Below are 72,089 nucleotides of genomic sequence, written 5' to 3' on the forward strand. Positions count from 1 at the left end.
TCAAGTAGTTAATTTGAACGATATTAATGTTTTAATGAATTCTGTAATAATAATATTAATAATAATAAAAATAAATAATATACAGCAGTGGTTAACTAGTACAGCATATTAGGTAGGTGACTCTTTTTGGCACTAGCAAATTATATACAAACTCGAAAAGGACCAGACACCTGAAATCAGCGTCTAGAGCTTTTATTTTTCTGGCATCTGTCTTATTACATTGTTGTGACAATGGAGAGGAAAGATGCGAACAGCTCGCTGATTAAACAGAATGTTAAGGAAACTTAACATTACAGCATAACATAAGACAGTCTCAGTCTAAGTTTCATCTAATCATACAGAGCAAAAGCATATTGACAGTAGTTCTATCTAATCACCTGAAATACACGTAGCTGTGGTTAAAACAATGGCAGATTTTTCTCTAATACAATGCCTTGTTTATAAAAGACAAAGCACAGAGATGTATTCTTATTTAACCTTCTAAATTATACACTAAATAAACTTGTTGCAACTTAGAAGGCTCATCTACATAGCTCTTTTGTTCTATTTCCTATGTCTTCGCTACAGCTTAGAAAACTTTTCTGCTGCCTTAGCACTGTTCACTAGTCTGCTGTCTGAAGCCTGTCTTTTTACCACTTTCTTAAAACTTTCTGATTTTTATAGATTCCTACAGACTCTGACCCTCATATTATTCAGAACTGGTTTGAGTATCCCTATGCAGCTGTGTCCAATTCACCACAAGTTATCACTGAAGTGGGAGTGCTGATTCCCAAGTCACAGTATCGGTAAGGAGTTGAATTCTTTTGCTATGCTGTTCCATATATGCAATAACCATGCTATGACTATCATATATCTTTCAAACAGTTATCTAAGTAAGTTTCATATCATGTCTTTTACTATCCTTGCTTTTTCTTATCTTTGGTCCGTGTCTCATCTGTAATTTAGATCTTCACAAGTGCTTCCAGGCTAAATGTACTTTGAGTTTCTTAAGGGAATCTCTTGCTAAGCACATTTCTATTTGCAACTTTACTTTTACTGTCCTTGTTTTGAAATCATTCCTGCTGATCATAGTAATCAGCATTTTAGCAAAGCTTCTCTTTTTATTGCTCCTCAGATACAGTCCTTGTTCAAGACCATTTAGCAATATTAGAAAAGTTGAATCTCACCTGCATTGCCATGCCATGCTATAACACACACTAGCCATTTCAATACTCTGCAAGAAACAAAAGCCCTTTTGTCACCTCTGTGTCAGGCCTCAGTGTACTGCCTGGCCTTTGAGGCCCTGACCAGCCTCACCTCAGATCCCCATCCCCATCCCTACCTATTGGGGCCCTATTTAGGGTCATGTTGGGGTCATGTTGGGCTTTTCCCTTATTCCCTTCAAGCTCTGTCATAGCCTGTGCCTGGCAAGGACTCTCAAACTCTGGACGGACTTCCCAGCTAGACCTTATCCCTGCCTCAGCACTGTTAGCACCCTGGTGGTATTCTGGTGCTCCCTCAGAAATCTCCCTCTTAAGGGTGGGGACTTTCCTCAGGGGATGATAAGTCTTTTGGTCCTGTAACCAGGACCAAAAAAGGAAGTCTATGCTTTTCCCTTTGAGGAATGACGGCTTCTTCCTTGACCAAAACCAGCCTCCTAAGAAGTCCAAAACTGTAGCAAAGAAAATAATTAGGGTTTGAGGAAAAACTGCTAGTCCTGAAGTGTGCTAAATATCTGTTCTGTGGCTACGCAAAGTTTTGCAAACTTTCCATTAGAGATGGAGTAGGGACTGAGATTTCAATCTTAAATCTAAGATGCTTCCTGGATGAAGAAATATTTTCAGGAATACTTATCGTGTAGTCAAACTCCAAGGCTATGCTCTGTTTTATTGTACAATATAACATTTTAATGCTTTGTCTTCAGCTGACACTAAATAATTTGGAGTTCTCATTGGCTTGCTTGTTTTTATGTGCCTTGGATAGAAGTACCTTACCTCAGCACAAGCTTTCATATTCTGAGCTGTAAGATGCCAGTAATAATGTGGTATCTCATGATGCTGCCACATACATACCATGGAAAGACACAGTAATTCAAAAGTCACATTGCTGCACCAATTTTGCAAATGGCTCAAAGGATGTTGAGTCCTCTGTTTATAATATTAATGGGAGCTCTCATACCCTTCTTTTTGACAGAGAATTATCCAGTGAGGGATATTGGGATGAGGTTAAATACTAATCCAGTAACTTTCTGGTCACGGAAAATGAAGACTTGTAACATCTGTCTTCCACCCATGCATAGTAATAACAGGAGAATATTTTATGGGAGCACTGGATTTAATTTGTGCCATAAAGAAGGAAAGAGTGCCATAAATAATGGCACTCTTTCCTTCTGCTCATTGCTCAGGCTACACTCACATTCAGAATCCTATTAGCTGGTCAGTTTGAACATGAATCTTGATTTGAAATCCTTCTTCTCCCAGTAGAAAATTAATCTACTGACAATATTTCTGATTTGCTAACCCAGAGGAACAGCATGCTTTGCCAGTTTGGAACCCAGCATTTCATGACAGGGCTGTACTACCTTATGTGTTGTCTGATAAAAAAAGTCTGCAGGCTCTTTCTATTAATGGCTCCCTAATGAATGAGAGTTTAACCATTGTACTGCCCACCAGTCAGAAACCACCACTAAAGACAATACTTTAGCTCTGGACATGGACAAATGCTTCTAAGCATTTCCACTAACAACTCGCTTCTGAAAGCTCATGCAAGAAGCATTAACACAGCCTGCTGGAAAACACACAAAATAAGACAAAATTAAGGTTTTGATAATAAGTACTGTAAAGGTGTATTGTTGACCAGGACTCAGAGATTGAACAAAGGCAGTCATGGCATAACAGAATTGAGGAAAACAGATGATGTAAGAAAGAAACTGCATAAGTGAATTTCTCACTGCAGTGAGAACAACGAGCAGAGTCAGCAAAGTGTGAAATGGAACCTCACAGTCCTGTGCTGGATAGTGCAGCACTTCTCTTAGATAGCACCAGAATAAGTACTGAGGCCCTGAACAGCTAAATTTGAGTGCCTATTTATAGTCTTGTAAATGATGCCTGTGTACAGGAGGTTTTTGACAATAATAGACTAAGGTCCTTTTTCATTACAGAGAAGTAACTTACAGGTATCAGGCACAAAAAGTGGCACAGACCAAGTTATGTAGTAATGAAATGTTGGAGTCTGGCTCTAAAAACAGCTAGGTAAAAAGAAGTACCATAGATCAATTAATACAAAAGTACATTTGGGAACCAGAAAGACTGAGTGCACCTCAAGTATTAGCACCCTTAAACACCTAAATTCAGAATGGGATGCCAGGGAAACATTATGATTGTGCTGTTCATATGAGAACACAAGTTACAGGAAAGGTCACATAGATGCATTAAGAGCCTGTCCTTTTAGCCTGTTGGTTTTTTTTTTTTTAAGAAAAAAAACACCACTGAAGGATGTACCTAAAACCACAGGAGTTATAAGGCACGTGCTGGGAAATGTCCCAAACAAAATAGCACTTGAAACTTGGGGCCTCATTCCTACAGCTTCCAGGTTATTTAGCTGAAAGCCACTTTTCAAAATCTTTTTGTGGTAATAAGCATTTATATCAGTCTATTTTTTATAGTAGCTCCCTTTTCTGTACGTGAGAACACTAATGTTCTTTCTGTGCAATTTAACAACCATTAAAGACACTCCTGATGAAAGAATAAAGTCCAGCTAGATGTAATATGATAAAACCATTTCTAACATTTCAAAATGTACTGCTGAATCCTGAGTAAACTATTAACCTGTTTATCTGGAAGACTAATTGCAATATCATCGTACAGAAGCCCCCCTGAAAATGAATACACAGTTTCCATTTAAGCAATGTCCTGTACTTAGAGCCAGCAAAATACTGCAAATCTATCAGTCCAAGTCTAAAACAGGACAGTACCTTGACATAATTTGCATAACCAGACACATTGATTAAGGTCCCCTCACTGCCACCTTCATACAGCTGCAAACTCATTTGTTCCATACTTCTGAGCAGAAGAAGAGAAAAGGAGAGTTAAATCCAGTGGTCCTCAGGACAGTATGGATGGGAGGAGCACAGCCTGGCTTTTCCACTCCAGTCTGAGTGACTGACCAACAGTGGAACAGATTATCTTCACAGTGAAGCTAGTGTGAAGAAAGAGAAATTATACTAAATCAAGAGGAAATAATTTTGTTCTCCACACCTGTTCTTCATTGGCATGAAAGCGAAACATCTGTTCCTATTTATAAATGAGTAATGAAGCTGCCACAGAGTAAGACAATGGAAGCTTGTCCTCATGAGAATAGCAAAAGTACCTTTACAAGATAGGCAGCTCACAAAAGCAGCATGGAATTCCACATTCTGGAACAGGAAGGTAAATCATAATCTGATATAAAAATCCCTCAGAGCCATATTTCCAACGCTGCTGGAGTTACTTGACTCACAACTTTTGGAATTCCATTATATAAGGCATAGAAATAGTCACGCAGCTCTGGGGACAGGTATAAACACAGGTCTGGTCCTGGCTGCTCTTACATTGATGGGAGATGGACACAAGAGGCTGCATGTGGAAGAGGAATTTGAATCAGAAGTGTTACACATCTTGTAATTGAGTCATGCAGGTGCCAAAAATAAACTAACCAAAACCAACCAGATCTCTTCATTAAATGCCCAACCAGGGAAATATTTTTGCATATATCCACCCTCCACTGCATATATATAGAAATCTTAGTGGTCAGAGATCACCTTAGAAAGCAAGTTCTTTTAGCCATCACCTCCTTTGACCACTCTCTTCCCAGCACTTTTATTCAGAGCAGTTGAGGCCATTTCCTCTGCTCCCTGGTCATTGCCTGACTTCACCTCTTTCTTTCTCTAAATCCTAGCAGATCAAGGGATTTAGACATGTATTTAAGAGACTAGTTCATGCTGTTCCCGGGCAGAAGGGGGCTTTAGTGATTTGCAGAATAAAAGCACTTTCTTTCCCTTGCTACAGTGATTTCTGACACTATTAAAGCTGTGAACCTGTGCAGGAAAAAACCTGAGAGGGTGAATTTTATAAATTTTTCCTTAATAAAAGGCACTGATGTGTGAGGGGCTTTACTGACCACAAAACAGGAATGCGAATGCTTCAAGAAGACATTATATTTAGTGTTGCAGAAACAAATCACAGATAGTAGAAACAATGGTCTGTCTGAATTGAGCTAGCACTTGATTAGCAAAGAGTATGACCAGATAGGATACCTTACTGGGACAGACAGTATCCCACTTGGTTAATCAGAAGGCCTGAGATATAGGGCTGAATGTGGGATCAGCACTGCTTGGAAGAACTGCTCTAATCCCTGCTACACTGGATGATTTTGCGCTGGGTGAGGCTGTGGGATTAGTGCTAAATATTATTTTCTAGAGGAATGATGGAGCCCTGTATTCACAGTCAACAGATAAAAGGCACATGGGCATAGAGAGAGTTTGTTTGGATGCCACTGCTGGTCACATGAATGACCTGAAGCAAAATAACAACTCCCCTTTTCTTCAGGACATTTTCAGTATATCTCAGGAGACAAAAAGTCCTGAGCCTTACTATACTGCAGGAAAGGTGAATGCAGGCATCTAGGTAAATGTGGCAATGGCAGTAATCCAAATCCTCAGAGAAGCATAACCAGAATATTTCTGTTAAAATGAGGTTGCAAGCCTGCAAAACTAGATCTAGTCAAGGGAGAAACACTGTGTTTCATAGGATATATACAGGCTTTCAGGATAACCCTGAAATGTATGTACTGAAATCAGCATGTACTGATTTTTCTTTCTACTACTTACATTTTCTTGTAAATTAAATTACAATTTCATTGTTTTGGTGGTTTGAGATTTTGGTTAGGTTTTTTTTTGTTTTGTTTGGGGTTTTACAAATAATTTTTTATTATTATTATTTTCTGGAGATTCAGTGCTGAATTGGATGCTTGAGTTCACTAGGAAACACTTGAAAACCAGGGCTGCTTGTTAAAATTGTTCCTGTGAATCTGGGAGTCTCAGATGAGTGTGTGCCAAAATAGTGCCACGGGACAATAGGGAACAGCTTGTGCAGCATATTAAACTCCAGTGAGTCTGCCTGAAGTCAAGGCTCTGAACTCTGCTTTCTCTGCCGTACTAAATGTGCAGCTGTCTGTGAAAGAAAGATAAGAAAACCAAACTCCATCTTAGCAAAGCAGAAAAAGGCCTTTCTATTTCTCCATCTAGAACATTGAGAGGTTTTTACCTGGAATAGATAGAACAGCACTATTAAAAGGTTCCACATAGTCAAAATCATTCCTTTGCAATCTAGGTGAAGTATTCCCAGGATACCAGCAATTCAGATGCAATGGGACAATGGAAGATTGGAAAATTAAGAAGGAAGGACTAGAGGATGGAAATAAACTTCACTGTTCTTTTACATTAGCACCTTTGTTACAAAGGCTAATTACAAAGTTGTAATTAGCTTTAGTTTCTTCTCCTATTTTTCTCTCCTATGGTCTATGTGTGAAGATTTGAACATCTTTGTCAGTAACAGATATTACAGACTAAAACACATGAAAGAAAGAGGGTGGCATAGCTTTAGGAAGAAAACAGTGGACTCTCCAGCTGGAGTAGACAAACTCAGATCTTGTACAGAGATACCCTGATAGTACTGATTTGTACTTGATGTACAAATTTTTAAAAACAATTAAGAAAATCGTTCATTAAGTTTTGTCTCTGAGATAGGTTTTTGTTGACGTGTACCACTGTAGTAGTGTATCTTCCTCAAAAAACTGATTTCGATTCTAAAAGTCATGTTGAACTTACAGGTGTGAGAAAGATTTCAATAGATTGCACTTTGCTTTATTGTTATCCTAAGTAAATGCTTCAGAAACAATTTTCTAATCTTGGAAAAGTAAGATATGGTCATTGTAAAACTATGCTGAACAGTTTGTCCTTTGACTTTTTAATCTTTAGACTGGTTCTTCAATATTGAAAAACATTGGTGACTGCATACATATGAGTTCTGATAATTCAGTTGGTGATTGCTTTGTCTGAGAGTCCAAGAAGTGCTCTTCTCAGCAGACATGTTAATGGAATTATTTAATTTAAAAGAACTTCATTTGAAGTTGTGTCATTATGAGGAGGAAGCCAACAGAATGAGAGCCTATCAAGTAATATGAATTATGTGTAATCTAAATTACATTTATTGGATTACAAATAGTCACAATGAATAGCACATGCCTACCTGCCCACAAGGCTATGCTGGCATTAGTGTCCTTACACTTCACTTCATACTCCCCCTTTCATTTTTTAGCGCCCTACTTTTCTCTTGTATCTAAAACCAGCAGATACAGTCTCTGGGCAAGGACCAAGCCTCTGCTCTGTCTAAAACCACTAGGCTGCTCTTGAATGTATGTACATAAATAGAAATAAGTTCTCTGAGAAAGAAGCATCGTATATTATATGTCTAAATGTTGCCCTTAGATCTAGTAATAAATGGAGGCCTGCAATTCTCTGCTCCACTTCTTGGTCTCTCTCCAGTGAATAGAAATGATATTATCAACTTCAGAAAGAACCAGAAACAGCCTAAAAACAGCATATACATACTGTGTTGTGTGTTTGTAAAAGACATTAGGACAGAGGCTGAAAATATGATGTTTTTATTCATATATATCTGGATCTAAATTATGGACGTGTATCCGTAATTTCTACGATTTTGATGCATCATTTCTGTTTCTTGGTATTTTTTGTGGTTTGTGTTGCCAGAAGATCTTGGAAGGAAGTAAAGTTAGGTTCCTGTTAAAGTCTATCTTTAGCATTTGAGGAAAAGGAAAATAAAAACATGAACTATAGTAAGAAAGGAAAGAAGGTTCTGCCAGAAATAACTGGCTGTCCATCCTGTAATTTATCCTGTAAAACACCAGTATTTAAACTTCCCCGTGGGCAGTAGAGGCAGCAATCCTACAAAATTAAGAGTGAATTGGTGCATATGATCCAATCTCATTTGGCATCTGATTATCAGTGGAGAAGAAGTTAAGAACAAGAAGTTGTAGAAGAAGTTAAAACCCCAAGTAGAATCCAGATAGCCCAAGACACTAACACGTTATTTCCTCTATGGTAAGCCTCCTTTGCTTCATTTGGTTTTGGATATAAAGGATGCAACTCCTTATTTGGTTTTAGAAAGAAGACTAAATATTCATCATCTGCAAGATCTCACATTGCTGTGTTTCTTTGATTTTGCTTGTGCCTCTTTCTTGAGTGCACTCTTTATCAAATGCTAATGTTTGCTGGTCTGTTTATTTATGTCCTTGGCAACATTTTCTGCTGCACACAAGCTCAAAGTAATCAGTTATATACCTGAAGGGTAAAGGTGTCCTTACCTTTGTGGGGGAACATCTATTATTTTGAATGCTGCTGGTCATAATAAAAATTAATTTAAATATGAGGACTTACTGTTGGCCAAAAAAAATGTACTCCCAGATGAGCTTGGGTTTGCTAAAACAGAAAAGAATAATATTATTTTTGTGTGAAAGCATTTGGCTGATTCTTCCTCTGAAGAACTGCCTTTTCTTTTAAAAGCGGGGGCAAGTTCAGGGGCAAAAAAATGAAAATGAAGAATTAGTCAGCCCAGTTGTGGTATCTGCTCAGTCTGCAGTGAAGGACATGACTTCCAAATGACATCAAATAAATATTCACTTCAGAGCCCTCTTCCTTATATGACAGCTCTTTCAGGCAAACGTGCTCTCTGTCATTCCCAGTGCGTGCACCTCATCACCCCTCACATACACCCCTGTTTGTGAAAGTGTGTGTGAGGAGCGATTTAGGAACTTGCCTGGGAATCATTCCACTGATCTCTATCTCCTGCTTTACCCAAGCACTGCAGCACCTGCTGCTGGTGGGTGTGGGGAGGTAAGGACTGATGAAAATAGAGCTAGTCCGAGACAGGGAGACATATCGTATGCAGGGCAAGACAGATGGAGCAAATGTGGTGGAAGTCCCAAGGACATAACTCGCTCTATTTCCATTTTGCATTCAAAGTGATGCAATTGGGAGGGAGGAAGGGAGGAGAGCCATATCTCTAACTGCTGACTTTCTTTAATCCTCCAATCTCTTAATTCAGTTTGAAATGCCTTAGTACAACGACAATCCTGTTTGAAAAGGGGCAAAAAAGAGGATTTTTTTATATCATAGTAAATGAAGCAGTTTATGTAACTGCAATTGTTTTCTTTTTCATCAGCTTCATCTCCCTGGCCAAGAAAATGAAACAGGTAACAGACTTGGAAGTAACCTAAATACATGTCAGCAGGCAATTGCCCTGAGATTACATCTCCAAACAAGAAAAAATGTTACTGTTGTATCTTCTTTCAATAACTTGGTTTCATTTAAGAGACTTTCTTAGTGCTGGAAATCACATGAGCAATTATTTATCTGCAACGTAGAATCATTTCTGGTTACTTGGCCAGCAAAGGATCACATGAATTTATGCAGCAAAAGAGATCAGAAATCTTCTCAGTTTGCTGTTCTGCTTCTCAGTGGCTGGCATAAGATGCTTCGTAACAGCATCTACAGCCCTTCATTATGAATGCTACCATGAATGAGATATATATGAGAATAACATGAAAGGTTTCCTTCTAATTTGTGCCAAATTTGCTGCCTTTGAAAGTCCTATAAATTTCCTTGCTATTATATGATGGTAGAGTCAAGCTATCTTAACCTTAGCTACACATTATTTTTATACTGTTATCATATACTATTGCTCTTTTTCAGATTCTCAAATAGTTTGCTATTGACTGTTATGGAATTGTCCCCAGTGCAAACAGTTGTAAGAGTGCAAGTTTCAGTCTCTTAATCTCTTTTAATGATTAAAAATATGATTGATTTTTCCATTCTGCCTTGCCAGTTAGTTTGATGATTTCTTTTATTTCCACTGTATCTTTCCTAGTAAGATGAGAAACCCACAATTTACTGTAAGTGAAAACATGCGTCCAACTGAAACCACTGTTTTCCACAGCAATCTCCATTACCTGCTCAATGAAGCCAGTATCACACTTGAATTTAGCACTGACTGTTCCATGCTGAGCAGACACCACTACTGGGCTGACTGATGATTCATTTTCACTCCTCTGGCCTCTGAACTTCCCCTGACTTTCAAAGGAGAAAGCAAGTACAAATAAGCTTGCCCTGAAGGTTAACAGTTTCAGGCTGGGGCCAGTTGAGCTAGGAAGGAAATCTTACACGTCTCCTCCATCAAAATGCTTTCCTTCTTCTGCTCTGCTTTCCTGACACAGAAATGGATCAATACCAGTGCATACTGAGTGACTCTGCCATGCTTGAAGGCAGAGGTGGCACCTCAGGGAACTGCAGCTCATATCAGGTAGATTAAAAGTAGTGTCTTGAATTGCAAGTGAAGAGAGAAGGTCTTGTAAGACATCACCCTCCCTCACAAAACAAAGTGAAGAGAGTGGAAAGCAGGTTTTTCATTCCAGAGGATAAAATGCCACCAAAAGTTCATCAAGGAATTTCACAGGAATTTCTAAAATTCAGTGTTTAATTTTCCTCTGGATCTGCTGGTATGCCAACGTATCCTGGAAATTATGCCATAATAGCTTATTTCTCACTTTTGTTTAGGAATTTGTTAAACAAGATACATGTTGAGTGATTTGGAAAAAATGTCTGTATGAGTTAAATCATATTTTTTTGATACAGTCTCCTCAGAAATGTTTTAAAGACATTAGAAAGTGAAGAGTGCATAGCCATAACCTGTAACTGTTCTAATGGCCAATGTTGACAGGAAAAAGGGTAAAAATTTGTAAAAATAATAAAATATGGTAGAATTGGAAAGTTGGAACTGTATTCACCACATCCAGACTATTATGGTTTTGTATTAAAGGCTCCATTAGAATGGAGAACAAGGAATCTCATCTTGATAGCAATGCAGTGGAAGATGAAGTTATCTGATAGAATATGATAAGATATCACATCAAACCATATCATCATGATTAAGTTGCAGAGGAACTTCTTAAAGGGCATGTAGGGATAGGATAAGAGGTAATGTCTTTAAACTGGCAGGGTAGGTTGAGATTATATATTAGGAATGCTTCACTGTGAGGTTGGTGAGACACACCCTGTCCTCAGGAGTGTTCAAGGCCAGGCTGGATGGGCCTTTGAGCAGCCTGATGTAGGGAAAATGTCCCTGGTCATGGCAAGAGGGTTGGGACTAATCCTAAAGGTCTCTTCTAACCCAAGCCATCCTATGATTTTATGGTAAGTGCTTATTTGGTAAGATACATGATATAATATCTTATCATGAACATGATATGATAGAGCAAACCAAATGAATGCAGTTTGACTTGATCTATTTAAGTAAATAGTATAAGCCATGGCATTCACATTTCAAGGCACAGAATCTACATCCAGGAACTTGAAACATTAAAAAAATAGAGGAAGAAAACAAAGCCTCTGCTAATGATAACTCACAGTACTTCACTGAGAACAGGCTTTGAGGTAACTCCCCCAGCCTCAACCCTAGTGATAAATACTTCTAGCACTGACCTGCTGGGGGAATACTGCAGAACCCAGAAAAAGTTGTGGGGCTGCACTGCACTTCAGCTGGTGTGTTACAGACAGAACTTGTCAGTCTGCAGCGGGAAATAATGCAGTCCTCCCAGGGCACTGCATCTAACAGCATCCCACAAACTGAGTCCAGATTTTAAAGATCTGGATGGGAAAACAATTATGGCTAAACAGATCCTGACTTTCTCAAGTCAGTTCAAAACATTTGCACTTCGAAACAACAGCAAACCAAAAGAACTTGTTTTGGAGTTAAAAACTGTCATAGAAAAGCTTGTGAGTGGAACAAGTATCACTGCAAGCCAGTAATTACAAAGACTTGTGAACTCTAGGGGATTAATGATTGCTAGAGGATTCAAAGCCAAAAGATAGAGACAAAATCAGTCATTACAGACACAGGAAAACACTGGACAAGGGAATAATTTCTGACAATATTTGTTTCTGACCTGATGGAACAACACTCTAACCAGTTTCATATTTCTGAAATTAATTTCCTAAAGATTTTTTTGGTGGGGGGTCACAGGGGAGAAATCTACAAAAGCAGCTGTGCCAGAAAGCAGTCACAACAGCAGATTGCTTCATGTCTTCTTATTTTGCAATGAAAAATCGAAGGAGTGTTATTTTAGCATAAAGAGAGACAAATTCCTCCTGCTGGAGGCAGAAAGGATCCATTTATTATTCCAAAATCTTGCAGTAAGGGCACCTCAGAGAGCAGATGGGAATCAGAGGTCCTTAGACTCTGCTGCCCTCCTGTTGCCTTTAAGTCCCTAGACACAGGGAGAAAAAGAGCTCCTTGGCATTGGCCCACTAAGTGTTTGATATTATTCCAAGGATGACTTGGCTCAGAGGAGTTTCATTTGTTGTGAGTTGCAGCGGAGTTTTTCCCTTTTTTTTTTTTTTTTTTTAATATATTTCATTTATTTTCATGTCTTTGATGCTTTCCAGAACAGCTCTTTTCTCATTGTCAGCTTCAATTAAGGATATCCTGGGAGTATCTGACATCTCCCTGAGGGCCTGGAGCAGACCTTTCCTAGTGTTGATCCTGGCTGTCACTTGCAGCAATTTTATTCTACTTTCCACACTTAAAATTGGAAATTCCATTGGAAATGAATGGCTGACAATTTGTGGATAAATATTAGGATTCATTACATTCCTGGTAGTTGTCTGAAAAGTTATCTGGGTATTGTTCCTACAAGAATCCACATGTTCACACAGCAATGTCATGGCAGAGCATTGTGATTCTGTACCTCCTACATTTTAGGTATCCAAAGGGACAGCATTAAGCTAGTTGTGGTAATTCTGGTGTAAACTGGGAACTAAATCCTAGCTTGAAGTGAAATTGATTGGATAAAAATATCAAGACCAAACAAATTATAACAGGTGTTAGCACTGCTCAGGTGGCTGCAAAGATTGTTTCAATCTCATTTCTAGAAGTTAAGCTAAAGCAATCTAAGCAATCCAGGCTTGGCCAACACGTGCCTAGAGTCGTGCTTGTAGCTTGTGTTGGAGCAGTTCGGAGGAAGCCTTCCTTGACTTTTCAGATGGGTATCCACCATTTTATGCAGGTGGGGAGAGGGTAAACAAAGTACGTAACCTTGTCCATGATGGCCACTGTGTTCTCCTCTTTGGGGAGGTAGATCCTGTTCCCTTCCCCCTTCGGCCTGGAGACAGCCAAACAGGGGGAATGCTTAGCAGTGCTTTTGGGAGCCCTGCCCTCCTGCATTGGAGGAGGAGGAATTCCTCCACTGTGCAGAGGAATTAACACTTTGGGCCCTGTTTGTCCTTGGCCATGTGTATTGGGTCACTGGCAGCAGGGAGCTTGTAGCGCCGCTGGCTGGCTGCAGGAATGTCAGTAACACGGCACGTTTCGGATGTGGAAGGAGTTAGCCTGCTCATAGCCACCCATCCCAGAAATACATCTAGTTTTGGCTGCAACCAGGTTGGAATCTCATTTATTACAATGAGAAGATCAATGCTACAACTTGTGTACAACTACACTACTGCTCCTGACTGACAGCTTGTAATGGACTTTAGTACTAGTGTTATCTTCAAGGCTTGGGATAAGAAATACATATATAGTTGCTGTTTTGGACTATCTCATCCACATTTGCTTTCTAGCTCTTCCTGAAAGAGGTAATTGTTACCAGTGAAGAAATCTTCAAGTGTCTTCAAAACTACAGTAAATAACTTGCTCTGCAGTCTGTAAGCTCGAACAGCATTTTTCATCTTCAGGTTAAAAATGTAACAGGAAAGCTCATGACTTAGGAAAATAAAAACGGGAGTGATGTAAAAGCCATGCTGAAATTAAGACAATTTGTTTTCTTATCTCATATGGCCTGCTCTGTCTAAAGATGTCTTCTTTAAAATCTGTTGTAACTCTTTTTCCTTGCCCTGCCCAATCAGAACAAAAGAAAAGATGAAATGGTTTTAAATGTTAAGACTATGATATTCAGTGCTGGCCCTGCTGCTAAAAGTTGAATTCTTACTCAATCCATTAAAGGGCATTGGTTTCCCATGTCATATCTAGTTTTGATCACAGCAAAGAAATGGGAAACAATAAAAACAGGCATAATGTGAAACAGATTTTAGCTTTCTGCTTCATTTTTTTTTTGCATCAGTCTCTCACTTTTGAAAATACATAAGAGTTAATGTGATGATCTGAAAAAAACCCAAAAAACCAAACAAACCCAACCAAACAAAAAAAAAACCAAAACCATTTTATTTCTCTGCTTCTGTAGGAAACCCTTGCCTTTAAAACAAGATGATATATAAATAGCAGTGTGCTGATGCAAAGTGGGGGGCTAAAGTTCCCTGTGGTGATGGTCAGTATTTGGAAGTGTGGCTTATGAACAGATCAATTTCTTAACAGACTGGGTGAAATTCCCCAGCTTAGTGCACCTCACTTGAAGCGTGTGTTAACTGATTCTAAAACCTAAGTCAATCCAGTCAGGTGGAAATCCATCTGGAAAAAAAAGGGAAGGGAAGGGAAGGGAAGGGAAGGGAAGGGAAGGGAAGGGAAGGGAAGGGAAGGGAAGGGAAGGGAAGGGAAGGGAAGGGAAGGGAAGGGAAGGGAAGGGAAGGGAAGGGAAGGGAAGGGAAGGGAAGGGAAGGGAAGGGAAGGGAAGGGAAGGGAAGGGAAGGGAAGGGAAGGGAAGGGAAGGGAAGGGAAGGGAAGGGAAGGGAAGGGAAGGGAAGGGAAGGGAAGGGAAGGGAAGGGAAGGGAAGGGAAGGGAAGTCTAAGTAGTCAGAGAGTCGTAACTGATGTAAAAAGTGATAATAATCCTAATATTAATAAAATCATATTCGAATAATCCTAATATTAATAAAAGAATCCTAATATTAATAAAAATTATAATAATCCTAATATTATGTCTCCTAATAAACTAAATCAGGGGGCATAAAGCCAAACTGATGTGCCTGATTAAAAAAATCTACTCAACTGGACTACATAAGTGGAGAAATAGGGCTAAGAGATGCAGAGACTGGCATTTTTATTCTACACTGTTTTCCTTTAGTCCAGTTTTAAACAAGGTCAAGACTACCACTGTGCTCAGTTTCATACTGCATTAGCAACATCTTGCTTACAGGCTTACCCAGGCCTTACAAAAAGTTCCCTCAAGCAGAATCAGGCTCTATTCAAGTAATTTGCTTCAATGAAGTGTCACATTGTGATGACAAGCAATAAATGGTAAATTAGATCTTTAGTGCATAAATCATGCTTAGAAGTGTCCCTCACAGCAAGGGCTCACAGGCAGCACTGTAATTGTGCTGACTGACAAAGCAATGCTGTCCCAGGCTACCAGCTTGCATGCGTGGTTATGGTCGATCTCCTGGAAAAGTGGCCCTGTGAGGGGGAGAGGAGTTAGACAACTTTTAAAGCTTGAAGCAGTGATCAAAATTTATTGTTCCACTGTGCATTCATCTGTCTGTGACTGCCTTGAGTTACTCGGCAAAGGTAAATGAGACCAGAAAAGAGGGGAAACAGCTGAAAGATATACGTGATTTTTGCAAGTTTTGAGATGTCATTTCACAAACTATAGGGTGGAAATTCAAGGAAATCTTTGTAAGTAAGAGGAAGAAAAATAAGCCAGCCCAAACCTCAAAAATCTAAACAAGACACAGCAGAGGAAAAAAAGGAAGAGGTAGTGGTGAAGGTTGAGGGTTTGCCTCCATCTGCAAACTCTTTCTGAAAGCTGCTGACAGAGCTTTGGCATCTGATCATCTCCTGACTGCTGATTAACATAGCACTGTTTTATATTTAACTCAGGCCAGAACAGGAGGGGCTGGGGGTGGGGTTGCGCTGCTTATAAGGGGAGCACGGCAGAAACAATGTTCTTCTGTGTCAGTTCCCTCCATGTCCCAGCCCAGCTGCGCTTTGATCATTCACGTTTCCTCCAAATGCATGTTGTCTTTAATTAATTGAGTGTCTTGCGGAGAGCGAGGTGAGGGAGACAGGCAGAGAACAGCTATAGCTACACAATTAAAATACGAACCAAGACTGCTGAGTTTACTGAATGCTGAAGTGACTAATAAGCTTTTTTGTGGTTAATATTTTGCTCTGAGAACAGATCTAGGAGCAGAGATGGAGGGCATGGATTTTGAGGATGAGAAGTCCAAGAGGTACTGCATGAAGAAAAAGCATGTGGCTATCATCTGTGGAGTCGTGGTTGTTGTAGGACTTGCTGTGGGGCTTGGTGTGGGATTGAGCAGACCTAAAGCTTCAGAGGCAACAGAGGAACAACCAACACCAGATCAGACGACAACAACAACAACAACGACAACAACAACAACAACGGCAACTACAACAACTACAACCACGGAACAGCCTCCTCCCCCAGTGGATTTGGGTCCCTGTCCTTCCAAGAATGATGACACTGGAGACTGGAGAGAGTTTAGGCTGCCCACTTATGTCAAGCCTGTCCACTATGATCTGGAAATCAAGCCTGAAATGGAGCAAGACACTTACAGTGGGACAGTCAGTATATCTATATCTTTGGAAAAACCAACCAGCTCCCTGTGGCTTCACCTGCGAGATACCAAGGTTACAGAAATGCCCACACTCCGGAAATCCTCAGGACAGCAGATTGCTCTGAATGACTGCTTTGAGTACAAGCCACAAGAATACATTGTGATGAAGGCAGCAGCAGAGCTCCCTGTCACTGGTCAAAATGATCTCTATGTGCTCACCCTGAAGTTTCAAGGCTGGCTGAATGGTTCGCTGGTTGGGTTTTACAGGACCACCTATACTGAGAATGGACAGATCAAGTAAAGCAGTTTTATTTATTAAGCTTTCCTCTCTATTTTTACTTGCTCAGGCCTGTTGTATTCCTGTTTCAGCTTTTCAGTCTTGTCTCTCACCAACTTACTGACATTTCTGGATTGTTCTTTAGTTTTCTCATTCCCCTAAGGAGGATGCTGTATTCAAAGCCCTTTGGCTTCTGACTAGTGAATGTGGGCTGGAGAGATGAGGGGTTTGTTATAATTAATATTCTGAAAAACCTTTTCAAACTCTACTGGTCCAAGCTTACCTTTGAACTGAATGGCTCCCTCAAGGAGCTGGAGGGATCAAGGCCTGTTTTTATCTCTCTAGTACAATAAATAGCATACAACTATCACCACTCTCTCCTGTTATCCCCAAGGTAACAGTTTTGGTATAAAATGTTCTTCTGATAGTTTTCCTGATAGCATATCTCCTTGATGCTGTAAGCCTGAGGAATATTCAAACCCAAACTTCCCTGTCTCTCTTGCAGCTGGTTTAAATTATATGTAGGAAAGCCTAAACAATTAGGATCACCTTTTACTGGTTTTTTTGTGCTCCATCTCTTTCTTGTGAATATATCAACAGTTATTGAATGAATAAAAAGTCTCTACCAGTTCAGCTAACCCATTCCACTTACCAGGTTTGTACTGCTTCAAGGCGGAAGCTTGAAAAAGCCATTGCCCTCTGCTCAAAGGCTGCTCTTCACAGTTAATGTATGGAGAGGACAGTCACCCATTTTCTGATATTTACATTTCTGAAGTGATTTATCCCAGCCTTTACAGCTGGTAGATAAACTTGGCTAGACATTTACGAGGCCCTGTAGCAGGAACATGGAGACAAACACTGACGTGTTCATGGCATTTCTTTGCCCTCCTGGGACAATGGTGTCGTGAGTGAGAGTCTCGTCAGCTCCATTCAGCCACTGACAGGAGTACCAGCAGTGACAGGCACCAGCAGAAGCAGATCCAAGAGGTAGAGGATAAAGCAAGCATTGATTTTTCCTGTGGAGAAGTCATGCAGGGAACAGCTTGAACACCAGACAGCTCTTTTCCTCCATATATGACCTCAGCATTGCTCTGACTTAAAAGGTGCTTTGGTTTCATACTTTGAGCATCTGACATCTCCACAGCAGTTTTAAAGTGCAAAGTCCTAGAATCCTTCTATGTTGAGGTGTGTTCCTTTTCACTGGTGAAGTATATCTAGATATTAAATGTATAGCCCCAGGTCTGTCACAACCCCAGTGATATTACTGCAGGTAGGGAACAGGAAAGCAGAAACTTTGGAAATGTAGATTTTGGACATAGACTTGCCTAGATGCTTCTGTGGGTTCCCAAATCTAGCTGTAAGCACTAAAGTCCTTTGGTAAAACTGTTCCTCTGTCTGCTCATTTCATTTCCCCATTGATGCAAAAGGAATAGCAGTCCTCCCTACTTTGCATGATGCACTAAGTATAACTACAACACTTGTGCTGTTTTCAGATCTTAGGGAGAGGAGCAAAAGAAGAGTCCTTGGCTGGTGTACTGGGTTTTTCAGGTCATTAGCTTCTCTCAGTGAATGTGCTAAAGCCCCCTTGTATTTTTTCCTTAGTATTAAAAATAATACAATTATGTCACAGCAGCTGGCTTTGCTTTTGCACTACTTTTAGAGACAAGGTATGGCTTCCTGTTTTTAGGAATTCCCTTGCTTGTCTGTGAGAGAACAAGAGGCTTGCCCCTGTCTAACAGGGATGTATTTAGGATTTTATTGAATAGACAAGGAAAGAATTTTCTTCTATTTACAAAAGTAACACTTCTGATTTTCTTCCTGAAGCAGAAAGTTTTCTCAGAAGCAGGAATGAGTTGGAATTTTAAGGAAGACTAGGAGAAAGATGCTTTAATTAGTTCAGGGAGGAAGGAAGTTGTTTGACACTAATGACTTGTACTTCGGAGGGGGAGAGGAAGGAAAACTCCTCATGGTTCTAAATGCATCACTGTTTTATTTTGAGAACAGCTGGATGCAGTCTCAGCCAGATCTTCACTTCTTATTATTATGATGTTTACAACTGTCGACTCTAGTTCATATTTAAAGGTCTGGACATCAAGAGCAGAAGCCACCAAGCAGTGAAGAAAATCTTATCTAAAAACTAAATTATGTTGTTTGAAAGTGAATTACAACATTTCATGTTTCTATTGCCACTTCTGTGCATGCCATAGTCAGGTGTTCTCATCATCTAGCCTATAGGAAGGGTAGTGCTGAAGTTTTTCAGTCGTAATGTCTGTCTGCCTCTGCAAACATATGAGGATAGATGGATTATCACCTTATAAATCAACAGATGTATCACAGTGTTATCAGTCTGTAGGAACAAGACATAAATATGTCAAAATATATAGCCAAGTTTTTAACCAATAGCTGTGAAGCATCGCCCTGGAGGCTTGGAGTTAACTTAATTGTGAAATAGCTCTCAAATCCTATGAAAAGTAGAGAGTGACAGCAAAGAATGCACCCAGCAAAAGAAACTCTGTTGAGTCTGAAATGATGTTAAAGTGAATGTTCATTATGCTTTCTGCCCATGAACCTTTGAGCTACTATTCCAAGGAACATGAATGGAGAGACCCCAAACATATCACCTCTGTCAGGTTTGTAAATGACCCTTGCTGCTACAAGTTCCTAATGACCAGTTTAGAATTTAACCATCACAGGGAAATGCCAAGGGCAACAGAAACCTTGAAAAATTGGTTGTCAAGTGAGCTTGTAGGATTGCTGCAATCTGTAATTTATGATGTACACTTTTAATTACTTTTTGGAAAGAAAAACTACCTTAATATAGTTGGAGCAGCTGTAGAAGTGCTGTCAGAAAATGCTCAACATTCCAGATTAATTGAAGGAGCATCTGTGATCCCTTTCACCATCAATCACTGGAGAATATGCTCTGCCACTGGTGTGGGTCATTAATGGGGGAGCCCAATGTCACTGGGAGAAGCAAGCACAATATGAACGCTCACAACCTTCACCTTATGTTTTTACATGACCCCTATTGTCTAGCTCCTCCAGCTGGTTGTGTATTACTGAGATGACTTTCTGACCTCTCCAAAACAGCTTGCATAGCATCAGTTATGTACTAGGATCTTCACCTGAACTTTCCATGCTTTCTCCAGCAGTTTCACTAATGGAGTCAGGGGAGCATAGGAGCAGAGGAGGAAACTGTATGTGGTAAATGCAGAAAAAGAAACACACAAACAGGATGAGATTTATTGGCATTTGCACAGTTTCAAGGTGTCGCTTCAGGAGATGTTCAAGGCCCTAATCCCAAGATATGCTGTAGTGGGTAAACAAGTCTTGGAGTGACTTATTCCTTTTAGGTGATATCATCAATTCTTTATTTTAGGTGATAAATCAATGGTAAAGCTCAGCAGGAGGGAGAGCAAAGTTTTCACTATGCATGAGAGGTCATGCCTCTCTTATTGCCCTGCTCCTAAAAATATTTGATGATAAGCAATTTGCATTAGCTTTTGCTCTGAAACCTTGAAGATGTTGATGACAGACAGATGTGGATGTCAGCTCCTGCATTTTTGATGTCACCTGCTTTTATGAATGGATAAATATGCACAAATATTTGTAATTGGATTTCATTTGTGAAATCATTAAAAAAACTGCCTAGAAATTGCAGACAAGATTTCAAAGCCATATAATGAAGCCTTGCCAATGTGTTGTTTGTTTCAGGAGCATTGCAGCTACTGATCATGAGCCAACAGATGCGCGGAAATCATTTCCCTGCTTTGACGAGCCAAACAAAAAGGCAACTTACACCATATCCATCATCCATCCAGATGTGTACCAAGCACTTTCAAACATGCCAGTACAGGTAAGTATTTCCCAATAGCTGCCTAAGTGCAGCAGTTCTGTAGAGACACTGAAAGGTAACGTGGGTCGCCAGGTTCTGGCATGTTCACAGACTCTACCACTCAGGCACTGGAAAACTCTGACCCTCAGCTGGATATTTTAGGTGAGCATCCCCTGCTGACTATAAGTAGATATTGGCAGGTTCTTCAGTCAGACTGGGTAGGCTCAGAGAATGAGTACTCTGCAAGACAGCTGCTTCCCACATGGAAAGTCTAAAATAATCACTAAAACTGCATAATGGTCCAGAACAAGGGTCTGCTGATCACAATATAATGGCAAAGAATCCTGCTAGCCAGAAAGACTAGGATTATTCTTTTTAATAATGAGGATCTGAAACTGCATCTGTCAGCTCACAGGTGTGGATATTTGTCATTCCACCATGTCTATAATTTCCTAAATAATCCATTTCTAGACCTACTGCCAAATTCCAAATTTTGCATGAAATTTAAGGGCATCAATTATCTACCTCTGGGCCTTCTGGAAGAAGGCTGAATGGCTTTCAGATGAGAGGGTTTCTACTGAATAGTCAACTGAATGTGTAGTCTATTGTATAATTTCTACTAATAAGTTCTGAAGTGGGAGATAAAAAAAAAAAAAAAAAAAAAAAAAAAAAAAAAAAAAAGAAAAGAGCTTCCAGCCTCCAGGCTGTTGGCATTTGCATTTTTTCCAATCACTCCCCCACCCAGAAAACAAAGGTCTGCTTTTATTTAGAGTGCCCCAAACTTATTCTCTTAGCAATGCTCTTAGCAATTCTCTTAGCTGAGATATCTATTACCAGGCTCATACAGATGCATCCATACCATTTGCACATTTAAAGCTCTGACCCATTGTTATTAAAAATATTTCTGTCATACCTAGAAGACCACCAGGCACTTTGATGAACAACACATGAAAGGAGATTGCTGTGCCTTTCCTCAGATAAGTGAGAATATGAGCAAGGAAGTAAGGGGATAACACCATATGTCATCAAGATTTATTGTGTTTTGAGATTTACTTTACACCTTGACATGTGGACCTTGTCTCTGTTATGGATCTACAATAATAAGTGTGCAAAGGGCTAACTACTGCTTCTTAATTGATTTGCTAAAAAAAAAAAAACTGATAAGAAAATGCAGATTATGCTGAATTCATACTGAGGTTTGACTAAGGGATTATAGCAGGGCACTTTTTTCATCTGGTCAAGGTCAGTACCTCTGGTCTTAGTAGTGGAAGAACTTTGGGAAAGATCTTTTCCATAGATGGAAATGTAAGAGTTTGTAAAGGCAAGGCACGTTGTATGTTACATGTCCTGTAATTTTGGGGGTGTGGAGCTTTATAACCAGCATGGCAAAATCAGATCAGCAAAATCAGAATCTTGTATATTTCATTTGCATTTTTCACTATAATTTCTTCAATTTTTTTCCACTAAAGTCCTGACTTTGTTGAAATCACAGAAGATATCAAAATAGAGTCAAAATGGATAAAATAATGGAAAATTAGATTGTGAATACCTTTTCGAAAAGGGGCTATGAATATGTCTGTGAATATGTGGTTTTGTTCACGGAGTCGTATTACCTGTAATATTAATTGTCTGTGCTTTATTTATATTGTGTTTATAACAAACAAATCTCATGAACCACTGTATCTCTAGAAGGCTAACATCTTTTATATGTTTTTGGCTTTTGTTCTATTATATAGTCATCCAGTCAGAAGCACAAAAATTTTCAGACTATAGCAGAAAAGGAATAAAAGAAATATATGTTTAGGATAGAATCATAGAATAAGCTGAGTTGAAAGGGATCCACCAAGATCATCAAGTCCAACTCCTGGGCCTGTACAGGACACCCCAAGAGTTTCACCATGTCCCTAAGAGCATTGTTCAAATGCTTCTGGAACCTTGTCAGGTTTGATGTTGTGACAACTTCCCTGGGGACCCTGTTCCAGTTTTCACCCTCTGGGTGAAAAACCTTTTCATAAAATCAAACCTAAACCTCCCCTGACTCAACTTCATGCCATTTCCTTGAGTTCTGTCACTGGTCATGGGAAAGAAGAGATCAGTGTCTACCCCTTCCTATTGAGTATTTTCAGCAAACTTAGAGGAAATACCATCTAATAAAATCAGGAAATTTTAAAATTGATTTGGTAAATAAAAATTATGATCAGCATTAAATTATATGTGTATTTAGGCAACCCACCATTCATTTGTATTCGAATTACTTCAGGATGGATTCATTAGACTGGTCTATATCCCAGGTAGCATCCCTGCATCATAACTTAAATATGTGATGCATATATTAAGAGAGGGGAGAATTCAGTCTCTTCCCTTCTCTGACCAAAGTGATGTTATTGTATGCAACTATTGCAAGAACAAAACACAGCATACACCAGAAAACTCCTGTGGGCAAAATTTCTGCTCATGTGAATGACTTCAAATCCCTGATGAAAATTAAAGCAAAGTAAAACTCTTTAGTGCCAAAAAAGCAAAGTACCATTTCATGTATTGCAGAAGAAAAATACTTTGTCTGTTCTCATGCCTTCAGCAATGAAATGCCAGAAGAGGTGGACCTGGAGAGGTGATTTGTTGCTCCTATCCAGTTGCAGTCTTCATACAAATGTACTCTTATGCATGTGTTTGCAATTTCAAAAATCAATTTCACTATTCTTGCATTTTTGCAGCAAACTGTACAGGTTGGTGATGGCTGGAATCGAACAACTTTTCAGAAGTCAATCCCCATGAGTACTTACTTGGTATGCTTTGCAGTGCACCAGTTTACCTGGGTAGAGAGAACATCTGCAAGTGGAAAACCTGTAAGTACTTCTGCAGCCTGAATGTGGTTCAGGTGACAGATGTGCCTTCATTTGCATTTTTTCTTTAAAATCTCTTTTTATACAAACAAGGACATGTTTTTCCTTTTCCTGTAGCTTATTTTATGCAGCCTATTTTGTCAGATTATGTGTTCACAGTTGTCCCTCTGACCTGGACTACATACAGTGTTTTGCAGTCCTTCCCTGTCTCCCATCTTTGTGAGATCCCAGTTACTACCTCCCATATGAGCACACAGGTGAGGAAGGAACACTCTCTCCAAACTCATCCCTGACTTGAACCCCAGTGCCTGAAGGAATGTACAAGTTAGGGGGTAAAGGAGAGTCCCAGGCCATGAATACAAATACAAGTTTTCTGTGAGTTAAAATTGCATTTGATATTATTACAGCTGTTGAGAAATAGGACTACAGTGCTACGTGCCATTATGTTCTGGCTTGCTTTATTGTACCACAGTGGCAACAGGCAATGTGCCACAGTGCCACAGTGGCAATTGGGCAATGTAAGTTCTGTAAAAATAAGTATAGAAGTAATAGTGTCTGCCTAAACAGGTGGATATTTGGTTGATCCCCTAATGAAGCAAATAGGTTTGAATCTGAACCTATTAAATTAAAATAGCTCCTTCATTTAGATGCAGTAGGCAGGCCAACACATTTCTTACTTAGAATCAAATCTCTTGAAGGTGTAGCTGATCAGGCATAAAGAGATCACATGACATTGCATTGAATCACAAACTGAAATCCAAAATACAACTTGTCCCTCAGCAGAAATTCCTCACTTAGCCTAAACCCAGTTTGGGATACTCAACCTGATGTTAATTGTTTATTGGTTTAGATCTTTTTCTCATCTGATACAGAGAGTGATCCCCTGCTTCTTCCCCTTCCTTTCCTGTTACGTAACAGAGGGTCTTGTCATTCACATGACCTGGCAGTGGTTTCCTCAGTTTCTGGAGAAAATGTCACAAATGGACAGGGAATCTAGAATAAAACCCCAGTGATTCTACTGTTCCATTAGCAAGTTAGCTCTTCCTTAGTTGCTTTAACCAAAAACGATCATCAAATCATTCCCTACTGAAAGCTGTTCACTGATGTTAAAATCTGTTTTGTAGAAATCTCCAAAGTTCTGATTCAGGTCTGAGCTCTTAGCTCAGAAAGACTTCCTGTCACAGGACTGTGCTGAGGCCTCCCTCTGTGCCCCTGCTAGCGTCATGCTGTATGCTTATATTCTTACTTGACAAATAACTAAAGCTAAATTACACTTAGACAAGCAAATGGAGCCTGGTTTGAGATACAGACAAAATATTCTTAGTTCTGTGCTGTTTGGCTAAGTTATTCACAGGAGCACATTTTTAGGCCACCCAGTCACACAATTTTGTTAACCAACTGCTCTTCAGCATAGCTGGTCCGCTCATTATCAGGGACAGCACCTTGACTACTTGGTCTCACTAGATATACTATATAGCTCTGTTCCTTTAAAAATAAAAATTTTTCTAGATTTTTGTGCAGAATATAGTGCAGTAGGGAAAAAATGTACTGAAGAAGTGTGTAACACTGTTTTCTACATGCAGAAGTTAAACATTTACTACTTGTCCATGCCATGCTCCAGAGTATGGCCCTGAGGTCACTGCTTTTTTTTTTTTCCCCAAGCAAAACAGTACAGCCCACAATGTTCCTGACTGGTTGTAGCTTTTCTAAATGGAAGGGAGTGTTCACTGAAACAGGGTAATTAAAGTGCATGTGTGTAGATGCAAGGGTATTCGTGTCAGTACAGGGGTTGCCTGAAGAAACATCTTCTAATTTAGGCCTATGTTACTACATATTTTATTAATGTCGTTCACTAAACAATGTCTGAGGACTTGCCTGCACTAGAAAACTTGGGGTTTAAGTGAGGTTAAAATAATAACTTTCTTTTCTCTTAACATGGACACAGTTTTACAAATATAAAATACATGTGGAAGATCAATCACTAAAAATTATCTTTTCCCCAGGAAAACCAGACTGTCTTTAGGGTTTCTAATCATATATATAGAAAGTTATTCTTACAACCTTTCCAAGGCTTCCTGTCCAAGAACTTTGAAGCCCAGCTGAACAAAGGTATTTAGATTCACCAACCCCTGAAAAGAACATTCCATAGTTTGCTGTGTAAATTTCTAACAATAAATCTCTCATTCAACAGAAAGTATCGACTTGATCCATAAATTACTTTCATAAACAACAGCAAGAGCATACAGCTCACATGACACAGTAAATTATTTAAAAACTCTGCCATTCACTCTGAAAGCCCTAATGAAGACATTAATGAAATGAGTGGTGGGAAATATACCCACAGCTGGAAACAATTCTCCTGAACTGATTACCTGTCAGGTACTCAATGTCTGGTTTGGAAAAATCACAGAGGAGATTATACAAATGAAACCCAAAGTTCTAGTGCAGGCTGAAGGTTTTGGAAACCATTAATATGGATCAGCTAGGGGACTGAAGACTGCTAAATTGGGTAAAGAGCTTACAGAAGTGGAAATTGCAGATAGTAATTGCAAACTGACCCAGGGGGAAATCCCCTGGCTGGAATGTATTCCTGATTGAATTTCATAAGCTTTTTTTTTTGTTTTGTTTTGTTTTAGTTTTGTTTGGGGGTTTTTTCTAGTTTTTTTGGGGGTTTTTTGTTTTCTTTTGTTTTTGTTCCAGCTTTATTTCTGAACACTTTCCCATCCTCCCCTCTCATTGGAGGAAGTGTAATTTATAGTATTGAAATCAATGTGTTTTCAGGCTCCAGAAGAGTTCCTGAAATAGACCAGCTCCTTTGCTCAGCTTGGCCCCTAAACCCCTGGCTGTAAGACAGCGCTGAAGGAGTAAACAAGCCACACCAGCGCAGCAGATGAATGTGTCCCATTCATAAGAGTCATGGAGCTGGCAAAATGAGATAGATCAGTTTTCCTAAAACCAGAAACTTCACTGCATATAGAAATATCTCATCCACACTGGAGATCTTCAGGGGTGGGGAAGAGAACAGACTACATACAGCTCCAACAGGCTTTGGGACAGAGAGATTGAGGGAAAGATCCCCAAAAGGCTCCTGTAATTCTGAACTCAAACTTTGCCTTCACAATGTGAAGATAACTTCTCAAAAGGTTTTTTCCAGTTACAAGCCTCCTCATAATGGGTATTGGTGCCATAAAGATTCTAGTTCTCCAGAGCTTGTTTCCTACTCCTTGACAGCCATAGCCAAAGGGGTACCAGGCACCAGGTTTCAGGGATAGAAAGTTCAATATTCAACACATCATTTTTTGCATTCGTGTATACAGGAGGAGCACAGAAATGGTCACTCATCACACCAAACATGCCAGGGCTACCAAACATGCCAGTTTTCCCAGACTCCCTGGTCATAAAAGAGAGAACTGATTTTTGTTTATGATTTCCTGGGGTGCAGCAGCCCAGAAGGCACAAAAGCTGTGGCTGTGTGGCCCAATGTCCTTCTCAAACAGCCACTCAACCTGCATGGGACAGCATGTCTGGTCACAGATCTAGTAAATGCATGGTCGTCAGTGGGTTGAGGTCTTCAGATATGCAAGGACAAGAGGAAACCATGATGACAGTACATAGGAAAGGTACAAAGAAGGTGAATAAAATAAGGTGCTATGGGCTTCTGACACATTTCAATAGAGATGTGCTCCTGAAGATTGATCTGATGGGACCAGTCAAGATCAGTGAACTGCTCAGAACAAGTGGATCCACTTTGACTGTGCTTGCCCAGGTTTCCTCCTAGGAACACCAGCCTGTGGAGATGTAGGATCTGGTATGTAACCAGGCCCTGCTTGAAGCTTGGCCACTGTGAGCTTCTGGACATGGGTCTTGCCAGTTTTAAAATTCAGACAGACAGTGGAAAATGTGCACATGTTGGCTTGGTACACACTTGAAAACCTTTGTTGAATAAATGTGTTAGGGAACAGAATTCAATGTTCAGACCAGTCTCAGAGAAAACCTGCAGTGTTTTTGATATGTATGCTCAATGCCTTTTCAGTGTTAGACACCTGATTCCTCTTAACTGAAAACTTTTCTAATTGTCTCTCTGTATTTTACAGCTGAGAGTTTACGCCCAGCCACAGCAAATACACACAGCAGAATATGCAGCAAATGTAACAAAAACTGTATTCGACTTCTTTGAAGAGTACTTTAATTTGAGCTACTCTCTTCCAAAACTGGGTAACTATGAACATTTATATTTTTTATTTCGTTAGTTCAGTGTCATGATTATGTTGCTCCTACAGATCTCTGTGCTTTGGTAGAAAACAGCATGAAAGCATTTGGTTGCTAACTGCTGGTATTTTGTCAGGATCTTTTAAAACTGTACCAATGTAGTTCAAGATGTTTCTAAATGTCATGATGGATGAGTTGGCCTCAATCACTGTTTCATTGCCAGTTCTCACAGTTCAGTTTACTGAACTGAAAACTGGTGCTGGCATGTTTATTTTAAAGCATCTTGTGGAAAATCAAGGCAAGCATTGGTGTCATCAGCAAAGGACAATCATGAGTTAAAACAGAGCCAGAAGTTTCAGAAAAATATGTACCACTTCCATATGAACTTCTGGACAAAAGTCAGCAGTGAGATAAGTGAAGATGTAAACTGCCAGAGAGTATGTCATATTATTTATTAACCTGAGTGCAAAGTGGGTGTGTATCCATGTCTTAGAAAGATGAATGTAGTCCAGCATCTAATTTGTAGTTTCTACTGCTGGGCTAAATAAAGATCTGGGGCTAAATAAGAGCAGGCACGCTCTCAAATTTTGCCCATGGTTACAAAATAAGCAAAGAGAAGTTAGTGAGCATCCTTTAGCTTGAGATATTTGGAGTCTGCATCTGATTCACGCAGTTTAACATGCACAATAATCAAGCTAGGAATGCAATCAGTGTTTTGGAAATTCTTCCTACTAAGACCTTCAAAGATGTAATTCAGTTAGTTCATGAACTTAAAAGGATGGAAAAATACTAGTTGCAAACAAGTCAAGACAATATGGAGGGGGAGTCCCCAAAACTTTGAAGACAATTAATAATGCTGTGCAAACCTTTTATTGGCTATTTGTACCTGTACCTATCATGCTAACCTATGTTACTTTAACAAAAGACATTTACCTCCTCCTTTCAAAACAGCACCTGAGTTTACTGTCAATATGTTTGCATTTCAATGACAACTGAATTAGGGAAACCAGTACAATATGTTGTTCTTTCACATAACTGGTCCCCAGTAATAATAGGTACTATATCTCACCTGTGCTTTATATTCAAACTTTCACTGTCATGAAAGACTGACGACTTTGCCATGGCAGCATCTGGACAAAGGCCTTTCTGTGTGACAGGATGGACTGGTATCTTCTGGTTAGCAGTGTCACAGGATAGATACTTTTGTAGATTCTATACTGTTTTACCCAGAATGTCTATTTGTTGGATTCCTAACCTTGACTTGCCATGTTGTTCCTTCATTATTATAAGTTATCCAGTTCAAACCTGATGAATCAGATATGTTTCTGCATAATGATTTATTTAAATATTGTATTTCACATTGATTTATGGCTTCTGTCATTATCTTTCTCCTTGTATAGTCCTTTTGACTGTCATTGAAGCCCTTGCCAAACTATCAGCTTGATTCTGTAATCAAGTTGTTTAATTTAAAATAAGTAATTCCTATCTTCTGTTGGAGTGGGGTGAGGGATTTTCATTCTATTCAGTTTTAAATCCATCATGTACTTTTTCACTAACCCACATAGAAAGCCTGTGGTCATTATTTGAAGAAGAAAATGCTAGTTCAGTTGAGTCTGCAATTCTCATTTAAACCAGTATTGATTACTGACCATAAATGAGTGACCCCCACAAATTGCCAGGCGTAGAAGCAGATGTTGTTCACTGCATGGGGGATTTACTTCAGTTAACGTGTCAAATATTTTTAATACAACAGTGTGACAAACAATGTCATGCCTCATTATTCTACAAATAGTTTCGGGAGGTTTACTGCCTACAGCACATCCCCAGACAGTAGTATTAATTTCTAGAGCCAAAACTAAGTAATGTATGATATGCACATTCCCAGGAGATGCCATAGCATCACCTTCCAGGACAGATCCTCAGCAACTGCAACTGATCTTACCTCTTAATCTCAGTAGATCCAGGGCACTTGCTTTAGGCCAGTTCTCTTCTTGAACACAGATCTAGCCTGCAGTCCACAGTAGTAAGCCAGAATCACAAATGGTAAGCAAAACAGGCTGTAAATACACACAGAGAGGAAAAGCTAATTGATTTAAAGGATACAGTGGTAATTGTTTTCTCTTTCTTTTAACACAGATAAAATAGCTATTCCAGATTTTGGGACGGGTGCTATGGAGAACTGGGGGCTGATCACATACCGAGAAACAAACCTGCTGTATGATCCTGCGGAGTCAGCCACATCCAACAAGCAGAGAGTAGCTGCTGTGATAGCCCATGAGCTCGTTCATCAGGTATATTTTAGGACATGAGTCACTTTTACAGTGTTTCAAATATATAGTCACAACATTTTAATCTTGAAAATACTGTCATTAACTTCATCTCAGGTTCTTCTACATGTGCTCAAAATCTGATTGCAAAATATCATGTTATAACAGATCCCTGTTAGAGCTTTAAAATACCATGACTACTGCCTTGGAATTTTTCTCAGGAAGTTAGATGCTTGAGCCCAGACTGTCAGCCAGTTTTTGAAAATCTGTCTAAAATGTCTTAGAGAAACTAATTTACCTGTGCAGATGTCTCTTTTGGACAGGCAAACAAGAACAGTTATACACTGTGGAGGCTGTCTGAAAACATATCCTTAAAAGCAGAAATCATCAAATCAAGAGGAAGAAACTAAAAATATTTTCAGTGGCACATGAATCATTAGCACTCTCCCTAGTAATATGTAATTTTATAATAAAAGTGATGTTTTAACACAAGGCAAGGCCTTCATTCCTATTCAAACCCCAGAATTATGATAGTTTTCATCTGGCAGCAGGAAGAAAAGTAAGCAAATAAATGTTCTGTATGCAGATGGAGATACTGAAATGTACATGTACTATTTATCTAAACCTACATCTTTATGTTTATAATTGTAGTGGTTTGGAAATATTGTGACCATGGACTGGTGGGATGACTTGTGGCTAAATGAAGGATTTGCCAGTTATTTTGAGTTCCTGGGAGTAAATGCAACAGAACCAGATTGGAAAATGGTAATTATTTCTGCCTTGTAGAGGGTTGGCGGGGCTGGGAGGAACATTTTGGAAGGGAGTAAAATTTAGACAAGGATGATGAAGACTTAAAGTATATTTATGGAAAACTAACATAGTGTGGTGCAACATGAAGAAAAAGTTGGTCTACGTTTTTCACCTACCTATGTTATGATCTGAAGCTAGTCAAAGTACACTTTGTGAAGCTTCAGTCTGCAGGGAAGAGTCATTCTTTTTTAACCAGTGAGTCAATTCGGTTCAGTTATTATGGCAAATAACACCTAGGTGGGTTCTGGACAGGGCCTTAACAGTTTTGCAGGGCTGCTTAAAGGTCTAACTCTGAAAGATGCAGATTTTCCTGGCTGTACTCTCTTCATGGGACTTAGGATTGCTATGTGATCTGGTAAGGGTTGGGAACCTGGGCCTGTCTCCACAGCTTGAGCTATTATCAAGGAAAATAGTGGACTCCCATTCAGCTCCTGCCAGCATTTTAAGTGTCCTTTCAAATGCTCCAACTCAGACAATCTCTGTTCTGTACAGTGCAAAAATAGGCAGTGACAGTGGATAGTCAATGTGCTAACTGTGTCAGCTCCAGACGCTTTAAGGGTGTTGCAAAGTTGACCTTAAATAGGCATGTGAATAGTCTGTGAATAAAGGGAGTTTTCTTGCTCCTTTCTTCCTCCCTCCCAAACAGATGTGATGGCACAGAACACACATATTTTCCTCAGCTGTCGAGGTGTAATGAGGTTCTGTGTGCTAAGACATACACAACATGCCAGTGGAAGGGAGCAGAGTAGGTTTTGCATAGGTTGAACCTGTTAAAATCTGCTATCTCCTGAGCCTAGTGACTTTAGAAGCAGGCAGTGCCTACTTGCTGCTTTACCTGCCTTTCTCCCTGCAGAGAGGCTAAGAACAAAGTCATTCCCTGGGTCATTTTTACATTTTAAAGTAGAAGGTCTATGGTCCTAACTATGCAAGAAAAGATCTAATTACTGAATTTAAAATAAAAAGTCTTTTTTTTATCTAGATATTATGTTAATCTAAAACATTTCAATACTATCCTAGTGAGTATTAGAAGAGGAAATCTAAATTGAATTTTAGTCTTTTTTTTGGTCAATATTGATTAGGAAATAAGGGGATTTTAACTGCTGGCTACTTAATCTTTTTTTAAAAATTCAAATAAATTTAAAAAACATTTAAGCCTTGGGATGGGGAACCCTGCCTCCTTCTTCCCTCCCTCCCTTCCTACCCAGCTCCTCTTTTGCAAGAGGAGACCATAATGCTTTGTAAATATTGTCACACTTCTGAAATTGGTAACACAGGCTACTCTTTTTGCCCTGCTGGTGGCAAGGGAGGTGGGATGGGTGTGTCTGTGTTATGATACACACAGGAAAACAGGATCTGAAAAAGGCAATTTCTCTAAGGAGAAATTGTATCCCTCCCCTCTCAGATGTAAAGCAAGAGTTTGCAAGTCCTTCTTTAGAGGCATGAAATTTCATTCTATTTTAAATTGCCTAGAGAAGTTGAAATTCAAACTACTTATTTGGGAAGTAGGGATATGCTCCTGCCTTTGTTTCCATTCTAATGTCTTCTTTTTCTCAGCCTGAACAGGTTTTAATTGACGATGTGCTTCCTGTACTGATGGATGACTCTTTGCTCTCTTCGCACCCAATTGTAGCCAATGTGTCATCTCCAGCTGAAATCACCTCTGTGTTTGACGGGATATCCTACAGTAAGGTAGGACATCCTTCTGTTGTGACTTTGGATGCAAAGGAAGGGGCAAAGGAGAGGAGATAAAAGTCAGGCTCATAATCAGGACTCCCAAGTCACTTGAGCTGTGTCTGTGCAGATCTTTGTTCTGGGACGTTCCCAGCTGCAGTCAGTGACGATGCAGTTAAAGGCAGCTGTGAGAGGAGCAGAGCAGCAGAGCCTGGTCAGCCACTGTGCACCATGCAGGCCTGCTCACAGCATGCAGTGATGCAGGCAAAGCACGGTGTCACCGGCCTCTGCCACTAGAGTGCTGGGTTTAAAATTAAACTAAACAAGGTACTAACCACACCCCTCTCCCATCTCCTTGTGCGGATGCAGCCCAGTTATGCCAAGGCTCATGTGGGTAGAGGAGGCAAGGGCAGATGTCCAAGGCCAGATGTATCCTTTCTGTCGCTTCTCCATCACACCTGCAGGCCCTCATAACTTCTGTTTTGAGGAAGCAAGGCAGGGAACCAAGCAGTGAAAACAGGAAAGTGACTTTTTATCTCAAGTTGCTCACAGTATTCCAGCCACCCAAAAAGATGGGCTACATCAGCCTCTACTGGCATGGGCTTAAATTGGGAGATAAGTCAGCTCCACATTTCACTGAAAGTTGTGGAGCTCAGGAGCACACTGGAGTACAATAGTCCAGTAGCCCAGGAAGTGGTAGCAGACACTCCATTAAGCATTTGATAAGATTTTTGCTCATCCCATCCCAGCGTGTGGCAGTGAGGACCTGTGCCCATAAAGACTCCCTAAGGAGCTAGCTGGAAGGATACCTCTGCCTGAGCAGAGACACTGGAATGCTGGAGTCATCCAACCACTGTTGTTACCAGGGTACACAGAGGTTTTTGGGAGCCCAAGGTCTCTGGTAGTACTTGCTGTGGAGGGCGGCAGGCTGGAGATCAGTGCTGTGAAGTCCAGAGCTTGAGGGACACCAGCAGCCATGCTGAGGATCATCACTTTGAAGACCCAGCTTAGGGGGCTGAGGCCATCTTCTTTCTCTCCATAGCAGATGTAGCCAAAGCCACTTAGTCCTCAGACAAGCCTTAGACTTGGAACAAAGCAGGTGCCCCCCCATATCTAACCAGGTAAGTCTCGACTCAAGGGCCCCAACAACACTGTTCCCTCCAGTTGTTTTCTGCAGGGCATCAAGAGACAAGCCCAAAGAAAACACTCCTGTCACTCTTCTCCTCAACCAGCCATCTCCCATGCTGCTTCTGAACCTGATACACCATATTTTATTGGCAGTTTCTTATATGACCCTGTCAGTGTTCCCTCTCTGATGCCGTAACACACTTCCACAGAACACACAAAATCCAACATTATTAAACACTGCTTGTTGCTTTCCCTCCAAGCTCCCATTATCAGCTAAACATACAGTATATATTGCATTGACTTTAGCTTCAGGTGTGCTACAGTCTGTAACTATAGATACTACTTTTATTAGCTAGACTTGATCCATCCATTTCCATCAATTTTCTGTTTTCAATTGTTAAATCCCCTATCCAACAATACAACCAATATTTATTGCATCATAAATGCCTCACAGTCAAACCATAAACCATGTAAAAACCTGCATTGTGTAACAGTTTTTAAATCAAACTAACAAAAGTCACGAAATATACAGAGCTAAATCAAATACTCTGGATCAAAATCTATTTTAGTGGTGAGCTAAGTAAGATACATACTTTTGCAGGGTCTGTAAAAACAATGGAGAAAAAAAAATCGTAGCTTTTACTCATCTCGTTGTGCCTAGATAATTACAACATGAACTCTTTTTTTTAAGCAAAAACACTTGAGGACTTGTGCATTGTTTGGGAACAGTTTGCTTGGGATATAATTTGGCTTGGGTTATAATTTGGCTTGAAAGAGAAAGTCTTTGCGTAGATTTAGCTCAAATTACTGTTGGCATTTATATATAAATGCGTGACAAAATTAGCTTGTTTCTTTTTGACTTTGTTTTGGCTTCTCTTTTGTATTTTTCTTTTAAAAACCATCTTCTCATGATAATATTCATCGCTAAACAAATAAAGCATCATTTGAAATGCTCTCTGTTAGTCTTACCAGAACAACCCGAGAGCTTATCCAATCCTAAAACCCTAATGAATTGCCTAAGGGTCTATGGAGTCATTGCAGTGTATTCTGTATGAGATCCTCTAACTGCTGTGGGATTGATAGGGCATTATATGCCTAGGAAAGCTCTACTAGAGTAGAGCTGGTGAGTAAGCAATTAATGTACATAATTGTTTTAATCTGTTTTTAAAAGTATTTGTATCTCATCTCTTTCCCAGTTTAATCCTCTCTCTCATTTTGAAAGGTTTTATTAAAGTATCAGTGACCTTTTTGTCTTAAATAAGTTCTGTTAGAAATTTGCTCTTGGACCCTCGTATTTTTGGAACTTCCCAGCTACAGAAGTTTAGGATTAATCTTCCACATTTCTGCCACAAACAAATCTTGCCACGTGCTTGGCAATTACTATGAAATTATGTGGGTGTTGATAAAAGACTCCCCCCTATACCACCCATCAGAGAATGTCAGCTAGTTAAATTAAGGTCACTTGCTGAGCCTCCCCAAATAGTTGTAAGAAAGGGAAGTTATTAAAATGCTGGTGTTCCTATAATCAGTGATTTTTGTTAGGATGAGTTTTTCTCAAACACTTCACCATGGACTACAGAGGAATGACAAGAGTGGAGAAGAGACTGAAAAATAATAGTAGAAGGTGCAAGTGACTTACATTACATTTTAAATACAACACTTTACATTTTAAAGCAAAAGAAGTCTCCACTGTTATCAAATCATGTATAAGTGTGTATTTATACTTTGGCTTTTAATATAAATGGGAGGGGATGGTTTCTGAGTGGTGATATCAGATAAGAAGTGGCTGAGAGACTAAGCTGAGGAACTGAGGTCCCCTAGTGCATACTCGTGGCCTTATGATCACCATTGATCATTAAGCAGCTTTAGGATTATCACTAATGGATATCTGTTCTAAATGTTACTGAATTGGAATATTTTAAGCATATTCCATGGCACACACATCAGATTTCTGTATCAGAAAACAGTCATCTGCTGATCACCTTGACTCTCCAACAATAGCCTGGAAAGCAGTTTGAGGCATATCTGTTCAAACAGTCCCTCTACCATGACTCCTCTAGTCATTATTCTCAGACACATAAATAGAGGAAACAGGTTTTACTGAGAATTCAGATAATACTATTATTTTCATGGGACGACTGGATTTTTAAACTATTCATAGCATTAGGCTCTCAACTGGCCCTTGATTTAGCTCAGAAAATGAAAACATGCTAATCCTAAAATTGTATTTTGCATCTTAGATGGAATTTGCACTCCTTTTTTTTTCTTCATCATCTTGTGTGCACTCTGTTCTTTGTTCCACATGGCTCTTCTACTTCTCTCTCCTGTCTTCCTTTTGTTTCTTTCTTCTTTCAAGGTCCTAATTGTTTGGGTTATTTTCTGTGACGGTGACGCCCAATTAGTAACTCCTCTGATTCCAATTCTACCCTGCTTCAGAGGCCAGAGCTTTTACACTAGTCCTCAGCAAATCTCATTCCTTATCTTCAGATGGCATACCCACACCTGTAAAGCCCCAGACTTGCAGAATTTTTAGAGTTCCCTTCCTGTTTTGTGTTCATCTGAAGTCACTGCCTCTCTCAGGCTGTTCCCCTGACAGGGGGAGTCGCCAGCTGCCCTCACCCCTGAAATGTTCTACACAAAACAGGGAGCCCTACTCACACAAACTGGTAGAGAGGCAGGATAGTAAGCTGCAGCAGCAGGGCTCGGGAGCTGAACATAGGAACAAGTGTCTGATCACAACAAAAGACTGATTCTCACATCCAGATTTAAGCTCCACCAGGTAGGCATGCTATCAAACAAAGGAAGTAGAAAAAACACTTCCTTACTCTGATGGATGATTTCTATTTTTGCCTCGCAAAATACTCATTCACATGTTGCCTTTTAGATGAATGAAAATCATGTTAGAGCAGTATGGATTGACCTTCTCCCCTTTCCCTTTGTCCTCAGGGTGCATCAATCCTCAGAATGATTCAAGACTGGATTACACCAGAGCTCTTCCAGAAAGGCTGTCAGGTAAAGGTGGCAGCAAAACCTGCCAGACACACAGCCCATCTTTACGTGACAGTAGCAAAGCCATTATTCAAAACATGAATATCAGAGATCCTGGTATTGGTAGCAAAAGTACATAGTGGATTTCAATCCTGAGTGGACAACATAGAGGGGAAGAAGTTCCATGCTCCCACAGAAGCAGGAATGTGAACTGCATAAAGATTTGATAGCCAGACAGGACCTAAATTCCTGACAGCTTTAAGTGGAAAAACCTCCTCTACCCCACAGCTATCCTGTTGTCAACTGGGATCCCCTCATTCTGCTGTAAAGTGTGTCTGTGGCTTCCTATGGCCAGGATCCTCCAACCCACACAAGGCTGACGTGTAGGGACACTCTTAGAGGCATCAGCTCATCCGTGCCCTGATGCAGGGACACCCAGCCCTAAAAAGTGAAGGTAATAGGGAGAAGAAAAGAGATACATTGCACAGTTCATAGTCCTTTCTTGTGGAGGAAAAGCGTGGTGCTACAAAATAACAAAATGGCAGAAAGGAGCCACCCCAGAAGGAGAAAGCTTGTCTGTCCTTTATTCTGAACAGACATTGGTAAAAGCGTTACCAGTGCAGGCTTACCACATTTGTTCTTACTTCCCTCTCTCATGAAGAGCACGTTTATGGGCTGCTACAAGATTGTTGTATTTTCCTGTATTCCCCCTTTCACTTACTCAATCAGAACAGTTACCCAAGATGGGAAAATACAGCCGCCTTGTCTCCAAGAGCCTAACCCTTTCCTTCTGCTCAGAGCCTTCAGGAACCCTAAGGTAGGCAGCTGCGGCCAACAGCGAAACAAACAGCACCATCTACTGACTGAACACCACCGGGAGCAGGTGGCAGGGTAGGAAAACACCCGCCGAGCAGCCAGGGAAGACACAGGATGGAAATAAGGTTTAGGCATTGCAAACTCTTTGCTGAACACCATTACTCCGTGTAACAATCGTTTTGATCAAAACGGGGAGGTGACTAGAGTTTCCTGCTTCCACTCTGAGTCCACAGGTAGTGAAATCTCATTAAATATCTTCCTTCTGCTAAACAGCCTCTTATAGTAGTCAGAAATTTGCAGTAGGGTATAGTGGTGTCCATTTAAACAAAACCCAAAAAAATCTTCAAATACAAATTTATTTCCTACTAACAAGTCACTCTGGAAAACGCTGACTTTTGGTGTTATGGGATGCACTGGACAGCAAAGGAATTTCATCAGCTGAATACTGATCCATTTGATCTCCCACTGACAGTACTACCTCCCATGTGTGGATACTCTGTGCAACTGAGAAGTACTCTTTGTATCCCTGTACAACTGAATATGTGTATTGTTTTCATAGGCAAACAAGAAACACTGGTAGTATTTTCATGGTCTTCCATCTCTCTCTAGGCATATTTGAAGAAATACCCTTTCCAGAATGCCAAGACAGAACAATTCTGGGAAGCTCTGGAAGAGGTGTGTTTTGCATCCACCCAAACCCTTGCTGATAAATGTTTCGTATCTTATCCACTGATTTCAGTTTCTCAAAGTTTTAATATTCTGTAGCTCTTCTGTCAATGAGATCACATGCTAGGCAGCCTCCCTCTTTCTTTCTTTCTTTCTTTCTTTCTTTCTTTCTTTCTTTCTTTCTTTCTTTCTTTCTTTCTTTCTTTCTTTCTTTCTTTCTTTCTTTCTTTCTTTCTTTCTTTCTTTCTTTCTTTCTTTCTTTCCTTTCTTTCTTTTCCTTTCTTTTCCTTCCTTCCTTCCTTCCTTCCTTCCTTCCTTCCTTCCTTCCTTCCTTCCTTCCTTCCTTCCTTCCTTCCTTCCTTCCTTCCTTCCTTCCTTCCTTCCTTCCTTCCTTCTTTCCTTTCCTTTCCTTTCCTTTCCTTTCCTTTCCTTTCCTTTCCTTTCCTTTTCCTTTCCTTTCCTTTCCTTTCCTTTCCTTTCCTTTCCTTTCCTTTCCTTTCCTTTCCTTTCCTTTCCTTTCCTTTCCTTTCCTTTCCTTTCCTTTCCTTTCCTTTCCTTTCCTTTCCTTTCCTTTCCTTTCCTTTCCTTTCCTTTCCTTTCCTTTCCTTTCCTTTCCTTTCCTTTCCTTTCCTTTCCTTTCCTTTCCTTTCCTTTCCTTTCCTTTCCTTTCCTTTCCTTTCCTTTCCTTTCCTTTCCTTTCCTTTCCTTTCCTTTCCTTTCCTTCTCCGTTCCTTCTCCTTTCCTTTCCTTTCTCATAAGGCTGTGGGAGTGGAGTAAGAACCCAGAAAGTAGGCCTTGCTAACAAACACCCTGCTGCTGAAATATTCCCCCTGCAACTTAAACTCATTTCATGTGTGAAACACCTCTCATCCACCATCATGCACCCCATACTGTCTCTTTTCTCTCTCCAGATTCAGGTGTTGGAAAGCTATCAGTAGCATCAATTCACGAGTAATTTTGGTGCTTATATCCCTCTCTAGCTTGTGAGTCCCAGTTGGGTCATCATCTGTGCCACCATTTTCTGATCTTTCCTGTTCCTTGAGGCTGGACTATTTTTTCCATCTATCTCATTAGCCCCCATTATGCTGGCATACTGCCAGGTTCTTCCCTGGTACTTTTTCCTTTTCTTCCAAACCTGTGGACATGCACACAGACTAAATTGTGCTTTTCTTTTTAGTTCCAGTCTTCTCCTTGGTCCCAGACTTCTTCCTACTCAGCAGAACTTCCTGCTTTCTCTCTCTAGTGCTTTGCATCTTCACATCATCTTCCTCATCTGGAGAAAGTCACTAGAAGTGAGTCTAGCTCACTTCTCTCACAGGTGGCATCCTCGGGAGGTAGTGACAGCTTTCTTCAGCTCCAGTTCCCAGGACAGATGTTCAGGGTTCACAGAATGAATCAAATTTTACATTGATGCATCTGCTGGTGGTTAATACTGGCTCTTTCTTCACATTTTAAACAGGACACACTGCAAGGAGGCTTCTGCCTTTAAAAATCCCACTGTGTCCTTTCTGTCTTGTTCAGTTTTTCTGTCAGAAAAAAATTGAGAGATCTTTGAGAATGCAAGGGGCCTCAAATGTTCCTCAGTATTTCTTATCCATGCTACTGCTAGTCTCCTGCCTACACATTTCTCATTTCTTCTGTGGGTGTTCAAGTTTCCAAATAATTTCTTTCTTCAGTGACAGGCACCATAAAAGGATTTAATTGAGGATTTTTTTTGTCCTGAACATGCTCTTTCCTCTGCCCCTTTCTGCTTTTCTTTTTCTTAATACCAGAGATACTTTCTTTCCTCTTAGGACTGAATTTCCATTTTCACTACAACCTTCTTCCATCATTCACAGGCAAGTAATAAACCTGTGAAGGAAGTCATGGACACCTGGACTAGGCAGATGGGCTATCCTGTTTTGGAGATGGGAGCTAATTCAGTATTCACACAGAAACGTTTTCTTTTGGATCCCAGTGCAAATGCTTCTCATCCTCCTTCTGATCTTGGGTAAGTTCCTACTGCACATGTTGATTCATACCAGGTAGAAACTAAGTAAAATATACATCATTAAATACATTTATAAAAATAAGTTTAAAAAACCAAAGCAAAACAAAAAAAACCAAATGAACAAAAAATAAACAAAAAAACCCCAATGACAACAACAACAAAAAACCACGCACAAATAAACAAACAAAACTCCAAAAACCTATATGGGTTTTCTCTTGGGAAACACAATACCTGTCTAAATTCCATCATAGTAAGCTCCATAAAAGAACAAGTAAAACCAGAAGTGTATAAATCTGCTAAGATATTTTGTTTAGAAGACAAAAAATATTAAATCTTTCTTCCTGGAGGTAGGAGAAGATACCATAACCTTAATTTTTTTTATTTTCTGGAAGTTAGTGACCATTTACTTAACCTAGGGTTATAAAGATTACATATATTTCCCATAGCATTTGTCACCAAGGAGAAATCTCTCTGGGATAAAGTATAATATACTAATATGGAAGAGCAGCTGACTGCTCAAAAGAGCTTGATCATTTTAGCAGCCCTACGCAGGTGGCTGACGTTACACTTGCAGCATGCTCTGCTGTCCCACATCCCTGGTTGCCTGGTCACAGTCTTGGTCAGGCTGTGCTGTGGCTCCATTCCTGCCCAAATTTCTCATCTTTGTCCTGGGCATGCCCTGGAGTGAGGAAACTGCACCTACCCAATAAAGATATAAAGGAGCTGAGGAGCAAGAGGTAAGTGTTTTTTAATGAAGGAATTAGGATTGTCTTGGAGAAGAAAAATAGGCTGGAAAAGGCAAGAAGCCCTGTTAACTGTATCACAGTAGATGCTTAAACTCTTTCCTTTTTTCCATCTGCAAAAAAACTTCTGTAATACTTAACCATTTATTTCAAGTCAGCATTGCAAAGATTAACTAGTGTCTGTGCAAAGCCCTAGACACATCAACATCAACCTTGACACCAGTTATTAACATAAAATCATCTTTTACTAAACCAATCACTTTGTATCCTGCTAGAATATTGCCTGACATTATTTAGTATGTATATGTTCATAAGCACAAGTCAGCTTCAAAAAACAAGATGTAAGCATTAAACAAAGAAACAAAGACATATTGGAGGGGCTTTTTTTACTATTTGGCTTCAAATGTAATTTGACTTTCTTTCCCATTAAATAATTTCAGTTACAAATGGAATATACCAGTCAAATTTAAGCGTGGTGATACATCAAATTATACTTTCTACAATGCATCAGATTCTACAGGTAAATGTATTCTCTTTTAAGGATAATGAATGGATGAAAGTTTTCCATATAATTTATAAAAAACAGAGTACAGAATGAACTTTTATACTTTGCAGTTTTCAGGTCCAGGAGGTAGCACACAGCTTGGTTATTCCAGTCACTAGTAATTTCAGTGATAAGATTACTATTTCCCCTGTACAAACATGATGTCAGTTTAGACTCAGTTTCAGTATAGTGCTTAAGCATCTTAAATACAGTCCTATTCAAGGAAACATCTATGCATACTTTTAATTATAATGCACTAAAATCAATTTGGCTTAGATATGGCCATTGTCCAGTCCAAGAAAAGAGGAGAAGTGGGAGGCTGGTGAATGCTTTCGTGCCATGGTAAACTGGCAACTTGAGTTCAATTAAAGAAAAAGAACTACAAATGATTAATCACCTTTTCTTATGCTGATTTCCGAACTGAGAAAATTCCTACGGGGTTCATTTTGATCATTGTTCTAGTATGCAGTCAAATTTGAATTTCTTCTACTACACCTCCAGTGGACAAAATTGTGGGGAAAAATTACTTTTTTCAGATTTTTTCAGATTTTAAATTACATCCCATTGAATGCCAAAAATATTACAATTGGCTTATCTTTTCTTGTGCTTGTTTGTTGCTTTCTTAAAATGCGATTTGTCTTTTGTTCTGGGGTGGCGGTTTTTTTAAATGGTTGCTTTTAGTATCCACGCAAAAACAAACAAAAAATATCTTACGTTATGATACAAGTCAGAAGTTAAAACAAAGACATTTTCTTTCTCTGATTTCCACACGATCTGAGGGCTGCAAGGGGCTATTAACTTCACAAATCATGCAAAGTCTTGATTAGGTGCTTACTTCTACATTCACAAAATTTCTGTCTTGCAGGGCAAACAGCAACTGTAGGGAAAAATCTTTTTAGAAATACTTTGTATGTAACATCCAAACAGAAACATGCTTTTAACTACAGACACCCTCAAAACAGAGATTCAAGACCATTGTTTTCAATATGAAATAGAAAAATTTTCATAAGTAGCATCATCAACTGGACCAGGCCAAGCTTCTGAGAAAGAAAAATTTTCAAGTATTCATTTTAAATGGGAAAATCCCTAAACATGAGTGCTTGCATGAAGTCTCAGCCTATTTTGTAAATCTTTTATCAACAGCTACAAAAATAGAATCAAAGAAGAGTAAGGAAAGAAAAGTTAAATTTAGTTGAAACAAACTGGAAAACGAAACTAATGAAGGATAAAATATGAGAACTTTAATAGTACACACAAGGATGAAAAATGTTTAAAAATATATATTTGCAAGAACTGCTTCTTTGCAATTTTTTACTTCTTACAACAACACTAAATCTCACCATCCTCATCCTACTCAGAATGACCTCCATTTCAAATTTAACAAAGTAGCTACCCCAAATAATTACTGCAATTCATTTGTGTAAGACAAGTGCTGGCATTCATCAAAATCTGTAATAACTCATCTTTACTGAGAGCCATTTAGAAGTAAATAAATAAATAAATTAAATTAAGGGTTGGACCTTATTTTGATATCCATTAAAACCAAATAAAATGTTTGGAGTCAAGGAATCTCCAGTGAGATCTGCATCATATAAGGCGCACAAACTGATTCCTGTTTACTTTGTAGGAATTCAAATACCATCTTCTACTGATACTTTTGTGAATGTTAATCCAGACCACATTGGATTCTTCCGGGTGAATTATGATAGTCAAAACTGGGCCAGCTTTCTTCTGCTTCAAAACCACATAGTGAGTGTTGTAATGTCTAACTTGTCTGGTGGGTCTCTTATAAGAGGTCTGTAAGGCTGGGGTTTTTCTGCAAACAGTCTGTATATTCTTGATCCCTCTTTTCCTCTTTTCATACAGATGTTTTCACCTGCTGATCGCGCAGGGATTTTGGATGACGCTTTTTCTTTAGCGAGGTAAACTAATTCTCTGCAGAGATTTCAACACAAATGTTTCACTTTCTGTTGCCTAATAATTAGGATTCAGGCAACCCAGGTGGTTGAAAGAAATTTTCTGACTTTGGTATGAGCTTTAATTCTTTGTTGCTTTATCTTGTGGGTGCAAGGGGGGGCATTTCAGTATGAATTACAACTTGCATTACCGTTGCAATCACAAGAAATGCTCCCTTTCAGTACCATGGCAAGAAAAAAGCAGCCTTCAGTTGCACAGGTCTTAGAATGGGGGTTTTCTCCATATAATTAACAATAATGGAAGCACTCCAGAAGAGGTTAGGTATCCAGAAAAGCAGAGATGTGCCTACAATGCATACAAGGCATTGAGTAGCTACCACCTCAGCTAGTAGTTTGCTTAGAAACTTGATTGGAAACTTCTAGATCTTGAACCCAACCATGCTGACACAGATAAATTTTAAGCAATCTGTAACAGGCTCTAAGTCTCCTCAGCTTTTCGGGATGTCACCAACCAGCAATTCCTTTCTTTTTTTTGTTATATTAATGTCAGTCAGTTAAAGGCTGCCTACTTCTAGGTACACTGGGCTGCTGCACAATGCTAGCAGTCTTCTCATAATGGCACAACTCCTACAGTTAGGCATTGATCAACAGTGATCCTTGGTTATCTCTTTGGGAAAACACCTTCCAAGTTACATTCCAGACAACTTTCTCCCTCACAAACTTTACTATTTCAGGCCTTCTAAAGTAAATAGTAAATCTACTATCTTTGGAGAAGCAAGATCTTCAAATTCATTAAAATAACAGAAGTTATGTTTTCTCCTTCCACAGACCTGGACTTGTGAGTTACACTGTTCCCCTGGAACTCACAAAATACCTAGGAAAGGAAAGAGATTATTTGCCTTGGAATAGAGCTATATCAGCTGTAACTTACCTTGCAAACATGCTCGAAGATGATCAAACTCTCTATCCCCTGTTTCAGGTGATGAAGCAAAATAAAAGCCAACCCAGCTTGGGACCACTGAATCTGATAATTCAGAATCTCTCACAAGAATAATAATGAAGTTCAAGTGATTTTCACTGTTGCTGAACTATTACATTTACTTTTCATTATTGTTCTCTTAAAAAAAACCCTCTAAACACTGCTTCATAGTGGTATCTGAATTACCTGGATTCTGCATTCAGGACCATGCACTTGGAGAAAAGACATTATGCCTAATTATTCTTATAATCTGTCACCATAAGGCATGTTACAGGTATTTATTTGTCAAGGCTGTCCTGCAATTCAATAAAGAAGTATGTATAGGGCAGCAAAATCTCAAACACCTGTCCTCAGCACAAAGGATGGCTATATCTCTATGTGGCAGTGAGTAGGTTTGTTAGTTGACCTAAAATACTGAACATGATTTAGTGATCACTAAAGTAGGTATGTCCTGAACTATCATCTCTGGAAAGCAGTTGTGGCAGTGTGTCCTTGCTGTACCCCAGCCTTCATCTGGGAACACAGACAAGGCTAGAGAGCAGCAGGTTGGCTTTGTCCTGTCTGCACATCAGTATTGCAAGCATTCAGACTTGGCATGCTGTGGGGATCTGGAAAGATTGTGTGTGTGCCTGTTCATGTTACTTTTTATTCAAGAGATGATAGTTCTGAAAAAAATGAAGGAGAACAAACTATGAAATTAAATATATTATAATTTAAAGAAATCTACACATGTAACCAACACTCTTTTTCTACTTCAGCAATATTTTAGCAATCTGGTAAAACCAACTGTGGAAGAACTGGGCTGGGAGGATTCTGGAGACCATTTGCAGAGGTGGGACAATCTTTAGTTTTTCCTTCTTATGTTATTGATGCATTAGTTAGCAGTAGGAAAATAGCTCTCTCACTCTCTCTCTCTCTCTCTCTCTTTCCAAGGCTTCTTCGTGCATCTGTTCTAGACTTTGCCTGCAGTATGAATGACTCAGAATCTTTGAACAGTGCTTCTCAGCTTTTCAATAGGTGGTTACAAGGAGAAACGTGAGTGCTCACATCTTTTGTGGTTTGTGAAGAACACAGCATGTGACTGGGTACCACTGATCTCAAGTAGGAAAGGGGGAAGAATATTTAAGTACTGTTTCTTTATTTTAGTATTCCTGCAAATCTCCGACTTATAGTATATCGCTATGGGATGCAGAACTCAGGCAATGAGACATCATGGAATTACATGTTCGACAAATACCAAGAAACTTCATTAGCCCAAGAAAAAGAAAAGTTGCTATACGGCCTGGCATCAGTGAGGAACATCACCCTTTTGGACAGGTGATTTAAATGCACACAGATTTCTCTTTTCTTACAGAAGCAACTGTTTGCTGTTTGTTCTTTCCCCTCTTCCTCTCTTCTGTTCTGTCATTTTGGTCAGATTACAGCATGAGGAATGCAATACATTTTCAAGACCAGTTATCTAACATGCCCCTCTGAGATTGTACTATGGCAGGGAAAAACCCTTGTTCTTTTAGTTGAAAGATATTGAAGACATGGTAGTTGCTGCACACAATCAACAACCTTCAGCTCTTCCAACAGTGTGTGCAACTTTAGTTGCTTAATAGTTAATTACCGGGAGTAAATTAGTCATCCATTTCCTCTTTAATCAGTGAAGAGAGGCCAGACCTACAAAGCACTGCTTATCCCAGACCAGGAAAGGAGCTTAAAATCAATGGAAATAATTGCTTTTGGGTGTTGTCAGTCACCCTCTATTAGCTCCAGTTTGCTTAGCCTAGATGTCTACTTTCTAACTAGCTAAAATTAGGCAAACAGCCTTGAGCAATTGTTATTAACAGTGCTATGAAGGCATCCACCTGAACTTGCAATGCACCCTGAGGTGCTGCGCAAAAGTGCTCAAGCTAGAACCAAAAATGTTGAATTCATGCTGCCATGGCAATGATGAGGAGTCTGGATACTGCCCCAGAATCATCCAGCAGACTGTCTGACTTGGCAAGAATCTCACCAGGCTGTCGCCCTGCATAGGCACATTGGCTACTTTAGGCTTATCTGATAACTTTGCATGTTGCTGTATCACGCAGCATAGCACTCATGCAAGCAAACATCTACACCAGGGCCATTCACCACTGTACCAGAGCCCTACCTAAATACCATAACATGGAGCAGCCTCTGCTTGAAAGAGTCCCAAGTTTAAAGGAGGTGAAACACAGAAGTATAGGAGATTCAAAAAGATTCAGAAGGAGTAAATAAAAGATTTAGAGTAATTGAAATAACAGTAGGAAGCAGCTGCATTTCTAAATTCTTGTGACCGCAACAGCCTCGATCTAAAGCCATTAAATAGCTAATGGCTGACATGATTAAAACATGAATTAATTAGCTAGATCAGACTATATTTGCAGAAAATAAAAAATCTCTCCTAAAACAGGGAAAGCTTGTCTCTCAATTTACTATTAAAATAGCAAACAAGGAGGGAAGCGCAAACAGATTGAACAAAATGTCCATTACATATAGGGAAAAAGAAGACAGTCCTTAATCCCAACACACAACAGCTTGAAAGGGTGTTCTTCTGCAGCTGCTGCTGTGAATCCATGACCACGCTACTCATCTCCCTGCAAACATGTGTGCTTCACCCCGTCAGTCAAAACCATCTGTGCCATAACTCGAAGTATAGCTGCAGCACTTGCAGGCATGCTCTGCCCAAATGAATTTTAATTTTGTATGGAAAAAAAATTCCAAACAAACAGCACAGATGTCAATGTGAGCAAGCCACCTGTGCGTGTATTCATGGTCCCTATAAAATCTTTAAAGTCTGGACTACTACTTTTTTTGTTGCTTGGCTTAACAGGCTGAAGTACTAACTGATCGAGTCTTGTTTTCTCTACTGCATTAAAATATAGGAATAATAATGGGGTTTGGCTATTTTCAAATAGAGACATAAACTCTACCTACTTTGCTAAAGATTCCTAACTAAGATTTCTTTCAATACAATTATCTCTTGACACAAGTTACATTTTAGATCTGTATACTTTACCTTTAAAATGCTGTAGGAAAAAAAAGAATATTCCTGTTTGGAAATGGTTCTCATTGATTCCTATGGCATTTCCTGTAGATATCTGAAGTATATTTACAACACCAGCCTCATTAAAAGCCAAGATGTGTTCACGGTCCTGAGATACATCTCATATAACACCTATGGGAAAACAATGGCCTGGGACTGGATACGACTGAACTGGCAGTACTTAGTTGACAGGTACTCTAACAAACTCATGGGAAACTACATCCACCTGTAAATCTTGTTACATGCCATGTTTTTCTGTGTTTTCATTGTACAGTTATAATCACTGACCTTTGCAAAATGAAAACTGAAAGCTTATTCAACACAATTATATCCATTTGCTGTGGAGAAATTATTTTGTCACTAACTTGAAAACCATTCTTTCCCTAAATGATTGCTACCAGTAAATGGTCATGAAAGAGAGAAAGTTTTACCAAGGCCACAGAAATCTGGTTATTGCATGGAAACTAGTGAATCAAGTCTCCACTCTTGCGACTGATTTCATACCAAGAACACAGAGTATAAAATGGGGGGTATAAAATTCTAATGGTAACAGCAAGCAGCAGACATACAGATGAGCAGTGGAAGTAATCACAAACCTTTTCACTTTTCTCCTCAATATTTGAGTGACTTACCTCTCTTTCCATCTCCTAAGTGCTTGGTGAGGGCACAGAAGGAAAGCACGCCTGCAAGCCTAGAGCTGATGATCTGGACAGTTTTGTATTGCTGAGTAGCAATATTCCTAACTTTCAGCCTGAGACAAGCAGTAGTTACTTTAAAAAAAATTATTCCACCATAAGAGATTACTCCTTTAGTAATCCTATTTAAGAACAGCTCAGATATTATGTAGCAGTGCTATTTTTCAACTATTTCAAAAAAATTTGAGTGTACCTGCTTTATTGTAATACAATTAGAAGTTTACGCTTCAGATAATTATGGTTTTGCATCAAACATCTTTTATTAAATTGTTTTTCTAGATTCACTATAAATGACAGATATCTTGGTCGAATAGTAACTATTGCCCAAACCTTCAACACTGAGCTCCAGCTTTGGCAGGTATGATGACATCAATTCTCTTGAATTTAAGTCAATATATTTCACTAACTTCTGGACAGGAAACTTATTTTTTTTGTCCTCTAAATGCTTAAAGCAGCAGGAGTAAACTGTAAAACTATTCCAGTGCTACTAGCATGAGCTTATAGATCTCTCCCCGTCAGAATTACCCCTGACTGTGTCTTTGTAAAAAGCTGCTTGCCCAACAGCAGCATTATTTACTTCACATCAATTCTTTTCTCTTTTCCAGGTGGAAAATTTCTTTGAAAAATATCCTAATGCTGGGGCAGGAGAAATGCCCAGGAGTCAGACACTGGAGCAAGTGAAGAGCAACATCGAATGGCTGAAAGAAAATAAGGAGGAAATACAATCATGGCTGAAAAGCGCAGTAGGGCTTCAAAGTCTTACTTTGTGAAAAAGATCAGGCACTCAGATCTTCAAAGATGTTTACCAATGTGGATTTCTCACCTAGGTACCTTACTAAGACCTAATATTTTTTTCTACAAACACTCAGGAGACCACTGCCAGAGCAATGTTGGTGTAGTTGCTTAGCAAGAATAGCTTGAGATCTGAATTTGCCTGAACAAAGAGGACAAAGGTTTAAAGTCATTCAAAGCAGAAGTGATGGCACAACTGGTGTCCTTGCTGATCACTCTGGACTCACTCCTTATGCACGCCACTCTGCAAAGCTACTTCTTGGTTTGCACAGAAGTATGTCTAGTATACTCAGGGATTCCTTTCCAAGTTCACCTCATAGAAGCTTTCTCCTGAAGGAAAGGGAATTAAATAGTAGTTTTGACATTGTCTGAAAATCATCTCCTATATTCATAGCTGTAAAAATTCTGTGTCTGGGATTTGGGTTTGCTCTCTGACACTACAGAAAGGCCAGTTAAGCTTTCCTCTCAATTGATTTTTGAAGTTTAACTACTAGTACACAAGGGATCAATATTATCAACTTCTTTTTCAATTATTAGTAGGGATTCTGTAGCTTAGGGGAAGGGTTGTCTTGGTTACTTTTGTCTTATTTCTAAATCTTTAAAAAAAATTAACTTGTGGCAGCCAATACTGCAAACAAGACATGCTTTACTTACTGCTTCTTTTCTTATAGAAAAATTTAAAATTTAAAAATCTACATGAAGTCTCAGTCTCATTCTAATGAAATTATGAAACTTTATGGTTTATAGAAGAACAGCTGTTACATAGCTCAGCTGTGCTGTACATAATAGCTTCAGTGACTTCTGAGGGGGAAGAAACCTATTAACTCCTCTGAGAAAACACAGAAAAAATGGGAAATGCACCCAGAGAGGTCAGATGAGTCCCACTGCTGCAACTGAGTCTATTGCAGGACTACAGACAGCAAAGAAAGAATTCTCAGTCCCAAGTCCCTCTGCCCTTGTGATGCTGGAGAAGGCTACTCTGTCTCTCCCAAGCTGGAAGCTGGGGGGTTTTGGAGTTCCCAGGTTTCCATGTGCTGTGTCCTGACACTGGACAAGCAGCAAATGTGAGCACGTCCTTGTCTTCTCCCTGGTCTCCTGAACAGAGACCACAACCAGCTAGAGCCATTGTCTGTCCATGTGTCCTGGGAGCAGGATCACAGAGCACCCCATAGCAGGTAGCCCAGAGAGATTTCATGCACAGCTGTCAGGAAACTCTGCAGTTGGATCAGAAGATAGGAGCATGAAAAAGCCTTTGATTACCTTCATTCTGCAATGCTATTCAAAGGGAAGAGGAGATGACTGTAAGGTACAGTAGTTTTGGTACAGGCTATGTGCTTGCCTCTGGGCCTTGGTACAGAGGACTCCAGAACAACTTATACAGTCCCAGATGGAAACACTTTCCTCCGCTTCCACATTTCACTCAAGGCTGGTACTGTTTTGTGCCTCTCTCTAGACACTCAAATAGCTGTGACAAGCCCAGACAAATGTGGTGACAAAGTCAGTTGTCCTGTTGTGCTGGTTTTGGCTGAGATAGAGTTAATTTTCTCCACAGTAGTTGGTGTGGACTATGTTTTTCATTTGTACTGGAAACAGTGTTGATAAAACAGAGATGTTTTCATCACTGCTGAGCAGTGCTGAGCAGTGTCAGGGACTTTTCTGCCTCTCACACCAACTCACCAACAAGGAGACTGAATGTGCATGAAGTGGGAGGGGACAGAGCTGAGACAGCTGATCCCAACTCACCCACAGGATATTCCATACCACAGTGCATCATGCTCAGCATACAGAGATGGAGGGGAGAACAAGGAAGGGACGGACATTCAGAGTGATGGCGTTTGTGCTCCCAAGTAGCCATTATGTGTGATGGAGCTCTGCTTTCACAGAGATGGCTGAACACCTGCTAGCTCATGGGAAGTGGTGAAGGAATTCCTTGCTTTGCTTTACTTGCATCCATAGCTTTTGCTTTTATTAGCTTTTTAATTATTAAACTATCTTCATCTCAACCCATGAGTTTTCTTGTTTTTACGTGCTCAATTCTCTCCCCCGTCTCACCAAGAAGGAGTGAACGAGTGGCTGTGTGAGGCTGAGATGCCAGCTGGGGTTAAAACACAAGATCTGTCAAAGGAAAATGTCAGTCATTTGCCTCCTGAAAACAAAACATGGCAGGATTTTCACTAACAGTGGTTACAACTTGCTACAGACACCAGCTGCTCTTCAAGGTGAGGAGGTGGCAAAGGGCCAAGCAATTTCTTCCAGTTTTTCTTGCTGCTCAGATTCACACACAGAGAGCAGTGAAAGTGAAGCAGCTGCACACACCCAAAACTTCCAGCAGCAGATAGGGAGCAGATTGTCCTTGGGCAGCTGCCAGTTCAGTGCAACATACAACAACTCACCTTCACTATTTTATGCTTTTGATGAACTGAAGGAGTGGAAGCCAAACAAAAACTCTGTTGGTTTCAAGGTCACAAACAGGTTTGGTAGCATCACACAGTAATGCCATTGCATTGTATCACTGTGACTAGCAACAGTACAATCATCTCTGAAATTTTTTCTGTGTACAGTATGTTTTGACTGAAGGTTTTTAATTTCTGCTGGCCGTGATGCGGAACACTGCAAAACCAATATAAAGATATCCAAGCACACATCTCAGTCATTTTCCCTTTCAGAGATGATTTAACAAAATTTTGGCAAAAAAAACTGATTTTATTATTCATACATTTCTGCCACAAGCTGCTGTAGAAAGAGAAGTATGACTATTATGGTAGTGGTACAAGATTAAGAAGTTACTTCAAGACATTTTTATCCCTTGTTACATGTAGCCTCTACTACCACCAAGTGGGACCAGGCTGGCCAACTTTGTCAGTTACAGCAGTCGGCTTTCATCAAAGAAAACATGGGAAGTAATGAAGATTTTCTGTGATGCTGGAAAGCTACAGCGAAAGCAGCCTTCATCCAAGTCACACAGACAATACCGCTGTTTCAGACAAGACACATATTGTGCATCACTGTAGTAGAAAGAATAAAAAAGGTCAGAGGGAGAGAACAGAAACATATCACTGAAGCACAGAGAGAAAGAGAAGCCAAGGACAAGCCTGAACAACTACTGAGCTCATGGTCCTGCATAAATGGGGGAGAGAAGGAGATTTAAAGAGTGAACCAAGCAATTGCCACCTGTCAGTTGATTCTCATTCTGTTTAGGAAGCTGCGACCAATTGCAGCTTTTGTGCCTGAGCCACACTGGATCAGAGAGAGTTTTAACTAGTGCTTGGATACTTTTGATGTTACAGAAAGGTTTGCTGGATTTCTACACTGATCTTAAGTGGGTCAAGGAACACAGAAGAAAATCCAAAAGCCCAGAAGGCAGCTGGTTTTATGATAGGGTAAAGATTCTGTCAATTTTAAATAATGTTTTCTAGATTATGCAGCACTCTTGCTACCTTTAAATGGCTTATGGAGAATGTACTGTATGGCATGTGCCTCTTTCAGACTGTTTGTCCGAGATGGATAACAAATCTGGTACACGCTAAATCTTTCAGTCAGGAACTGGTGCATTTATAAATGGTCTGTGATAAGCTTAAGAATGCCAATTTGAAACTGAATCCAAAGAAATGTGAACTGTTTTAAAAAGAGATAATTTTCCCTTGGTCATTCGATCAGCAAGGAAGGAATTTCTACTGATAAAGCAGAGTGAGGGAGTGCAGAACCAGCTGGCCCCTTAGATCCACACAGCTTTTTGAGACTCTGCTGCTCCTATTGTACCACACCAAACGCTATTGCAGGCAGTGAGGCAGAGAAACATCTTGAGTAATCGAAGTGCAATGTGGTGGAGTTAAAGAGGGGCCACTTACCACTTCTGCAGTGTTGCCTTACACCAGCTCTGCAAATCTGTCTCACATCAGCTACAGCTGTGCGTCCTATAGAGCCTGAGCCCATGGGCCCCAGGAGGCTGTAAGCCTGATAGGAGCACGAAAATGCTTTATCTTGATAATTCAGGTAAAGAAACAACTGAAGACATTGTATTACTGCACAGAGCAAAAAAATGAATAGCACCAATGGGAACACCGAGGCGTCTACAACTCCCCGACTCAGCCAGTTTCTAAACCAGCAGCTAAGATCACTATGAGTATGCAGACATAAAAAAAAGAAAGAATCCCACCTTAAACATATGGTATGTCTCTTGAAAGAGAACATGACTGCGAAGTAACCCTCCAGTCTTCCCACAATAACCTGTACCATTTCTTGGCATTTTGTGTGATGGCGTCTTCCAGCAGCTTTTGGGACTCAAGATGAGAGGGAAAAAGCTAGCCTGCGCTGGGTCTGAAGGATAGGAACTTATTCTGTTGCTAGCAACAACAATACCATACTGCCAGATTAAAGCTTTCTCTTGAGTTATATGTATCCAGTTATGAAAATTAGTTAAATAAGGTTGAGTTTGTTTTCCCAAGTGTTTACACAGAATCCAGTATTCCATTAGAAGTCAGTTGTCCTGGAGGTATTTCAACTTCACATCCACACCTATGGCAGCTGAATGTATGCCTGTATGTGGAAAACTGGCACAGAAAGATACAGGTACATGACACTAAGGAAGTATTCTCTAGCTCACGGGGACTACAATGGTTCACAAGGCTGCCCAGATACTTGATTTTTTCCAATATGTGTTTTGAAAAAAAAAGAAAAAAACTACAGATATATTTATAAAGCGTCTGAAATGTATATGGTTCAGGTAAGTCTGAGAGTTTCTAGCTTCCCAGTGTACATTCCAAAGAGTCATGAGAAAGAGCAAATTCTGAAAAATATGACCACAATATAGTGTGAAGAACATGACACAATTTCTGTTGCTGCAGAAATGTCTGCTGTGCTTTTAACAACACCTAAAAATCTAAAAAATACCATTAGAAAGTAGCACCCACTAGTTTCAGTAATCCATCACTTGCAGAAAGCCCTTCCACATCAACCCTCTATTCTTCACAAACTGATATCCAGAGACTGCTACCAAGCTGACACCTGCTTGCTAATGGTTTAATGATGCTGAAACAATACACATGGATGGTCTTAAGAACCAGGTACCCAGGGAAAGGAAGATATCCAGGTATGAGAGAGGACTGGAGTCTACCTCTTCAAAAGGAAGGCTGGAGGAACATGCTCAATATTTTAGTAAAAAGCAAAAGTTAATCTGAAATAGATGTTGCAGTTATAAATGTTATATCCACCACACAATCTTCACCCAGGTTAAACCATCAAGGTTAATTTTCCTTTGGAGATGGATGGCATGGCCAGCTGACTTCTAAATATCCTTACCAATATTTTCTTTAACTGTTTGCAGTGAACAGAGGGACTGGTCACTGATATGATTTCTTCCAAGGAGTGCAAGGCCAGACGTGGGTGATGAGGTTCTGCCATTCCAGAGCTCCCATTCTGTTTTGCCTACTGTCAAATGCATTTGTGCACCACTGGTCAGCAAGGAAGCCTCTCCAACCAGGAACTGCAAACTCTTGAGCTACAGAGCTCATATCTGTAGCAGCTCTGCAACTGAAGGCTTGTTTTTATGTCTTTCTCAAAGAGGAATCCTGAAACCAAAAAACTGCAGGATGCATTTAGGAGGGTTGCTAACACAGCTATTAGCCAGAGCAAAAGTTGAGGTACCTCATGCCAAAAAAGGCATTAAGCTGTCGGTCAAGTTCTATAAGCCAAAGGAGTTACTCTGGCAACCTAAGAGGAAGATTTTCCAGGTGTCTGGTGGGCAGCCAAAAACTGATTGGATTCATTTATTTTAGCAAATAGTCACTTTCAGCAAACTGAAATTCTGGCCCACCCAGGTTCCTTAAGCAAATTCAGCTGGAGAAAACACCACGGACCCGAAGTTACATAAACCCTGCTGAAAAGTCATCACCCCGGCTTTTTCTTGGGCTGGAGCACTTGCAAAGAAAGCAAACAGATCAAGACTCAGTCCTGCCTCCTCAAAGAAGTGCACATGAACTCTTCTACACAACTCTACTGGGCCTGGTCTTTCCAATTTTCCCATGGCACTTAAATAATAGTCAGAATCAAAAGTAATTAGTAACTGCCTAGTTTGTTGCTTCACATGAGCACCTGAGAACACAGGCATTTTTATTAGTATTTTATTGCAGAGTATTTTTATCATTACTTTAAATAAAGATGGATACCTTCAACAGAGGCTGCTAATAAGCTCAGATCTGTATCAGCAGGCCCTAAGTAATTGGAAATGTAGAGGAGCACTGTTCTGTAGTACAGCGGTGTGAGTAATAGCCTGAAAGGGCAGGCATGGGGTTTAAACTTCTCTCCAGCAGAAACAATATTTCATGAAGTCCACTTCCCACACAAGATCTCCAACCACTGCATGTAAGAGGCATTCCTCTCCTCCAATGCTCTTGCTTATTTTACCCTACCACCTCAAGAGCTCCAAAATGCTCAGCCCTGTGCAAAGGAAAATTTCTATGTCAGGTGAGACAAGACTTCAGGTTTCCACTTCTTCAGCAGAAAACAAAGCTTCAAGCTGCATAGAAATGTGCTACTTCTCCTTAGTTCAGAAGAAAAACAAACAAAAATGTGCTCCTCCATTAAATGCCCAAAATAACATGACTGTTGGCTTCACAGACAGCTTGTTCAGCTCCCTGGCCCAACTGCAACAGAGGAAAGACAAGCTCCAGGCATGAAAGACAGCCAGTGCAAACCAGGAGGTGAACCAGAGCAAACTACCCCCTCAGGTATCACCTTAGCCACAAAACAGAAGCACACAATTGAGCAATTTGAGAAGGGCTGATGCAAGCTGGGGCTGGTTTTAATGAACATCGAGCCAGTCACAAAAAAGAACAGCCAGCAGCAGAGCCAACACATACTTAACACTGAAATGTCACAAGCAAGGGCAAGGTCAGCCATGGCTAAAATCAGGTTGTAGGAGGGGTAAATCAGGTACAACACTAAAGGGCACATCTTAGCTGGCACTGGCATTGCCCAGCCAGAACATCAGGGCTGGGCCAAAGGATGGTATTCATGCAAGCAAGGTGCTCCCATAACACACCAATCTGGCACATTCTGTGCTGCACCCCGTGCAAACCCCACCTCGCGTCCCCTGCTCATGCTGCAGACGCACAGCTAGGAGAAAATTGCGCACAGCAAGAGAGGTTTGGCCATCTTTGCAGTTTGAATGAATGGAGAACAACTCATTTAACCAAAACTGCTCATTCTGCTCTAATGGATGGGTGGGTTTACTCAGGAAAAGGACATTTTTGGGGTGCCTGCCAGGCTGATGAGGTGAACATGGAAACAGTGTGCAGGACAGGGAAGCAGAGAGGCAGTTAAGTTATTAAAGCAAGTTGACACCCGTGTCCTAGTGACACACACATACAGCTTGTGTTTTGTTTATTTAAACACTCTTGGCTTAGGGGCTAACAGTTCTGCAGAAAATATTTAAGAGTTCTTTGCAAAATATTGAAGGTATTTTTATTCTTTAATTGTGACTCCTTGTGCAGGAAATTAATGCAATATGTCCAAGACAAATCAGATAGGGAAGATTAGGGACAGGAGAAAAAGCAAGCATCAGAAAACATATTAGTGAAGTAACATCAAGTTTTTACTACAGGAAATATAATACCCCGAAAACATATGTTAAAGCAAAATATAAATTTCTGACTGTAATTTTAGGAGATATTGCTCAAATATTTCTTAAAATGCAATACAAAAAAAATATGATCGATTTTCTGTGTTCACTAGAAAAACAATGAGAATAGGTGGTCTGGGAAATATGGTTTGTTCTTGCATTGGACTGTAATAGCTAGAGTGATTTTATGGTTAGCAAATCTTTAGCAGTGGAAACAAATAGGATAATCATGAATATGCATCATGGTGATAAACTTCTTTTCCTCTTGTTAAAGAAAGAAAAAAACCTACTTTATGGCAGATAGAGGACATGCAGTGAATTTTTCCGTATTCTTATTTCTTCACAGTGTATTAAGAGCAGCCTCTAGTGGCAGTTGGCAGCCATTACATTTAATTATACTGGCTTTAACACAACCACAAGCACCTCCTCAACTATTTATAATACATCTTCAAAAAATAAACAAAACAGCCCCAACCTGGTTTTAGAGACCAGTCACTAGGCACACAGGGGCTTCTAAGTAACATTGCATAAAACTACTTAACCTAGAAGAAATGGTAATCATAAAGGCTAAAATTTATAGGTACAAAAAAAAATAACAACCAACCCATATAATTATACGTAACTTTTTAGTTTTATTTAATTCTATGTCACATTTTAATCATAACATGGACTGGGTTGGAAGGGGCCTTAAGTATCATCTCATTCAACCCGCTTGCTGCTGGCAGAGACCTTCCACTAGACCAGGTTGTTCAAAGGTCCTTGAACACTTGCAGGGATGGGGCACTCACAGCTTCTCTGAGCAGCCTGTGCCAGTGCCTCATCACCCTTGCAATAAATAATTTTTTCCTAACATCCAATTTAAACCTACCCTCCTTCTGCTTGAAGCCATCCCCCTGTTGTCCTATCCCTACATGCCCTTCTATAATGTTCCTCCCCATCTCTCTTCCAGGCTCCCCCAAGAGTCTCCCTACTGGAAGGCTGCTGTAAGGTCTCCCCAAAGCCTTCTCTTCTCCAGGCTGAGCAACCCCAACTCTGTCAATCTGTCTTTACAGGAGAGTCACTCCTGTCCTCTGACATCTTTGTGACCCTACACCAGTTTTGGTCCAACAGGTGCACACCCTTCTTATACAGGGGCCCAGAGCTGAGCACAGTGTTCCTGAGAGCAGAGTAGAAGGGGAGAATCCCCTCCCTCACCTTGCTGGCCATACTGCTTTGGATGCACAACACAGTTTGGCTTTCTGGGCTGCAAACACACATTCCTTGATCATGTTTAGCTTCTCATCCACCAACACCCCCAAGTCCTCCTCCTCAGGGCCACTCTCAATCCATTCTCTGTTCAGGCTTTGTGCTTGGGACTGCCATGACCCAGGTGCAGGACCTTGGCACTTGTCCTTGCTGAACTTCATGATGTTCACCCGAGACCACCACTCACGCCTTTCATGGTCCCACTGCATGGCATCCCTTCCCTCCAGTGTGTTGGGCACACTACACAGCTCAGTGTTGTTGGCAAACTGCCTGAGAGTGCATGCAATCCCACTGCCCATGTTGCTGACAAAGATGTTAAACAGTGCTGGTCCCAATACCAACCTCTGAGGAATGCCACTCCTCATTAGAAATTAGTGAAAATGCAAGTTATGTTTCAAAAAGCAGCGGGCACTGCCATGATTAATTAAAAGGCCAAATATTCAAAACACAAGACAGTCACAATGAGCGTGCATACATACACATCTGTATAGAAAAGGTGTGCTGGATTCTGGCATGATGGCTGTTTTACCTCAAGCAGTTGGTTGCAATTAAAAAAAGGCTTCCTAGCAAAACCAGGCATGTGTAATTTGCAACAATCATAAATGTCCATAAACTCCCTAACATCATTCTGAGCTATGTATTTTTTAGCTTTTTTTTCACTGATAGCAACTGAGACATTAAGAAGATATTTCATCTTCTTCAAACTTGCCTTTCTTTTTGGTCGTACACACACACACTTGTGCTTTGAGGGACTGTGGAAACAAGCACCTGTGATTCTGTAGAGTGCCCACGCTCAGCAAAATGCTGAGGGATCATGGCAGGATCCAAACAAGCTTTGGCTGCCTGAGGTGTGGCTGGAAATGGCAAAGCCAGGCAGTCTCCCCTCACTGTTCTGCCAGTAGCCCACAACAATGCCCTTAGCATTTCCAAAACAGGCTTATGTTTGTTTTTTTTAATCCATTGCTTTGGGGAGTCAAATGTTCTTTTATTCCTCACTGAAAAGAAGTTAGGAAATATTTGTTTAAGAAGCCTGAACACCTGCCTTTAAGTCGTTTCTTCATTTACAGAAGCAGGACTCATCTACCACTGCCTGTGGTGGCTGCTCTCCTGCAGACATGGCTCTGCTCAGAACTCTGGAGAATTGCTACAGTCAGTTAAGCTTTGCTTATAGAAAATGAACCAGGCTCACAGTCATGATAGTCTCTGCAGCCTCAGCGTTCCAGCAACACTTTTGCAGCATTGCAAAGGGAGGCTGGAGAGCCAGGGAGAGTGCAGGAATGCTGTCCCAGGCAGGACAGCAGCAAGGCATCAGCTACCTGTCCCTCTCAGCACCACAGGGCAGCACCTGGCACAAGCAGCGCAGCCCCTCTCCCTCAGCCAGCCAGCCAGGCTGGAAGCAGAAGCTGCCAGAGGGATGAGCTCCTTCTCATGGCTGGCCTACCATGGGCTGTGGAGAACAGAACCTTGCTCCCAGTGTTGGGACAATGCTCACCCTGGCAGGTCCCTAAATGCTCTTATCATGTCTGCTGCCTCCCTCACACCTGCCTCCCGCAGAACGTGGCCTTGCCCTTATGCAGTCTGAGGGGGCTGAGGCCTCTTCACCTCATCTCACACCAGCTGAGCTGCTGGTTCACTGTTTTGAAGTATAAAGCTTCTCCTGAGAGTGCAGGAGAGGCCCTGTCACTGGGTCACAGCTGAGTGAGTTCTGTGGCCTGGCATTCGAGGCAGCTGCGCCCCTCCAGCACCTGGGGTGGCTCCGGCTTCATCTCCCATCCCTGGCTCTCCTAAGGTCACCATTGTGAGGGAGATAGATCCTCACAAGAGGATCTATCCAGGAGTCCAGGAGAGAAAATCCTCCTCACAAGAGGAGTCTGCTAAGAGTCCAGGAGCCTGCCAAGAGTTCGTGTCTCCGGAGGGCAGGCAGGGCCACGGGAGGGAGAAGGAAAGGCCCTGCCAGCATCCTGCACGATCTGCAGCGCACATTGCCCCGCACCAGGCTGGGCAGCACCAAACCTTGGGCAGATCGAGCTCGCACACCGCTGGTGCACCCGGGAGGGCAGGGGTGGGTGGCCGGCTGCTCTCCTGCAGCCACTCATCGGACCTAATCCAATCACCCGCTAATGAAATCAGGCTGTGCCGCTAATGAAATCACCCTGCAGCAGCCAGCAGGGCTTCACAGCGCCGCTGCTCTCAGCACCGCCTCGGCCGTGCTGGTGGGCACCCAGAGCCCCCTGGGCTGCCCCGGCACGGCGGGTTCCGGGCCTCTGCCACAGCGCGCCCCGTCCTGCCAGCAGGCACAAGGCAACAGAGAGCAGGATGGCCCCGAACAAGACACCAGTTTCTGGTTTTACTTCCCTGCGAGCGTGGGTTTGCTCGGGGAAGCTGCTGGGAGAGGACACCGCCTCGGCAGAGCCGTCCTCAGGTGCCACACGCCTCCCCAGACCGTGTGGCATGGATGCTCAGGGAAGTGGCTGCTGTCTGCAGCACTCGTGGCCATGGCACAGCCGGCTTTGGGGTGATGCTGCTAATGAATGTCTCCCACAAATTAGCAGAGAAGCATCCCAGCACCCAGAGCAGCGCCCCGGCCTTGGCCTCCCTGGGATTTATTCCCAAGTGTTTCCCGAGTGTTTATCAAAGCAAGAAAGGGCAACATTTTCCTTGTGCAATACTTTATTTCTGATACTATCATGCCAACAGGTTAGAAGGGGATAAAAAGAATGCTAATGCTGTTTCCTTTAAAATATTTTTTTCCCTCAGGAAACTTTTGAAGATGCCACAAAATATGCCATATTAATGATTCTTTTTTACATTAAAAGCTGCTGGATGCTGGGGAACAAATTCATCCAGATCATGTTTGAAGCAAGTTCTACCTTAAATTGGAAGTTTGTTTGGGTTTTTCGAGCAACTTGGACCTGAAAGAAATAAAGGAGATGGTGATAACAGTATTATTTGTATGAAACTTATTCATAGCAAAGGCTTTAGCATTCAGCAAGCTAGTGTGCTCCTCAAAAGGTGTGCTAGTTAATTGGTATGTTGTTTAAGGGAAGATTTTAATGGTGTAGGAGGCATAAGCCTTTGTAAATAATATTATCTTAAATGCAGAAGGCCTTATCATGCACTCCTTGCTCAGGCAAGTCCCCTCTTGGGATCATCGGGAGTTTTGTGTAAGAAGCACAGAATCAAGTCCATAATGACCCAGCTGCTTAATCGAGTGGTACAGAAACACGTTCAAGCAGTTTTCAGACACATCTGCTAGACATCAGTACTGCCGTGATCTCACTAGAGGGAGCAATTTATTTTGAAATATTAGTCAATATTAGCTCAGCGCTTAGCTGGGCCACCAGTGGGTCAAAATTAAGAAGACTTTTCTCAAGCAAATACACATTTTAAGATACAAAGATAAACAAGGGGAATACAGAAATGAAAAGACAGTGATATTAAAAATCCCAGCTTCTGAAACAATGAGTTGTAAACAGAAAAAGGATTTTGTGCAACATATGGAGATGATTTTTGTAATGTTTTTCCTGCTGAAAAATCTACAGTAGAGGTTCTGTTCCTGTTTCCAGTAGAAATTCCTGTTTTCAGGAATTACAGATAATTTTGGTTGGCCCTGGATGTGAGATTTTAAAACATGGATAAGCTATTCCCTTTTTTTATCATAGGCTGTAAAAGGAAATAAATTCCCAGATGCATCGAGATTCTGAGAAGCATTGCTAGCACTCAGACTCTGTCAACATTTCCATCTAAAACTATTATTTAATGTAGAGTCATAAACACCTTTCTGTAAACATTTATTTAGTGCCTGACAAGATCTCCTCTCTAAAGGGGTGGAGGATGGTGTTGTTCCAAAAAAACCAGAGGTTTAAAACATTTTTAATGATATCTTTAAAGGCTGCGTTCTAAATCTGTCACGGTTCAATACTGTCCTTATTCAAATTCTATATTGGGGTAAGTTTGTTCTGGACTCATACAGTGCCTGGCACAGTAAGGTTCTCAGAGACCCAAGGCACTGCAGTGAAAGCAAATAATACAGATTTAATACTGACTGTGTTTATGCAGTCTGACCCTGAGTACTGCTTAACTCCTGGGTTCTGCTGTCTGGCTCAGCTACGTCTTGACTCTGTGTTGGGGTGAAATGTGGGAATGTGATCCCTGTGCTTTGCCCCCTGCCCAGTCTGGAGGGAGGAAAGGGGGTCTGTGGACAAGCAGGGAGCCAGAGTGACCCCCCTGAGGTACAGTAACGTGGAGCACCACTGTCCCACAGGCAAGGCACAGCCACTGGGATTTAATCCCTCCTCACAAAGCCCAAATGATCGGCTTGTGCATCTGTGTGAGCAGGAGCTGGGTCTTTGTTTCACGTGCTCAGCAGTCCCTGTATGCAACATCACCGAGTCTGTTTGCTCTGGTGGGTTTTTGGTTTAAAAAAGCCCTAAACTTGCCATCTGGTCCACTAAAGAGGAGCCTTCTTTCTACAGAGCACCGTGTGATATAATTTGCAGGATGGGAGCTGAAAAGTTGTATGTTAATAAGTGAAATAACATCACTGCCACCTCCCAGATGTATAAGTCAGAAATTATTGTTATGAGCAGAAGTTACGAGCATCACAGTTAACTGGAGATGTTGTCTGTGCCTTATTGAAGCAAAAATCAGTTGTTATTTTCCAGATCTGACACACACACACACAAAGGATGGCTCACGCCCATACCCTCGCTGCATTTCGGGAGGCTGGATGGGGGTACGTGCTCCACGCTCCCCCAGGCTCTGGCCACGTGCTGGTGCAGGGAGCACAATGGTGTGCTTCAGGAAGCCCTGCTGGCCCTACAGCAGGATCCTCCTGGATCTAGCTGCCATTTATCACAGCGTCAGAAAGTGATCCCAAGGAAGGGAAGAGGAAAGGGAGGGCTGTTCAATTTCAATCTCTGTCACGACCTGCAAGAAAAGCCTCGTTTTAGCTGTTGCTGACATTTTACTGTTGAGAAAATCAAATCTCAGTTTTCAGTGGAATATTTTTAAAGAATGGTAAGTGCAAGTGAGTGCAGATGTAAGGCTACCTTCAAACGTAATTGAATAGTGGAAGAAAATAACTTTCTATAGTTTTAATCTCTACTAATCCACAAAGCTGGGGTTTACTCGTTGCAGACTAAATGTTTCGGGTAATGCTTTATATAAAAACATCCAGTCCTCGTTTATTCTACTTGCTTTAGTCTACAGGTGAATAGAGATTTAGTAGATGTTCTGTCAGGCAAGGCGGAGGCAAAATCTGACATACCGACAGAACGTGACTAATAACCAGCTCACACAGAGTCTTTTTGTTAACCTTGATATAACTTCTTTAGTAAGAGAGCAGGCAAAAATCTGCTTGGTCTTTCAGCAAAGCACTGAAGCACAAATCTCACCTTAACTATGTGAATATCACCGAGCTTTTATCGGTATAACTAGTGTTTATAGGTATAACTAGTGTCAGAAATTTCAAAATATTTTCATATTCATTTAATTGCTGAGGGATCTCCCATTGCTCCAAGAAAATTTCCAGAAAGAAAATTCTGAATATTAAAGGAGATTTTAAAATATTGAACAAACATGGGTACAAATTGCCTTCACATGCCTGCCTTCAAGTTTACAATAATTTCTAGTCTGGTGGTGCCTGCTAATGTGTATGTGTGTATGTATATATATATATGTATGTATGCATATGTATCTATGTGTATATATATATATATATATATATGTATGTATTTCTGTTTTCTTAGAATTACCACAGCGCCTATCTTTATTGCATTGGATCAGACAGTACTGATGTAATTGAATGGTAAATAGCACATAGGAGACCATGTAATATCTAAAAATTCCTTTAGCAGCTTATCTCAACTGAGGCAGCAGCAGTAGCCTGGATTCTGGAATGCTTGATTTCTATTGAAAATCCTGAGTGGCTTAAAACCCAATCTAAACAAGTATGTATGTAAAGTGCACTAAAGTGTACATAATCCTTTAATATTCAATATTTAGTTGTCCATTTTATAAGAAACTTCTTTGTGGACCAAGGCTCCCTTGGACTAGCAGCAGGGTTAACAGGATGAAGTTAGCTCTTAACCAATTTATGATTTTGTTTCCCATTAATATCTGTTGCCAAATTAATGGAGACTGAGATTCATAGCATTACAGGCATTTTAAGAAAACATCAGAGGGCTCTGTATTGTTATTATTTTTAAATGTTTGGTATTACATGTAAAGCCAAACATGTTATGTGTAAAAAAATAAATAGAGATATTGCTTTTCTTTTTTGCAATCCTCAACTTAAGCATAAATTTCTTCCTTTCCCACATTTGGTTGGAAGAAGGGGGGTTAAGCCTCTGCATCCACCAAACTACACCTAGTTCACATGAGCAGATTGCTGTACAAAATCCACAAAGGAATCCACTAATCAATTCTTTGGAGGAAAGTGGGTTCATCTATTTTTGCTACAAGGAAAAGTTGTCCTTTGCTAAAAGCCCTTTGCCCTTCGCCGTGTGAATTAGCAGTACACTGCTGTTAGTCTAAGTGGATTAAAAAAGAGCAAAGACTCCTGGTCCATGAAAGCCTGCTCTATAGCTAGATTTTGTACAAACGTAACTGTGTCAGTTGTGTGAGAGACCTGGAGAGGGGGAAGCACAAGGGGGGTCTTTTAACTTCATCTACAGCTCCTGGTATCAATGCACTTACAGTGGCAGGAAGGTGCTTGCAATTCATTCCTTTTCCTGGTGAAGAATAACAACATCGGTATGGGGTCTTTATGTTGGAATAATGGCAGTCACGATATGGGGCAGAGGGGAATGGCTGTGTTTGTGCTCTTATGCCCCAGTGGAGGAAGAGACACAGCTCCTGTGTGCAGACACAGCCGCAATAATGTGCTTCCCAAGGAAGGCAGCAGTGCCGTTCTGCAGCTATAAAGTGCTGGGCTTAAGAATTTTGCTTGTGAGCATATCAAGGAGCTTGGCATGCTGACTAGATAAATGTTTAAAAATAAGTCTAGTGCCCAAGCTGACAAGCTTGTGCCTTTTTGAATATATTAATCTGAAGAAGAAAATAGATTTATCTGGAAGTTTGTTTCAATTGACTGAGGCTCTCATCAGGGATGTAACGTGTACTTGTCTTTTTCGTTACTCACCTGAATATTTTTGGTATCTTGAAGCAGGGAAGATAAAGAGAGTTGTATTCTATTAATTACCCTTCTCTTTGTTCTCAAGCTACCTCTGCTCCTTCTATCCCTCTTCCAATCATACCTCCCTTGCCAAATCTTTAGAAAAAAGGTAATCGCTGCTATATTCTTTCAGGGACTCTAGCACTTACTGGTACAACATGTAATTCTTGTGTCTAATTTGCTTTTTTGTCATCTGACTGGGAGCCAGTAAAAAAAAAAAAAAAATTAAAATGGAATTTTATAAGTAACAGATGTGAGGGTTTTTTTGTGTGTGAAAAATGTTTGGGTTTTAAAATGTTCAAAGTTTTTAAGGAAAAAAACCAATCTAATTCTGCTTGCTTATTTTGATTTTTCTTCTTTTTCTTTTGTTCTTTTCTCTACTTTCCTGAGCTTAGAGGGCAAATAAAATTTTCCCAGGCAAGACAAAGAGGAAGAGTATTGTCTTTGGTTTTATCATGGTGAAGTAAGCACAGAGAGGGTAAAGTCAAGAATTTTCCACAAAATTGGAATACCAGAGAGGTTACATTGTGTTCTTCAGGTACTCACCATTACATGGTACAAATTCCACTGGCATTATTCACCGGTAGCATGTCTAGCAATTATTTTCACTGGACAAAATAGGTTTGAAGAAGAATCTTGGAGAAAATTGTGTAGTTTGGTGTTACCTTAGGACCAACACTTTTGATAGCCTCCTCTTCTGTATGATTATCTGAGGGGCATTGATTACAAACACCCTCAAACCCCAGTTCCCCACCATTCCCGTCTCTAGCCATCACAACAATGAGTTGTAATCTCCATGCATAGCTATAACACTGCTTTTGTATAGAGGTATAAGCTTCTAACAGCCAGTGCTATCTCCTGGCAGAGCCACTGTGTGCCCTCAGGACTCCATCCCACGGTCTATTGCTGCTCCGTGCCAGGCATGGGAAGTGTTTCCCAGCAAGGTCCTGATGTGACCTGAACTGGGGACATCTCTGGGACAGGTATGTGCACAGTGTGAGTCTAAAGAGCTGCTCAGTCCTAAAACATGTAGGTATTGTCCTCGAGCTGAAGGCTGAACACCAGAGCTGCTCTTCAGCCCCCTCTTCCCACCCATGAGTAAACATTCAGCTTGAGGCTTCTCACCTGTGTAGAAAATCTTGTTTTCTTCTCCTGGGATAAGAAGAGAAAGACAAATGCAGCCCAGTTTGCCACACAGAGGGAAGAGAGAAAGGGGTGGGCTGGAACTGGGCTCCTGTGTGCAAAATCCTGGGGATGGAATAATGTCATTCCCAGACCAACTGATAGTGACAGTCTGCTTCCTCTCCACATCATCCCTGAGCCCTTCCTGGGTGGAAACAACAGCCTGGCTTTGCATGGCTGTGGCAGAGGTGATACAGGCAACAGGGCCCACTCAGGCTGAGCTCATCCCCCAGCATGCTCTTCACCATGATGATGGAAAATCTCATTAAACCAAACTCACTATTGTTGCCTTCATTATCTGTGCTGATTGCCCACTACTCGCATTCACGAACTCCAGACTGGATTAGGACCCTTTGCAGTTCTTCCTAATGCCACAGTGCCCTTGTCTGTGCTGTCTCAGGCTGTCATGGTCTTGGGCTGTGAGTGTTCTGATTCAAACAGTGTTTAGTTCCCCACCATCTCTACAGAAAAAGTGCTCAGCCCTCCCTAAATTTCAGCCTGGCCTGGATAAATTAATTCTTTTGTCAAGTTCTGCTTTATAAAAAGTGGTGATTCCAGCTGTCACTTGACCACAAACTCTCTTTAAGATCTTCCAAGCTGGCCAAGGAAAAGCCTGCCCAGCCCAGTGGAGCCTGGGGTGGGTAGCTGGGGTTCAGAAGGACAGCCTGCGGGTCTGTTTGACAGATGCCTGGGTGGTTCCAAGCAGTGAAGCAAGCAGCAGCCCTTGCCATCAGTGCAGGGAGCCGGCTGGGGCGTACTGCAGCCGCTTGCCTTTGTAACACGTCCCTGAACGTTTCCTGCAGCAGCCACAGTTTGATGCATCTACAGGGGTACCACACAAGTAAGCTTCAGATAATTTAGCTGCCTAGCTCTAAGAAGTCTTGCTAGAGTCCATCCAAACTAGAATTTCAGAAATTTGACTGATAATATTTAGGAAAGGAAAGAGCATGTTCCTCACACCAGCAGAACCTTTTCAGCAAATTAGTATCCCTGCTCCTAAGCATATATAAGCCATTGCCTTGCAGCAGGATGAGTGTTTTTCTCTCTTTGGAAAATGAGCCAAATTCATTAATTAGATTAATTTCATTAGCCCTGGAAACACTGTATGAGCCATTTGTGTTGAATCTTTAACCAAAAGATACAAAAATCAGCAACTAAAGACAAACCACCATCATGAATATTTTTCATATGAAGGAAAGTATGGAAAAAATTTTAAATAGTCATTTACATGAGGCAACTTTACATTCTAATGGGCACAATGTGGTGCTCTATTTCTCAATAACAGCAGTTACTAATACAGGCATCTGTGTCACACCTTTTACTAAAGCACTTCTTCAAGGAGTATATTTCACAAGTAGTTTTAAAAATTATCTCACTTTTCTTAATGCATTAGCAGTGAATATAAATATGCTTCATAATGGGATCTTCCCCCAGCTGTTGAGATCCCATTAGCCAAAGAACCTCCTGTGTTCCTCTCCCCTGCACAGGGAAGTTAAGCTGTCCCCATTCTTTTCCTGTTTTTCCCTTGCAAGAAACCAACTGAGTTGCAGGCAAAAATATCAGTGGCTGCTCTGAGGGCGTGAAGGTGTCTAAGAGAATCAAGTCCAGTCTGGGTCTTCATAATAGACCAGCAACATCCTCCCCCTCAGGGGTTTTCAAAGCAGCTACAACCAGCAGTATCCTAGGAATGCAGTTTCCATGCAGCACTTCTTTTTGGTGCAGCATCTAGTCTACTGAACATGATCCTGTAGGACTCACAGCTCACTGGGGAGAAAAAACTTCTCCCAGAATCTTCACAAGCAGATCCCTGGAAGGGTCAAGGGTCTGGATCTGTGCCAAAAGAAGTAGAATCTTCCTGTGAATGAGAAATCATTGTTGCCTTTTGCATATAGATGCATTGAGGTGGGGAGCTTAAGCAACATACCCAGGGTTACAAAGCAACCAAGTGGTAGAGCAGAAACAGACATCTGGCATCCTGACTCCTATTTGTCTCTAGTTTCTATTCTCTCTTTCACTGATGCTTTCAAATCTGTAGTTAACATTGCTGTAATGCATTTAGAAATGAGTACAAATAAGTATTTTTTTTCTAGTGGGCAATAAAGATGAGATGATTTTGCACAGTTGTAAAATTCTGTTACATATAAAGGATTCTTTATTTTATAATAGCTATTAGAATGTTTGTTTGTGGGATTTTCTTGGGCTGGAAACTTCAGATGGAGCATTGCTTTGAGCTAATCATTTAGCAAAGGACAAAGATACCTTAGATTGCTGACTCGTCCTATAGTTAATGGTTCTCTCAGGCTTTTCTCTGTCAAATGTGGCAACTATGACATCAAATGTTATCTCTGTAAACACATGCCAACTCAAAATAGCACATGGGGGGGGCAGGGAGGGAGAAGGACAAAAAGTTCCTTATCCTATATTTTAGCCAAGATTATGGTCACCGGCATGTTCCTCTCAGCACAGGAAAAAAAATGGACTTCAGTTCACCTACACTTCACAGAATATAATTTTCAAAAATAAATGACTGATTTAACAAACCATTTCACTTTCAAATTAGCCACATTAGGGGATCATGCCCTAAGTGCATGAAGTATGGAATTCCTACTTCTGGGAGGTCAGAATTTGAGTTGTTATTTATCACTTGCAGAGGTACACTACAGGCATGAGGATAGCTACAGCTATTAGAGACCTTATTCTAAAGATTTCCCAAGGCAGTAGACTGGCACTTCAGACAACCAGACTGTTTTGTTGATCTGCCACTGATCTGCCATGTGACCTTGAGCAAGTCTTCTCACTTTCCTCTAGCTCTGTTTCTCCTCCTACAATTTGCCTTATCTATTTAAATGGCAGCCTTTCTGAGCAGGGAATTTCTCACCTTGTGCTAGCTAGCAGTGCTTAGCTGAATGTGAACCCGTCTTCCTTGGGATTATTGTATTGCAAAGCCAGCAAGTAACTACCAATTAAAAACACTAGTATAAAATACTAATAAGCTATTTTTCCAGAGGGGATGTTAGTACAGTCTGAGAAGCAGTGATCCCTCCTTCTCCACTACTTCACTTCTGTTGCTACAAGATGAAGCAACAATGCTGCCACTTTACAGTCTAAGTTTCTGGAGGCAAACCTCAAAACCATGAAGATGTGGGGTCTAGCAGCATGAGGCAGAGCTGGCCAAGCTGTGGCTGCTGAGCTGCACTTGGCTCAGGAGCAGGTCAAATCCACTCCCATGCTGAGTTTTATCAAGGAGGATGAGAGGTGCTCCTAATCCTGGCTGTGAGTGAAAGTGAGCTTGCGGAGCTGCCAAGGCTCTGGCTGCAGTGCTGGAGCTCAGCCGCCCGTGCTGACAGCCCTGGGTTGGCAGTGTGTCTTGTCCCAGGGGCTGGGTACCTCTGCTGATGGCCAGCTCCAGGGCTCTCAGGCACACAGCCGTGCTGAGCTACAGACAGCAAAGCTCTCTCCCTGTAACCTGCGCACACAGTGGGGAGCGGCAGAGGACAAATTACCTAGATGGTTCCCAGCCCACCAAGACCTCTGTGCCTGAGCAGGTAATGTAGAGGCAGGTGAATGACATGACTGCTCACCAGCGAAAAGCCACAGCCTGCCCTAGCTTTTCAAGTGTGGATAATTGTCACTGGCACTGTCTCAGTGAAATACACCATGAATAAGAACAGGTACAGAGTGTAGAGGCCTGCTTCAGAGTCCTGGGCTGTGGTGCACCTCTCCAGAATTTGTAAGCAGGAGCCTCGTGTGTCTTAATTTACATGTGTGACACCTGTTCCTGAACATTGAAAAAAGTATAAAATAAAACCCGAAATGGACTTTTATTCATCTTTTGTGGCTTATTATCCCAAGCCATCTTCAAGCAAGCAATCTGTACAACCTGTAGAATCACATCCCACCATACTTTTGGTTAGGGACTTAGACCTATAGACCAGCAGTGCAGGGAAGCTCTGTCTTCCCCCAGAATCAGTGGCATTAAACCCTTTTTGGAGTAGGGAGGTTGTCTGGGGCTGAACCATAATTTTTGGAGGGAAGCAGGCTTTTGGTGGTGATATAATATGTGCTACAGCCTGTGTTGACTTTGGCAAAGTTTATTATCCTAGCTAGGAGCTGTTTGTAAGTTTGTCCAAAAATATGGAATGTATTTTACAAGCTAGGTGCAAGTTGTCAGTTTGCAGCACATCCAGAGTAAAGCAGTTTCCTTGGCATTCTTCCCATAAATTAGACAAATGCCCAGACTATCTAAGGCAGCAGTTCACTGCAGAAAACAGGATTTCTTAACACAGGTATGAGGAGAAATGTGCCTGCCTAACTCATCTGCACAATTTGGGAAGCTAAGGCTTTCTCCCAAAAGGCTTGTATGGCACACACTCTTCATGCTCACAGCATCCATTTCCCAGCCAAGCAGACACTTTCCTCCTCCATCTGCAGGCTGGGGAAAGTAAGCACAGGGAGTGAAGCCTGTGCCTGTGCACACATTTGGCAAATCCCAGAGCTTTCTGCCTGGAATCCCCGAGTCAGTAAGCAGCTGGATTTGTATCCCAGTCAGGAGGCAGCTCTCAGAGGAACATCTGGCTCCAGTCTCTATCTTGTCTGCTGTTCCTTCACACATCTACTTCCTTAAAAAGAGCTTACTGGGGTGAGCAAAAGGGAAAACTGGCTCCAGGTCCTTTTGGCTACTTAAAGAGGACCACCCTGTTGCACTGTCAAACAAAAGTTATATATTTCCTACAAAAAAAATATAATACTTAAATAAGGGAGACAATTAGATGGTAGTTGCCTATTGCAATGCAGTTCCAACATCTTTGGGATGACTCGGAAGTTTATATGTGCAAGAATGCTGAATGCTGCTCGCCTTCTCTACAGTTTGATCTTCCTGGCCGTTAGAGAAAGGGCTCTGCACAGAAAGGAGTGAGTGGAACTTTTGGGTGCTTGGGGGGATTGTGTTAAATATTAAGCAGGGATGTCAGTCTGCCCAGACTTCCAGATGACATCCTTGTTTTGCAAATTGCCCCAAAAGAGTTTAGTGGCAATATTTTAGAGGCTCATATTGCTTAGTGTGAATGACAGCAGTTGAGTGTCTTCTGTGACAATTTCCAAGTAAGCACAAGCCTAATGAGAAAGGAGAAGAACAAAGACCACTGCTGTGGGGCAACAGATTTGAGGGGAAAAACTGTGATTTTGTGGTCAGTCAAATATGTAATGTGCTGATGGTTCTGTAAGATTTTCTAATGGAAAAATCATAAGCTGCAAATAGTTAAATCAGAGTTTCTGTTTCTCAGCAAACATCTTAAATTACACATAAAAAATCTCTTAAACACTTTAGCTTAAGAGAGGCCCTGTCTAGCTCTAGATCCTTTGCCTTTTGGGAATTTTGCAGCAGACCACCCACTGGGAAAATGAAAAGTTGGCATCTCTACCACTGTGGCACTTTTTCTGGAGAAGAGCCCCTAAAATGCTTTGCACTTTTCCTTGGGAAGACTAAATGAAAAGGTCTGACTTGGTCAACTTGGTTTGACAAAGCAGGGAGGTATAAATCACTCATGCCACAGTACCTAAACTATTAGGTACTCTTTTTACATCTATTTGGACCAAATGTGCTGCTTCACCCCATTACTTACATGTAATGTAATCAGCTCACACTTGTCTACAATTTCACAGAGAGACATGCTGTAGATGCCGTGTCTCAGATAATGAGCTAGTTGTACTAATTATATAAATCTGTCCCAGCCTATTAGAGTCTTTCCTTAATGATATTGCAGTGAGGTGGCTGCTTCATTCTGTGTCAGTTTTTCCTGTAGCTATGCCTGTCTTTTTTGATTGAAACCTTTTGTGGTTCCTTAGTGAAGGTGGCCAATTTCCAGTCTATAAGCAAACAAGCTGTTTTGTCTCCAGATAATTTTATGAAGATTAGGTTTTTCACCAGAATAAAAGATATGGAGTTGGAACACTAATCTCATGCTTTAAAAACCCAATAACAACAACAACAACAAAAACTAAAATTAAAAATAACTTTTAAAAAATCCACAAAAAATAAAGTGTGCATTATGCATAGGAAATAGAAGTAGATAGAAATTAGGGATTT

At 40.7% G+C, this 72,089-nt stretch overlaps 1 protein-coding gene across 1 annotated transcript; it reads left to right on the forward strand.

Moving 5' to 3' along the window:
• The first annotated feature begins 16,172 nt into the window (after positions 1-16,172).
• On the forward strand, positions 16,173-48,760 carry ENPEP (glutamyl aminopeptidase). The gene is made up of 20 exons (XM_058025144.1): positions 16,173-16,855; positions 20,550-20,691; positions 23,385-23,516; positions 27,608-27,728; positions 29,859-30,013; positions 30,641-30,754; positions 32,354-32,488; positions 36,545-36,610; positions 38,012-38,077; positions 39,907-40,058; positions 41,242-41,321; positions 42,973-43,094; positions 43,212-43,267; positions 44,090-44,240; positions 44,999-45,072; positions 45,174-45,275; positions 45,387-45,557; positions 47,347-47,487; positions 48,270-48,348; positions 48,596-48,760. The coding sequence occupies exons 1-20, from the start codon at positions 16,173-16,175 to the stop codon at positions 48,758-48,760; spliced, it is 2,907 nt and encodes a 968-aa protein (XP_057881127.1).
• The last annotated feature ends 23,329 nt before the right edge of the window (positions 48,761-72,089 follow it).

The sequence above is a fragment of the Melospiza georgiana genome, chromosome 5, assembly GCF_028018845.1.
Source record: "Melospiza georgiana isolate bMelGeo1 chromosome 5, bMelGeo1.pri, whole genome shotgun sequence".
Classification (NCBI taxonomy): Eukaryota; Metazoa; Chordata; class Aves; order Passeriformes; family Passerellidae; genus Melospiza; species Melospiza georgiana.

Excerpts from the sequence above, each read along its gene's own strand:
- ENPEP (XM_058025144.1), top strand. The coding sequence starts at position 16,173 with ATGGAGGGCATGGATTTTGAGGATGAGAAGTCCAAGAGGTACTGCATG. Across the intron at positions 27,729-29,858 it reads CTACTCTCTTCCAAAACTGG|ATAAAATAGCTATTCCAGAT; the intron begins GTAACTATGAAC and ends CTTTTAACACAG. Across the intron at positions 44,241-44,998 it reads CTCTCTATCCCCTGTTTCAG|CAATATTTTAGCAATCTGGT; the intron begins GTGATGAAGCAA and ends TTTCTACTTCAG.